Genomic DNA, 72,089 nt, shown 5'->3' on the forward strand with positions numbered 1-72,089 from the left:
ACATGGTGAAACCCCATCTCTACTAAAAACACAAAAAAAATTAGTCAGGCATGGTGGCACACACCTGTGATCCCAGTCAGGAGGCTGAAGCAGGAGAATCGCTTGAACTTGGGAGGCGGAGGTTGCAGTGAGCCGAGATTGTGCCACTGCACTCCAGCCTATGTGACAAAGCGAGTCTCCATCTCAAAACAACAACAACAAAAACAACAAACTGTGGCTTCTGTTTTGGGTGCCGAATCTCATGCCCTTTCTTGGATGTCTTTAAATGGGGGGAAGCCAGCTTCCATGTCATGGGGAAGCCAGCTTCCATATCATAAGGAAGCCCCGTGGAAAGGCACAAGTGGCAAAGATCTGAGGCTTGCCAACAGCGATGTGAGACAGCCTGAAAGTAGATCCTCTTTCAGTTGAGCCTTAAGGTTACTGCAGCCCAGGCTGACATGTTGATTGCAGTTACGTGAGAGACTGTGAACCAGAATCACCCAGCTAAGCTGCTCCTAGATTCCTGACCCACAAAAACCATGAGATAATAAATGTTTGTTGTCCTCAGCCACTAAATTTTGGAGTAATATTTTATGCAGCAGTAGACAATTAATACACCTGGTTTGGTGCATTAATCAGGGTAATCAGGCTGGGTCATGGAAGGAGTGTTTGATATATAGGAATGTTGTGATTCAGATAATAAACTGTTTTATTTATTGAAGAGTAAAATAGTACATTAACAAAATCTTATCTGATAGAGAGATAATACCAGAAGTCTTCTTACTGTGATTATCAGCTAAGTGACTGGTTGAAATCAGGATATAAATCACTGGATAGTTTTTTTCTGGAAAGACTCAGAACACATCAATAAGGCCCTCTAATAAAGAAATTGAAATGAGATCTTGCCCTTTGGAGAAAGAGAACTGTGTAATTCCTGTAGCCAGGGCTCTTAGTCAAAGAGAAACAGAGGGTTGTGACAATGGTCCAGTGAGCCTGGCCCCAGAACTCCCTTCAACTAGTCTCTTGCTTGACTTTGGGGAGAAGGCTGGGCATTATTTAGAGGCTGGAGACTAATTCGACAATGGGAAGATGCAAAAATTCGTATCCTGGGTTCACCCTTTGATGTTGGGCCATTAGATCCAGTTTCTCTTTGCCTCTCTTGTCTAAAAGATGCTCAGATATTAGTTTCACCACTTTGAGAGACATGGCTGCTGCCATCAGTGAGTGAAAGATTGTCTTGCTGCCTGAGATGGGATGTGCCTGGCCAACACCCACTTCTCTGGTTGTATAAGACAGGGACCTAAAAAGGGAAAGGATGGGAGGAGGATCATCCCGCAGTGATCATGTAGGGCTTCATGCTATAAATGGTTTTGCATTTCCAGAGATGAAACAAGTCTCTTCACCACAGGGCCACTGCAGATCATAGCCCTATGGTCTGGCTGGTTTTGTCAATCTGGCAGTTCAGGGTCAGTGCAAAGGACATCCCCAACACCTGTGAAAAGAGTTGGGAAAATTTGAAGTCTTCGTAAGAAAAGCCATTTCTTTCACAATGCCTGGGATTGGCCTCTGAGAAAAAGAATGTATCCATTACACTGAAACCACCCTTCCAACCGTTACTTTCAAGTTTCTCTCAGGAGCTCTTTCCTTTAGTTAAAGAATAGCAGTGAGGAGAGAAACGGGGTCAATGATGACAAGATAACAGGCTGTAAAGTACTGGAGCAAGTTTTATCTTCTGAGGAAGTCACAGAAGCCCTGCTGCTAGGATGGTCATATTCTGCTCACTGAACACTGTGCAATGAGTTATCTCTATCCATGCTCTGTGCCTCCTTTGTTTCCAAACAGAGAAAAATCATTTTCTCTGAGCTTCCTGGTTGAGTTTTAACTAATCTATGATATACCCAACACTTGGGTAGAAAAATGTTAGAAATATCACATTATTTTTGTCCTTTTTTATTAAAAAGGACAAAAAACTACCCTCAATTCACCCATCACTTGTCAAACTAAGCACAGAAACAAAGAGGAAATTGATTACAATTTTCGTCATCAGCCCCTTAACATGCAAGATCAGGTTTTCAAATGAAATACTTTATCAATTCGTATTTTTCAGACCAGCTGAGGAGGGATCACAGTGGGATTCTGCTTGGTGGCTTTTTTGTTTGACTGTGAATCATATGAATCACTCATATCTCTGAGGAATGAATTGACCAGAGAGATGTTCTTTTTTTTTTTTTTTTCTGGAGTCAGAGTCTTGCTCTGTCGCCCAGGCGGGAGTGCAGTGGCGCGATCTTGACTCACTACAAGCTCCGCCTCTCGGGTTCACGCCATTCTCCTACCTCAGCCTCCCAAGTAGCTGGGACTACAGGCACCTGCCACTACGTCTGGCTAATTTTTTGTATTTTTAGTAGAGACGGGGTTTCACCGTGTTAGCCAGGATGGTCTTGATCTCCTGACCTCGTGATCTGCCTGCCTCGGCCTCCCAAAGTGCTGGGATTACAGGTGTGAGCCACCACGCCCGGCCAAGAGATGTTCTTATAGCACATTTTCTATATACCTTAAAGCAAATTGTTAATTACATTATTTGCTACTTGGCTGGGGGCATTCATATACTAGTAAAAATAGCTAACATTTATTGTGTAAATACTGTGTACCTGGTATTATTCTGAAATCTTACCTGACTTAACTCATGTAATCCTCACAATAACCCTGTGGTTAAGCTCTTACCTCAATCACACATACACAGATGGTGATGATTCCGATATACAGGAAATTGGAATGAAACCACAGTCTTGCTTTCGCATAGCAACCCTAGAAGACATTTCAGTTACAAATGATACTACTCTATAATTCCACCATATCAAGAGGAAGTATTTGGAAGATACAGTGCTTTGCATTTTGCTTTATGTAATACGAAGAGGCTTAGGTATTATATTTTTATTTTCTTTGAATGAATGAAGAAACAGGCATAAGGTGGGAAATATTAAACTAGAGACTTTTCTGGTGGTGTTATCATTACAGTGGTAACTAATGTAGGAGTCCTAGATCCTTACCCGCTGAGTTAAACTAGCTTCTAAGAGGCAGGTCAGCAACTGACGTACTACTGTCTTTGAACACTCAGTGCTAACCAGAGATTAACATAGGGCATGCAATACTAAAATTGGTTTGCATTTCACTTTCTGCTTCAACATTCAGTAAATCCATCATAGCCCTACCAAGCGCCAGGGCAGTTGCTGGTCAGTGGTTGTCCTAGTCTTTCTCCACAAACCTGAAAAATCCTGGAGATTTCCAAACCCCTTCAGGAGCAGATAACATGAGGAGACAAGACCTCAGGGATTTGGTCTAGTTGGAAGATAGTTGTGGCTTCTTCTCAGAGCCTATTCTGGAGGTCCAAATTAATTGGACAGGTTGTTTCAGTAGTTCCACTAACTCTGTCTCCCTCAACTCCTTACTCCTTCACCTATGATTCATTTCCCTAAGGGGCTGGATTCTGCCATCTCCAAGGAAGAAGAGCAGAGAAAGAGGGAGAGGGAGAAACTTTTCTATCTCAACCCTATACATTTCACTTTTAACCATAAGGAGACCTACTTCTTGCTTAAGAAATGTCTAGACACAACCCTCTCCTACTTTCACACAAAAGTAACTGTTCCCCTCTAATGTAATAGTCTAGTGTAGCAAGATCAATCACAGTGTCTCTAGTCTAAATGAGTTTGTTCGTATGTTTTTCTGACTTTTCTAATTACCCAAGGTTGTTGCCCTGGCCTCTCTTTTATTCAAGGTCCACTGTTTCTCAATAGAAGGTCTAGGTCCTCTATGACTGCAGTTTCCAAGGTAATTAAACATTTAAACAAAGAGGTCAATAACAGAAACATTGCCGACAAAATTACCTCCACTTTTCGATCTGAGGGGCAAGATGCTGGTGGGCCACTGGTCCAGTCACTCGTGCCATTTATACCACAACACTGCAGCTAAAAGCCAAACCCCCAAAATGATGATGGTTAGAAAGTCAACAGTGAAAAAAAGCTGTGGGCCTTAGAGGAAAAGGTGGGCCCTTCAGATCTGACTCTATAGCAGAAGTCCAGAATTGGTCTGATTGCTATGGGCTCCTTAAAACAAAGTGCTTTCTAATCTGTTATACCATTTCATTCACATAAGATCCCTGTGGAGTAGAGACCCCTGTGCTTAATCTAGTCACATTTTACAGATGAAGAATAAGGCACCCAGGGACTGCGTAATGGAGGGATTAGGCTGACCACCCCTGGACCCACCAACCAGTCTTAAGATCACAGAAAGGAGGACCATCAGACATTATGTACCTGCTTACATGATGCAACAGGAAGTGACAGCTATGGCAATCTTACCACAAAACAAAAACCACATCAAACTTTTAAGTTCTTGGGGCTTATGGGAGACAGAGACTCCCTGATACCACAATACTCGAGGCAGCAACTAGCCAGATCTAGAGAGTGGAGAAGTCTAAAGGACAAATAGCCTAATTTCTTTCCACAAAGAGCAAGAACAAAGAGGTGTACTATTATAGATTAAAAGATAAATAGAGAGACCTATCATTCAAATATAAACACATAGGCCTTGTTAAGATCTTGATTTGAACAAGTCAATTAAAATTTTTTTGAGAAAATTAGGGAAATTTAATTATAGACTTTATTAGTGGTATTAAGAAATTATAAAATTTTAGGTGTATTAAAAAGAAGTTATTTTATATTTAGTGGGTGAAATAATATATTGTCTAGTATTTGCTTTAACATATTCTAACGAAAAAAGTGTGGGGAATTAGATGAGATGACACTGGAAAATGTTAACTATTGAAGAGTTGGGAGATTCATTTTTCTGTTTTTCTCTTTTGTATATTTCTAAAAATTATATAATAAAAAGTTTCTAAACTGAATTAAAAAAATAAAGAATTGGAGATCTAAATAAGTTAAGTGACTTCCCCAGGGCTACCCAATTCTGGTCTCCAAGCTCTAATTCCTGTGCCATTTCTTCTACTCCACACTAAGCCGGCGTGCTTTCACAGTGGTACTGTTTTGAGACACAAATAGATTATACTGGTGCAAGGCTCCATCTTTATCTCCCAACACATCATGTCAGGAATGCAGAGCTTATATATGCTGTACATATACATATACACGTTTGTGGGTGGAAACAGCACATGAGGAATGGGATGTTGGTGGGCTAGGTAACAAGCCTGATTTGGGCAACTCGGGAACTCAATGGCAATTCCTTGTGTTATACAACGCTGTTTTCAGTAAAATTTTGGAAAATACATAAACTAATCCAGTTTGCTGTGTTTGGGTCTTCTTCACATCCCAGTAGAACTTAGAAAATAAACCTATTCATGTTAGAAAAGGATGAAAGAGAGAATGTAGAGAACTTTGTACTAATCAGACTAATTACTGGGCTCCCATGTTTGTGATAGCCAAGGCATTATTCTGGGATTCAGGGATGTGGACCTTAGATTCTGAAACTTCCAGAAAAAGGAACAAGCCCCCAAGGATTTAGGCTTCAAAATGAAGTCTGGGCTGATCTGAAGAGGATTCCACCTGTACTCACAAATGACTGGATGGAGTCCCACGCTGCCTTGGTGCTATTGTCTGAGTGGTAACGGTGGATGCTGTCGGTCAGACCCTTAGCCACATACTCATTCAGCTGGGCAGGCACATTCCAGCAGAGGAGACATGGTAAAAAGCAGGTGAGTTCAAGGAATAAGGAATTTCCAGTATAGGTTAGTGGTTCCACTTGCTCTTCCCTTCCAAATGGTCTCCTCAGAACTAAGGGTGAGGGGAGGGTGTTTATCTATGGGCATACATGCTGAGCATGAGGTGGCATTGAAGGAAGAAGTATTTAGTAGGCTTGCTTCCTTCTAGAGCTCTGGGTTTACAAGGGAGGAAAAGGAGCAATTAAAGCAAGGTTTATCCTTAGGCACTGAGGCAGACATTCTCTCCTGCCAAACACACAGAGGAAAGCAAGTAGAGGAAGAGACACTTGTTTTACTGCTCTTTCCAGGCACCCCTCAAGATACCACTCAGATACAATCTCTTTCATACAAATTTTTTCTCCCCCCAATTACAATTACTCTGTTTCCTCTATCCTTCCACTTCATTTCTATCTCTATTATAGAACTTATTCTGTAATTTTGTACCAACTTCTCCACTGCATACTCCCCACTTTCAGTATTAAGACAATAAGTTGTTGTCTTTATAACTTACCTTCTGTTCATATACAAAGAGCAGGATGGCCAAGGTCACCTCAGCAAGGAGGATAATCAGCAGCAGGATGAAGAACTGGGACAAAGCAGATACATTCTCACAGCACTGATCCCCATTCTCGTCCCACTCCCGCTCAGCTCTGGGAGCATCCAGGGGCATTTGCACACGTACAGGGTGTTCCTGTTCTGCCTCCTCAGGCCGTTGTAAGCCTTCTTTTGTTTTGTGAAAATATGTGTTCTTTTTCTACAATTAGACTCTAGAGGGCAGATCAACTGTCTTCTTTGCTCTCTCCTACCTGCTGTGCCTATCAGAGCACTACATGCATAATACATACACAACACCACCTGTTGAATAAGTTAAGCAATTTTGACATCTGCCTATTGAAGCAGTTAAGCAAAAGGTTGGTAAACTAGATCATTTGGGGCCTGGTCCTTTCTACAAGATCAGGGGTACCTCTGGGTGGAGGACTGCTGGTAGTGGCTGAGAGGAGCCCTGTACAATGGTAGAAAGAAGGGTCCTAGCCATGGTTCTAACTCATATTGGTTTCCAGCTTTCGATGCTTACTCCTTTTACGCTAATAACACACAACAGAAAACATTTTCACTTATTCCTTCTCCTTCACCTTTTTTACCCCAACATTAATTTTGACTGCTTAAAACATTTACCTTACCCCATGTCTGCTATCTTCCATCCTTTGCCATTAGTCTGAGAACTATCTGAGAAGAGGGACTTTTTTTAAAATTCTTTCCCTTGGCTCCAGTTTAAGAGTTGACCCATACAGACTGGGCGCAGTGGCTTACGCCTGTAATCCCAACACTTTGGGAGGCCGAGGCAGGTGGATCACCTAAAGTCGGGAGTTAGAGACCAGCTTGACCAATATGGAGAAACCCTGTCTCTACTAAAAATTCAGAATTAGCCGGACATGGTGGCGCATGACTGTAATCCCAGCTACTCGGGAAGCTGAGGCAGGAGAATGGCTTGAACCCGGGAGGCGGAGGCTGTGGTGAGCTGAGATCATGCCATTGCACTCCAGCCTGGGCAACAAGAGTGAAACTCCATCTCCAAAACAACAACAACAAGAAAAAAACAAAACAAAAAACCACCACCAAAATGTTGAACCATAATGGAAAAAAGATTAACCAAATGACTTAAGGAAGAACCAAAGTGATTAGAAACCCACGCCTATTGGTAGAGTGGCACTGTTACACCAAGCTCTGTTCTGGGAACACTACAGAAATGTAGAGCTCAGTGCTCTACAGGGACTGTGCTTACAGGCAAAACCTAAGCCTTAAGGTACTCCTCAGGATAGTACCTGATAGGGAACATGCAAAAGGCTGTAGCATCTCTCACATTAGACCTCAATGGCTGCAGCCAGAGCCCTCACCTAAGCTGGATCTCTCTACGGAGTATCTTGTGCAGACATGAGTTAAGGAAGCATCCTTTGGCATTCAGGGAGGAAAGAGTCTAGAAATTATTTTCCATTAGTTAGCGACTCTCAGTCAGAATCTGAAAGTACATAATAATAGCTAGCATGAGGAGGATTTTGGAAGATGGATGACACCTGATTTCATCCAGACATAAAGAAAAAATAAAATGCTATAAAGGGGAATTACAATAATGACAAAAGTCATTATTAGCAATGTAAAAATGGCTACAAGGGGGATAGCAATGCCCTCTTTCACCTGTCCATGGAACCCTAGTCATACATAATATACTGTTGGTCTGGGCAGACTTGGCTGATCTGAGGTACCAGTCTCATTTTCCTATGATCTTTCTGTGCCTATAAGTGATCTACCAAGAAACATCTTGCCTGGGATTTAGGCACTATCTCCCCGACTTGGGGCACCACATCTGCTGTAAGGACTCACCGACATAAGCAGACACTTGTTTTCCTTGATAGAGCCCATGCAGCCCAGGAAGGCAACTACCATGATAATAGAGCCCACGATGACAAACACATTGCCCAGCGTGAGGGAGGGGAGGTTATGGAAGAGCACTCCGAAGTTGTTGTGGATCAGCAGGTAGATCCCAAAGCCCAAAATGCAGCAGCCACAGATCTGAAAGGAAGAATCCCACAACATCCTGAAGCAAAATGTGGTTCTTGGGTATCTCCTCATATTCTCACTTCCTTGAGATCGGAATCACTTTATTTTTAACTGGCTCAATCAAGAGTCTCATGAACAATTTCTTTACCAAACTTTTCCGTGCTTACATTGGAGAGGCAATCTCAGCTTTCTTATGTGGAGACCTACTCACAACTCTTCCTACCCATCTCCAGATACCAAGGAAAGATCACTTCTGTGAGCCACACAATATCTTCACCATATATAGGTCTAACTTCTTGTTCCTTATCTTTTCAGTCGCTCACACATGGCTTTCCCTGTAGAAACCATGACCATGTAGAGAAGATGCCCTGCTTGAGGAAGCTCATCTTGCTAGGCAGAAAACTAGACAAGCCAAACTTATAATAATCTCATATACACAAGTACCAACCCATCCTGTATCTGAAATTCAATTGCTGAATTTTGTACAGTGAAACCTCCCTGGAAAGGGTGACTTTCCTTTCAATCACTTATTGTTTCAAGGAATCTAGAAAAAAAAAACAAGAAAAACAGAGGCACTCAATATCCAGAGCAGTCTCAGGTTTCTCACCTATATATGTTAGCTATGAGTAGTAGTAAACTAAAGCCCTCAGAGAGAAACAGCACCTCCACTAATAACTGCACTGGTACCTTTCAATTTTGCAGGTTTATTCTGTGGCAGGAAGAGGGGAAAAATTATTACTCCTTTGTTTCTAGGATGGTTGTGCTGGACATGACCCAAACACACATGCATTTTACCCCACACCAGCCTCTTCAGTAGAGGAATGAGGAGAGCTTAGCTGGGTAAAGGTGAGCTAAACCATGCTCAGAAGAGACACACTTACCCAAAAGAGCAAGTTGAAGAAAAACAGGACATACTTCAGCAATTTCAAGCTACTCATGCCCATGCCTTGATATTCTTGCCCTAAGGAATAAGGAAGAAGAAAGTAAGTTACCTGGCTCTGTAAGGTAGCCAGAGATCAGAGTGCACAAATGTTCAGGGATCTCTAGCATTACCTTGGGTTTGAGCTGTGGCTCTCCTCTGGAAAGTTTCCCCAAACTCTGCGCTTTCCTAGTTCTAAACTGAAATACCAACTGGCTCATCTTAGACATTCAATTTTTGTCCAATTCAGCAAGCCAACAATGCTTAACATTGAATTAAGTATTGTAGAAGAAAATAGAGCCATTCTTAGAAGAGGATGAGTCACAGTGACAGAGACCAGGCCAGTGCTTTAGCTCTAACTGCAGCATTAGCAACTAGTGCCTGGGCACTTAAGCCCTTGAAGTCAGGGATGGACTGGTCAATCAGCCATCAAGAAAGCCAACAGCTTGATCAGCCAGTTTCTTAAATACTCTGTGATTCATGTACATGCTACATTTGATCAGTAAACTTCTCCACATGAAAGTAGGGGGAACATATCCACGCCTCATTTATTCTTTTATTGCAGAAACATTTATGTTTTCTGTTCTAGATGTTGTGGAAGATGCAACCATGACTAAGCAGTAGCTATCCTCCAGAAGACAACAGTCTTACAGCAAAGATAAAACAAGCCAACAAATATGCAATGGGGAAGTAAAAAGAGATAGCAATGTAAGCTTTATTTTTTTCAACTAGAATATCATTTTCTTAGTGAGGACATCAATGTCCAATGTCTGGTCCTTAATTCTAGAAATCCAGATACAGAATTTTGACTTTTCCTTTTCCTTTTCCTTTTCTCTTTCCTTTCCTTTCTCTTTCTCTTTCTCTCTTTCTTTCTTTCTTCTTTCAGGGTCTCAATCTGTCACCCAGGCTGGAGTGCAGTGGCACAATCTCAATTCACTGCAACCTTCACCTCCCAGGCTCAAGTGATCCTCCCACCTCAGCCTCCCAGGTAGCTGAGACTAAAGGCGTGCACCATCATGCCCGGATAATTTTTGTATTTTTAGTAGAAACGAAGTTTCACCATGTTGCCTAGTCTGGCCTCAAACTTCTGACCTCAGGTGATCCGCCTGCCTCGGCCTCCCAAAGTGCTGGGATTACAGGCATGAGCTACCGCACCTGGCCAGAATTTTGAATTTTCTGTCAGAGGTAATGATATTCTATAAAGTGACTCATTTTTAAAACTGTGCACAGGACTGATATATCAAGCAGAATGTTGAGGAAGTGATTTTTTTCCATTAAAATTATGCCTTTTCCAGTGCATGGGTCACTTGTGCAATCCATAGCATCTCCTTTGCAGTTTCAAGGTGCCTGGGAATCACATGGTCTTGAGGGAATAGTTCATCCAGGCTGTAGATAAGCCTGATGAGCTACTTCTCTTCCACAATAAAGTGAATTTCTCTGTTGTAAACACCAAATACTTGTATCTATCTCATATCCTTTTCCTTTACTTTGTGCTCTTTTCCCCCTTTTTCTTCTTGTCTTACTCCTCAGGATTATTCTTAAATCTACATGATTACTTTAATAAAATAAAATAAATTAGATTATAAATGCATTTGAATATATATCAGAAGTAAAGTGTGATGATTTACTACCCAGGCTTTGGGGTCAAACTTGAATTTTCCTCTTACATATGCCTCTAAACACCTATGTGAGAATTGGACACCAACTTAACAGTTCCAGTCACAATTTCTTCCTAGGTAAAACGGGCCAACACTTATCCCTTATAGGGTGGTTGTGAATATTAAATGATCTTATCACACAGACTGGCATACAGCAAGACCGGTACTCAATAAATTGAACCCATGATTATTTAGTCTTTATTTATTTATTTATTTGTTTGTTTATTTATTTGACGGAGTTTTGCTCTTTCGCCGAGGCTGGCATGCAGTGGCATGATCTCAGCTCACTGCAACCTCCACCTTCCGGATTCAAGCCATTCTCTGCCTCAGCCTCCCGAATAGCTGGGTTACAGGCGCCCGTCACCACGCCCGGCTAATTTTTGTATTTTTTTTTTAGTAGAGACGAGGTTTCACCATGTTGGCCAGGCTGATCTCGAACTCCTGATCTGGTGATCTACCTGCCTCAGCCTCCCAAAGTGTTGGGATTATAGGCTTGAGCCACCGCACCCGGCCGATTATTGAGTCTTAAAGAACTACTCTGTTTATCAGGAGTGAATGATGAATTTGAGTGTTTCCCAGCCCTTTATCAGTATCACACTGACAAAATATCTCATAGAGTAAGACACATCTATGAATAAATAATCTTATTCATTTTATCTAGAATTTTCAAAAATTAAATTAACTCTTAGAATGTGACATTTGCCAGTCCTCATTTCCAAATTCTTGAGAATCCTTTCTGTTTCCCTTTGCACAAGCTACATCAATCAATAAAAGATAAAATATGTCAAGTCCCAAAGAACAGTAACAAAGGCCATGAAGATGCAAAGATTTTCAGCTGGGCTGATCAAAGAATATTTCATGGTGGAGGACATAAAAGCTGAAACATTCAAATGAATGTAGTCCCCTTGAGCAGCTAAACACAGACTCTCATGATTCACTGTACCCTACAGCTGTGCTACAGCTTTGAGCACTTAGAATCTGGCTAGTCTGAATTACTATGTGCTATAAGTGTAAAATATACACTTAGTACAAAAAAGGATTATATCAGTAATTTTTCAATATGGATTACATTTTTAAATTATAGTATTTTGTACATATTGAGATAACCAAAATGTTATTAAAATCCATTTCACCTTTTTCATTTTCCTTTTCTTAACGTAAAAATATAAAATCACTTATTTGGGAAATGTGCCTCTGGCCAATGGATTAACAGGGACCAGATTTACCCCCTCACCCGAAACAGCTAAAAAATGTAGATTATAATATAATGGTCTGCAAAACACTGAATGTGAGACAATGAAGGGCACGGACCCATGAGATATGGGAAATAAATGGTGTGAGCCCTGTGATTGCCTCAGCTTATATTCACAGACAGTTTCCAAACCATGGAGCATAGAGGGAGAGCCTGGCAGAGCTGAGATTTTGAGGACACCAAGGCAGCTAGGGTTTACAGGACACCGCAATGTACAAAAGAAAGGTGCACAGAGAGCAAACCCCAGAGATTCGCAGCGGGTGCTTGCATCAGTTTCCTATTGCTGCTAAAACATTACCACAAACTTCATGCCTTAGCAACGCAAATTTATTATTTTACAGTTCTGAAGGTCAGAAGTATACATTCAGGTTGTTGGCTAGGCTACATTTCTTCTTAAGGGCTCAGGGAGAGAATTTGTTTCCTTGTGTTTGTCAGCTTCTAAAGTCACCTGCATTCCTTACCTCCTTTCTTGCATCGTGCAACTTCTTGCTTTTGTCATCACATCTGCTACTTTCCACTCTTATCTCCTGCTTCATTCTTATAAGGGCCCATATGATCAGATAAGAACCACCTGGCTAATCCAGGATAATCACCCCATTTCGAGATGTTTAATTTAATCACAACTTCAAAGTCATCTTTGCCCTATAAGGTGCATGGACATATTTGGGGCCTATTATTCAGTCTACCAAAGTGTCCATTAAGAATTTAGCTGAGTCCTGATTAGCACCTGCATGTACAAAACTACCCAAGGATAGGTACCATCTGAGCAGTGCCTGGCATTCACACAGCACCAGTGACTATTCCCACCAGTCAGACTGGAAAACTCCAAGATTCACAGGCTAGAGTACACAGAAGGATGTGGCCTCAGTAATAGGGAACAGATAGCTCTAGACTGAACACTGTTCTACCCAACAAATCTTTAGAGTAAGGGCCCAAAATATTAAACACTTTCCAAGTAACTTAAGTGCATCCTAAAACAAAGCTCAATAAGATTTATAGGAATGCCAAATATTTAGCACCCAACAAAGTAAAATTTACACATAGATTCACTCAAAATATCAGGCATGCAAGAAGCAAGAAAGTACAACCTATAATATGGCGATAGATGAAAACCAACCCAGGTGTTAGATTAGTAAAGCCATTAAGCCAGATACTATGTTTTCAAAAAAATAAGCTGGGCGCGGTGGCTTATGCCTGTAATCCCAGCACTTTGGGAGGCCGAGGCAGGCGGATCACAAGGTCAGGAGCTCGAGACCATCCTGGCTAACACGGTGAAACCCCGTCTCTACTAAAAAATAGAAAAAATTAGCCAGGCGTGGTGGCGGGCGCCTGTAGTCCCAGCTACTCGGGAGGCTGAGGCAGGAGAATGGCGTGAACCCGGGAGGCGGAGCTTGCAGTGAGCCGAGATTGCGCCACTGCACTACAGCCTGGGCGACAGAGCGAGACTCCATCTCAAAATAAAATAAAATAAAATAAAATAAACATAAATAGAGACATGGAAAATATAAAAAAGACTCAAATCAAACTTCTAAAGATGAAACTATAATGTGTGACATGAAAAATACATTGGATTGGATTAATGGCAGATTAGATATTGCTGAAGAAAAAAACTAGCGAACTTGAAGACGGCAAGAGAAAATATCCTCAAAGAAACACAGACAGAAAAAAAAATATATATATATATATATATTTTGGGGACAGAGTCTCGCTCTGTTGCCTAGGCTAGAGTGCAGTGTCGTGATCTTGGCTCACAGCAGCCTCCACCTCCTGGATTCAAGCAATTCTGCATCAGCCTCCAGAGTAGCTGGGACCACAGCGCGTGCCACCATGCCCAACTAATTCCTGTATTTTTAGTAGAGACAGGGTTTCACCATGTTGGCCAGGCTGGTCTCGCATGCCTGACCTCAAGTGATCCACCCACCTTGGCCTCCCAAAGTGCTGGGATTACAGGTGTGAGCCACCATGCCTGGCCAGAAAATAAAATGTTTTAAATGAACACAGCATCATGAGTTGAGAAATAATTTCAGGTGGCTTAATATACATGTCACTGGAGTCTCTAAAATTGAGGAGAGAAGAGAGATAGAAAAATATTTGAAGAAATAATGACTAAATAAAATCCTAAATTTGATGAAAATAATATCCCTATGGAACCAAGAAGCTCAATAGCTCAATGAACTCCAAGCACAAGAAACATGAAGAAAGCTACACTAAGGTACTTTATAATCAAAGTACTGAAGGAACAGTGATAAAAAGAAAATCTTAAAACAACCAGGGGAGAAAAAGACATGTTATGGACTAAGGAACAATTGTAAGGATAAGAGCAGACTTCTTATTGGAAAACAGGCAAGCTGGAAGAAAGTGGAGCAACACATTTAAAATACTAAAGAAAAAAATTGTCATCCTAAAAATCTATACCCAATAAAAATACATTTTACTAACTTAAAAAAAGGACTTTAAGATATACAAAAGGTGAAAGAATTCCTCATCAGTAGATCCATACTACAAGAAATGTTAAAAGCAATCCTCTAAGTAGAAGAAAAATGAGACCAGATGGAATTACAGATTTACACAAAGGAACAAAGAGCACCAGAAATGGTGACTACAGGAATAAATGCACAATAATTTTTTTCTTGTTATTTAAATCTCTTTATTTTTATTTTTATTTTTTTGAGACAAAGTCTTGCTCTGTGACCCAGGCTGGAGTGCAGTGGTGTGATCTCGGCTTACTGCAACCTCCGCCTCTCAGGTTCAAGAAATTCTCATGCCTCAGCCTCCTGAGTAGCTGGGATTACAGGCATGCACCACCACGCCCAGCTAATTTTTTGCATTTTTAGTAGAGAGGGGGTTTCGCCATGTTGGCCAGGCTGGTCTCGATCTCCTGACCTCAGGTGATCTGCCTGTCTCAGCCTCCCAAAGTGTTGGGATTACAGGCTTGAGCCACCGCACCTCGTCTTAAATCTCTTTTTTTGTTGTTGTTGTTTGTTTTTTGTTTTTTGAGACAGTCTCGCTCTGTCGCCCAGGCTGGAGTGCAGTGGCGCGATCTCGGCTCACTGCAAGCTCCGCCTCCCTGGTTCACGCCATTCTCCTGCCTCAGCCTCCCGAGTGGCTAGGACTACAGGCGCCTGCCACCACGTCCAGCTAATTTTTTGTATTTTTAGTAGAGACGGGGTTTCCCCGTGGTCTCGATCTCCTGACCTTGTGATCCGCCCACCTCGGCCTCCCAAAGTGCTGGGATTACAGGCATGAGCCACCGCGCCTGCCCAAATCTCTTTAATAGATACTGAACTGTTCAAACAAAAATAATAACAGTATTGCATTGCATTAATAATAAATGTAAAAGTAAACTTTATGATAATAATAGTGTAGAGACTGGGAAGGGAGAAATGGAAGTATACTACTGTGAGCTTCTTATATGTAAAGTGGAAATCTCACTTGAAGGTAAAAATCTTAAAAAATACTCGATTAATCAAAAGAAGCCAGAAAAAGAGAAAAGGGGGAACAACAAATGGGAAAAAATAAAGAACAAGTAGAAAAATGAGACAAATAAAAAACAAATATGCTAAAATCCCAACCATACCAATATCACAGTAAATGAAATGGTCTGAATACTTAAAATATGAAGCAGGAATAAATAGATGGATTAAAAAAACAAGACCCAATTATGTTGCCTACAAAAAATGCATTTAAAATATAAAGAAGCAAATACATTTTAAAGTAAAAGGATGGAAAAAGATATACCATACTAACACTAATAAAAGGGAAAAAAAAGGCTGGAGTGTCTATATTAGACTAAAACAAACACTATTACAGAAAAAATTATCAAGGATAAAGAAGATTACTTTATAATTATAAAGGGACTGATTGAGCTAAAAAACATAAAAATCCTAAGTGTTTTTGCACCTAGTCAAAATTTATGAGACAGAAATGAACAGAACTGAAAGAAGAAATAGACAAGTATAAGTTATACTTGAATAGTTCAATATCCTTCTCTCAATAGTTGATGGAATCAGTAGACAGAAAAGCAGTAAATATTTGAACAACAGCATCAGTCAACTTAAACTAACTGATTGTGATAGAACACTCCACCCCACAACAGCAGAACATACATTCTTTTCAAGGTTACATGAAACATTTACCAAGATAGACCATTCTGGACCATAAATCAAGTTTCAACAAATTTAGAAGGAATTGAATTAGAAATCAACAACAGAAATATCCCTAGAAAATTTCCTCAAATTGGGAAACTAAATAGCATACTTCTAAATAGTTCATAGATGAAAGAAGAAATCAAAGAGAAAATTAGAATTCTGAATTAAGAAAAACTTTGAAAACATGTTGAAAATGTGGGAATGTCACTAAAGCAATATTTTGGGGTGAATTTTAGTGCTAAATGTCTATAGCTGAAAGGAAAGTGGTCTCAAATTAATGACTTCAGATTGCATCTTGAGAAACTAGAAAAAGTATAACAAATTAAACCCAAAATAAGCAGAAGGAAGTAGATAATGAAGATAAACACTGAAATCAATTAAACAGAAAAACAATTTTAAAAACCCCACAAAAGTTGGCTCTTTTAGAAGACTGATAAAATTGATAAACTTATACACAGATAATCAATTTTAAAATAGAGAACAAAAATTATCAATATTAGGAATGAGAGAACAACACTACAAATTCTATAGATATCAAAAATATGTCAATATAATAAATGACTTCATGCCAATACAACTTAGATGAAATAGATGAATTCACTGAAAGGCACAAATTACCAAATCTCACTCAAAAAATAGATAACCTGAATAATCCTATCTCTAATAAGAAACTGAATTTGGAGTTTAAAAGTCTTCCCATAAAGAAAACTGCTAGTCCAGATGTCTTATTGATGATTTCTACTAAACATGTAAGGCAGAAATAATACTGATTCTATATCAAATCTTCCAGAAAATAGAAAAGGAGGGTACACTCTCTACCTTATCCTGTGAGGCCAGACTTTTCAGATACTAAAAGCAGAAAGATATTACAAGAAATAAAACCATGGGCCAATGTTCCTCAGAACAAGATGTGAAAATTATAAACAAGATTTTAGTAAAAAGCATCTAACGATATAGAAAAATGATAAGAAATTATGAACAAATGGGGCTACTCTCAGGAATGCAAGGTTATTTTAACATTGAAAAAAGTACTTAATTAATCATATTAACGAATTGAAAGAGAAAATAAATTATCATCTCAATACATACAGGAAATTTATTTGACAAAATTCAACATCTATTTTTGATGAAAACTCTTAGCAAACTAGGAATAGAAGAACGCTTATGCAAACTTATTAAAGGCATTTATGAAGGGCATAGAATTAAGAACATCATACTTAATGGTATAACACCAAATGCCTTACCCTTACATAAGGAAGAAAATAAGTCTGTTTACTCTTAACTACTCTATTTGGCATTGTACTGGAGTTTCTAGGCAGTGCAAATGAAATATGAAAAGAATGGCATCCAAACTGGAAAGAAAAAAAAGTAAAACTGGCTTTGTTCACAGATATCATGAATGTCTTTGTAGAAAATCTAAATAAATCTACAAAAATACTACTAGAACTAACAAGTAAGTGTAGCAAGGTTGCTAGAAACAAGATTCAATCCACACAAAATAATAGCATTGTATGCACTAGTAACCATTAGAAATCAAGTATTTTTAAAAGTATCATTTACAATAGCATCATATATGAAATACTTAGGCATAAATCTGACAAAAGTTGTGAAAGAATTGTACACTGAAAACTTAAAAACAAACATTGCTGAAAGAAATTGAAAAGATGCAAATAATGGAGAGATATACCACGTCCATCTACCAGGAATTCAATATTTTTAAGATGTCAATTCTTCCAAATTTATCTATAGATTGTAATCCCAATCAATATTACAGCAGAATTTTTTGTAGACTTCAAGAAATTAATTCTAAAATTCATTTGGGAATGCAAAAGACAGAATAGTAAAAATGAGTTTGATAAAGAACAAAATTGGAGTACAAACACTACCTAATTATATTGCTTTCTATAAAACTACAACAATAAAGACAGCACAGCACTGGTGTTAAATAAATATATCAAGAGAGCAGAATAGAGTCCATATGTATATGGACAACTGATTTTCAAAAAAAATACAAAATTAATACATTACAGAATGAGGAATACTTTTTTGAACAAATGGTGCTGGAAAAATTGTCTATTAATATGCAAAAATGAACTTGCATTTATACCTCTCTCCATATGAAATCGTAACTAGTGATGAATCATAGATATAAAGGTAAAATCCAAAACTATAATTCTCCAGAAGGAAATATTTGCAATCTTGGTTATGCAAAGAGTTCTCAGATAAGACACCAAAAGCACAATAAGTTGATAAATTGGACTTCTTCAAAATTAAAAACTTCTGCTCTTCAAAAGACACTGTTAAGAGAATGAAAAGACACGGCACAGAAGGGAAAAAATATTTCCAAATCACACAGGAGATAAAAGGCATGTATCCAGAGTATAAAAACAACTCTTGAAGCTCAATGGTAAGAAAATAAACAATCCAATTTTTAAAATGGGCAAAAGATCAGAACAGACAATTCACCAAAGAAGATACTATATGGATGGCAAATAAGGACATGAAAAAAATTCTCTACTTCATTAGTCATTAAGGAAATGCAAATTAAAACCATGGTAAGATACCACTCCACATCTCCTAGAATGGCTAAAATGTTTTCAAAACCTGAACACACCAAGTGTTGGCGAGGATGTAGTGAAACTGGAACTCTTATACACTGTTGGTGGGAATGTAAAATGGTATAACCATGTTCAAAAGCAGTTTGCTGGTTTTGTACAAAGTTAAACATATACTTATCATATGATCCAGCCATTCTACTCCTAGGTATTTACCCAAGAGAAATGAAAGCATATGTCCATACTAGGACTAGTACAGGAAGGTTCATAGTTTTGTACTTTTATTTGTAATAGCCCAAACTGGAAGCAACCCAAATGTCCATAAACAAGTGAATGTATAAATAAATAGTGGTATAATTTTACAATGGAAACTACTTAGCAATTAAAAAGAATGAACTGTTGTTACCCTCTACAGCACAGGTGAATGTAAAAATAATCATGGTGAGTGAAAGAAGTTAAATAAAAAAGAGTACATTCTGTATGATTCCAGTTACATAACATTTTAGAAAATGAAAACTAATCTATAGCAACAGAAAGCAGATCAATGATTGTCTGAGGATGAAGATGGGGGAGGGCAGGAGGTGAGTAGAGAGGGAGCAGGGAAGGGTGAGAGAAAGGGATTACAGAAGGCCACAACAATCTGTGGTGAGTGATGCATACGCTCAGTGTTTTGACTGTGGTGATGGATTTATGCATGTACACTTACATCAAAGGCCCCTCCTAATTTGCTCCTGTCCATCACTCCACACTCATGGCAACACCCCCTGTATTATACTTTAAAATTTAGCAAAGCAATATTGAATCCTTGTCTTAATGCTTCCTTCCTTACTTTGGTAATGTGCTTCTTTGCTGAAATTTTCTCTTTTCTTTCTGGCCTCTTATTCTGGTTAGTTACTCATCATCCTAATGATGTGTCACTTTTCCAGGAAGTCCTCTCTGTTTGTGTCTAAGTCTTCACACCCAACCCTCACTTGCCCTAAGGAGTATCTGTAATACCTGTGTACCTCTGCCATTGTACTAACCATTTTGTTTTATAAGCGACTATTCCCTCACTAGAATGTGAGCTCCTTGAGGATAGGATCTATGCTATTCATCTTTGAATTCTCAAAGCCTCATTACCTCAGAATTATCTGATGTAGTGGAATGAACATGACACTGCAGAGTCAAGAGCCTTGGGCTTGAATTTTTAGTCTGTTAATAAACTGATATTTTGGACATAGGAAAATAACTAACTTACCCATCAGTAACAGAAAGGAATTGAGCCAGATGCCTCCTAGAGTCACATCAGCCCCAACATCCTGGTATCCTGTGACAATTAGTTCAGGCCCGTGTAACCTGATTGTCCACAGAGCACCAGCTGGCTAGGTGCCCACAAACTTAGGGACATTCCTACTGATTCTTTCTTTCACAGACAGGAAAAAGAACCTCTTCTTCCTTCCTCTCCCACTTTCTACCTCTCCAGACTCATACTAAATTGAGTAAGAAAATCTTCTCACCTGGTGAAGATTGTCACTACTTTTGCCACATGCCATAAGGGCCCCAGAGAGAATGCTGCTCCGTTTCCCCTTCCCCTTCTTCACTGTTACTGGGCAGTGATTAAGCCTCCCACCCCTTCCAACTACCATCTAGAGGAACTGACACCCCTCCCACAGTCAAAGTCTATGACTCTTAGCCGCATGACTCATGGTTCTATGCAAAAAGCCACCAACATCAGTTTCCAGGAAACCTGCGTGACCAAGCTGCACTTAACTGTGGCTACCTTCCACAACTCAACATGGAGGTTAGGGATCAACTTTGCCCTTTAGTTTCCTCCAATGGGCTTGAGCTGGTAGAACCTGTGGATTTCTAATTCCATCCCTGTCTTTTTTTTGACCTGTACTAACAGCACCATGTAATCTACTCTTGAATTTAATCAAGCTTAGAAGTGGTTAAGGTTGGATAGAGGCTTCAAGAACCTCTATCAGGCTGGCCGTGGTGGCTCACACCTGTAATCCCAGCCATTTGGGAAGCTGAGGTGGGAGGAGCCCTTGAGCCTAGGAGTTCAAGACCAGCCTGAACAACATAGAGAGACCCTGTCTCTATTTAAAAAATTTTTTAAGTTAAAAAAAAAAGAACCTCTATCAGTTCTTCATCTTCAGCCTTATCTGATCCAATATTACAAGCTAGTCTGGAGCCACATAAGACAGCTTTGGTGCTACATAGACCATTACGCTTATGAGATATTAATAAGTGCTCCTCAAACAAAAGCCAAGATAAAGAAAAAAAACAGTGTAAGAGAAAAACTTGTTATATGCTAATGTGCGCTGTGCGTCTCTAAGAGAAAAATATGTTTATATAACTACAAACCTAGTTTTATGTTGGAGATCACTTATTAACAGGTCAAATAACATAGTATTCTGTGGAACACAGTTTGATAAACACTAGCTTTGGAATCAGACAGGTCTAGTTTTGAATTCTGGTAGTACTACTTATCAGAAGTGTGACCTTGGGCAACTTGCTTAACCTGTCTTTCACTATATCTTTGAAATAGGGTTATTAATACTTACCTCAGAGGTTGTTCTGAGGGCTAAATGAGATACTATTTCCAGGATGGCTCAGTCCCTGAGTATCTGCCTTATTCAGTGAAAACTCACTGAAAGATCAAGTTCAGAGCTTACCTACCAGTCCATTCCTAAGGGTAACCCTTAGCTTCTAACAGATTTTTAGGAATAAAATATACACGGGGCAAGAATAATCCCTTGCTTGTTTCATACATTTTAAAAAGAGGTTTTGTGTGCCATTTGTAAAAAAAATAAAAAAACAAAAAGAAATCAAACAATAAAGAAAAGCACATTTTTTTTTTCCATTTGTACCTATTAGGACAAATTGAAAATTTTAAATTTCGGTAATAAAAGATAAATAAATAAATGCAAGTACAGTTTCTGTAAGACTTCCTTTCAGTGAAGAAAAGCATTTAATAGAAAAACACCTTTCTATGCTAAGATTGAGAATACGTTATTAGAACACATTTCTTTCTCCACCGAAATCTGTTAAGACATGTTGGAAAATCCCAGCAATAAAAGGCAAATGTAAGCAAAGTTTCTTTAAGATGCATAAATTGTTTTCTTTCAGTGAATGGAAGTGTTTGGTAGAGAAACACCTTTGTAAGCTAAGATTGAGAATATATATTATTAGAACACATTTCTTACTCCATTCAAACCTATTAGGAAAAGTTGAAAAATCCAGCAATAGAAAGCAAATGTAAGCATGCTTTCTTTAAAAAAAATTCTACATTTAAAAAATAAAGAAAAGTATAAAGAAGAAAGCATAAAATCTTCTGAAATCCCACCTCCCAGAGATAACCATCATTAGCATTTTGGCAAACGTCTTTCCAGACACTTCTCCATATACATTTCTCTATATACAGATTGTCAATTTACATACAAGAGCATTCGCAAGGTAATTACAGCTCCCTATCCCTTCCTACACAGAGCCTGTGGCAGTCTTTGTTCCTTAGCAAAGACAATTGAGGCTGTGATTAAGAAAAAGTTTTTCTAAATAGGAGCGAAAATCTGCCCCAGTGAGGGCTCAAAATTTAGGCCTTGCTCAAACAAACTTAGATACATAATAGATAGTTCACTGAATCCCACAAAATAACTAAGTTCCTCATAAATGTCTTATTTATAATCCTCAAATCAGCCTGACAACTTAGTTGTCATTAGCCCCATTCTGCAAATAGAGAAGCCGAGGACTGGCACAAGGTCACCCAGCTAAGAATCATCAAAGGCAGGGTGAAGGCCAAGTTCTTTCAGCCTCCAAAGCCCATGCTCTTTCCACCGTCCCAGGCTCTGGTTTTGTGCCTATTACTTCCCAACTCATTTGGTGCAATGTGTTGAGCATCCAGGAGAAGACCTTCCATTTTTCATCAGCTTGTTTGAACTCCTGTGAGCAGTGGCTGAGGTGCAATCAAAGTTATCGCTGTACGTCCTTTTGAAGAGTAATAAGCAGTTGTAGAGGAAGAAGTAGGAGTAAAATAAAACGAAGCCAAAGCATCAACTCTCATGTATTCGTGTCCACTCATCTCTCCATCAACTAATCAAGGAATATCTGTTATCTTATTCCTTCCTAAAATTGTAATCTGATAAAAATTTTGTTTCTTCTAGGCCGCTGTTAGGGGAGAGGATTTGGTGATTTATAGAAGAAGAGAGAAATAAGGAAGAAGAAAAGAGAAAAAGTGAAGAAAGACAAATCCAGATGATCTTGGAAGCTCACTGCCTCCCATGTGGGAGCTTAGCAAGATACTAATAACAGCTGAGGTGGGACAGGGACTCTTCTAATAAGCTTACTTCCTAAATCAGGAACAGTTACCTAAAACAGTTAGCACTGTTACAGAGTCAAGAGACCAGAGGTTCTCCGTCCTCCTAGGTAGAAATATGCAGAACTTTACATACAGGGTCCCTCGGCTAGAGGCCTGTCCATGGTGTCTGCAGGCTGGCTATGCTCAGATTAAGCAAGACTCTTTGTGGGATAAGAAAAGCCACTTTGTTGGTATTCCTATCAAAAATTTAAATAACCTGAATCTAATCATGAGGAAACATCAGATAAACCCAAATGGAGAAACATTCTAAAAAATAACTGACCTTACTCTTCAAGAATATCAATGGCAAGAAAAACTCAGGAAGTGTTCCAGACTAAAGGAGACAAAAGTGACAGTTGAAGGCAATGCGTGACTAGAAATTTCCTTTTGCTATAAAGAATATTAAAGAGGTAATTGGTGGAATCTGAATAAAGTACATAGATTGTTAATTATATTGCATAAGTGTTAATTTCCTGGTTTTGATCATTGTAAAGTAGTTGTATAAGAGAATGCATTTGTTTGTAGAAATATACACTAACATACTTAGGGGAAAGGGCGTCAATCAAGTTACTAATTACTGTCAAATGAGAGAGCCAGAGAATAAACAAATGAAGTAAAATGTTAATATTTTGGAAATCTGGGTGAAAAGGATTTAGAAATTTTTCATAATATTTTTTCAACCTTTTTATCAGTCTGAATTTGGTCATTATTTTTTTAAAGAGATGGGAAATAAATAAATGATCTAAGGGATTCTCATCTCAAAATCATTACAATTTGTCTTCTATGTTATAAATACTGAGATTCTACAATAGTTATTTTAAGAAGACTAAACCATGGAATAATTCTTGAATGCCTTTATTTGCTCCTGATATAAAGTAAGCCATAAGTTCAAATTTACTTTAACAAGTAAACTTTAACACGTTTTAAAAGATATGAGGCATTAAAATCATTTCTTACCCCTATTTCTCAATCTAGTTCTCCTGAAATAGAAAAGGCCAAACAAAAAGGTTTGGAAAATAAAATATATGTTAAGTATTTAGTTTGCTAGCATAGTAGCTTAAGATCAATTACATTTACAATTAAGTGGTATTTTTATGTTTGCTTATGTTAAAATGCACTAGGAATTTATGTAAATGAAGAATACAGTCTAATGATGCTTACTTAATAAAAAATCTCTTAGAAAAGGGACTATAGTATAATGTAGAAGAAAGAGCATGCCATAGAGGATCAGAAGACATTCTAAATAACTATTAAGTAATTTTATGATTTTTGGACAAGTCATTTTACCTGAAAAGTAAGCAGATTGGACAGTTGCAACAGCTCCCATTTATTGGCTCTCATTGTGAGTTAGATACTTTATTTGAATCTAAATAATCTCTAACTTTGCTTTATGTACCAATATTCTAATTCTTGGAACATAGCACTCTTTTTTTAAATGATTATAAAAATGTATGCTTGTGTCATATTTTCTTTTACAACAATTCTTGGTCAGAGCTATGACATATTGATGCTATTGCTTGGGTACAAATTCTACTGTGTGCTTATGAAATGGATAACGAAGAGAGAGCACTCACCTCTAACTCTCAGCATAGAGATTCCTGGCCTTTACTCTGAGTGGTCATCCACTGGCTTTGCAAATGCATGTCTTTCTCTTTCCCAAAACCTACCTCCAGACAGCCTTCCCAAACTGACCACCTAACCTCCAGCTCAATCCTTCCCTCCTCTGCCCCAGCAGCCATGCTGGAGTCCTGCTCTGCATAGCTGTCTGCTTTCTCTGGGTTACTTTGCTTCAGTGCTCTGCACCTGCAGTGGCAGATGGGTCCTAGGAGCTTCCTGAGGACAGGTGCCCAGTCTCTAGGGCCCAGGGTGATCTACACACAGTGGATGCTTGCTCGGTACAAGAAGTGCCCTAGGCTGACTAATCTAGGAACGCAGAACAAACCACTATAACTGAATCAATGCAGTACTTCCTGGAACAGAAGCTAAGCTGAAAACAATGGCTGTAACCTCACAAGAAGCTCCACCCTTCCTTCTGCTCTAAGTGAAAATCTAGGTTGAGGTGGCAAAAACCTGCCTCTTCTCCCTCATTTCAACCCCACATCCCATCAATTCTGTCGTGTGAACATGGTGGGCATAGCCCCACCCAGAGCTGGATCTAGGACCTGCCTGGTCAGCGATCTTGCCCTCCACTTTCTGGTGCCAAGTAGGAGAAAGGGCTTTCCACTTCATGTGGCTCTGTAAACATGGTGTGTTACACTGCAGTCTCACTTGCTTTCTCTCATTTCTAACATGCCTGGAGGTACACACTTCTTTGAATTTGAATATACAGCACCCTTGGTCTAGAATGTCTCCATAGCAAACCCATACTTCTGTGAAAGTGAACCCACCAGTCACCTCTCCAGGCAGTTTTTGGCACACTCCTAACTCCTCCTACAGTTTGTGCACGTTCTCCATCTATTATAGAAAAGAGCACATTGCACTGTATTTGTATATTGCTGTGACTGTCATCCATAATAAACTCTACAACTCCTTTCAGATGATAATCTTTTCTGTTATCCTGTATCTCCAGCACCAAGTGCCATATCTGGCCATGGCGTGGGAGTGGGAAAGGAGAACCAGAGTCCGAGGGCCTCTGTGCAGTCAGAGGTCAATCAGAGGGCACAAAAACCAAGGACCAACAGACTTTGTCCTTTCCAGTTTGTGCCTCTTGTCAGTGAACAAAGGTGAGGTCACTTAGGTGGTGGTAACCATAGCTGTGAAGGCATGAACTTGGAATCATTCCTCATGAATATAAAGGTACCCAATCCTTTCATTTAAAAGTTAAATGTTCTTAACTGGCCCACACAGGAAACATCACAGGAAATAATGTTTCAGTTCAGTCTTTGCTCCCATTCAACCACAATTTCAAAATAGTACAGATTCTCCTCAAGATTGAGAAAGCAAAACCTCTTTGTTTGTCCAGCAGCTGGGAGTTTGCTTTTTCTCAGCTTTCTTCCAAAGCACATGCATAGTACGATATCTCTTATCTCCCATGGGAGTTCCTTAAGAGTAGGACTGTTTGCTAGACAAATATTCTCCTTCTACCTTTTCATCTCCCTCCCCCACAATTCCCAAAGCACAGTGCCTGGCCTCAGGAGGCACCTACCACTTGATTATTAAGTGAACTTATTTAAAAGACTGTTTTTTATTTTTTTAATACAAGGCTCAATAAACTCTGAGGTGTTTTGGGAATCCAGAGCCCTCTCCCCGTCCCCACCCCTCTTGGAAATCTAGAGCCCTCTGCCCTGTTCCCAATCCTCGTACTTAGATGGGTGGGTGTAGTCAAAGAGAACTTTCTCCTTTCTGCTCCAGGGCATAATCAAGTGAAATTCTCACAGGTCTTGGAAGAAGAAAGCTCTTAGAGTTTCCTATGGTGGTCACAGAGAGTCAGGACCCAAGCTCTGCTAACACTTTGCTGAGTCCATGCAACCTCAGTCATTAGTTACAGCACATGATTGGAAATTACTGCAGTATCAAGTTTTGGGGATTGCATTTTATACGTGCATTTCATGTTACATTTATCAGTGGTCATGTTTTGTACACCAAGGATAATTTGGGGAAATGCTGAGGATCACAATGTGCTTCCTGCTCCTTAAAAGCCAACAATCTATGCATCCTTTAGAGATGTCTAGCTTTCACCTTTTAAAATACAGTTACTGAGCACATCCTGGTGTTTTGATTTTTAGCCACCTTTCTATTTAGTGGCTTTGAAGAACCACAGTGGGAGTCACTAAATTTACTTTTGAAATTTTCTCAAATGAAAAAGAACTGTGTCTTCTAGCTGTCTTTCTAAAGACAGCTCTGGCTGTGGGTTCTTTCCTCACCTTAAAATCACAAGACCAATTTTCTGAAGACCAGAGCACATAGGAAATCTCCCCAATGTCATCTCACATAGAAAGCTCCAGGCATCAGGAATTACTACACAGAGTAATTCAAGCTCTGAAGCAATTAAGGCATGCGAATGCCTCGACTCAGAGATTTAGATAATGGGAACCTGATTAAGTAAAAGTATTTCTGGCCTGATTGCCTTTGGGGATGTTACTAGGATCTTGCTAATCTTTTTCACTTTGTACACTAAATATTTGTGAAAGAGAAGTTGCCGGAGATTTTATGGTTACTAGAGAGGTATATGGAGACCCCTAAGAATACGCCCTACCCCACATTAGACAGCAAGCCAAGTTAAAACGTCATCAACCTTACCTTTTCCAGGCACCGTTCCTCAGTCCTTTAGGCAGAATTTAGTGATTATCCTTGAGGTGGCTGAGACAAGGCTGGTAACACAGATATCCGGGGCTATTTGTGTAAAAGCAGAAGTGAAGGGTGAAAAAATATGATCATGCTGTGACGACAGGAAGCCCAGATGAGAAGAAGGAGGAAGTGAGGCTGAGTCCGCCCTCTTTAGTCTCAGAGATTTAGTACTTTCCCAGTGGCTTTTTAGAAGCTTCCTCTCACAGCCCACCCTAAACTAGTTTTGTGAAACAAAGGAAAACTTCAAAACCAAGTTGGTTCAGGCACAGATCTGTGAGCGGTGGTGGATTCTAGGGTAATTTGGCAATGATTTTTGCTTAGAAAAGGACAGTGCTTCTCAATCAAGGTGGCATCTCAGAATTAACTGTGTATTTGTTCAAAAAGAGGTATGCCTGGCCCCACCACCAGTTTCCCATTCAGGTAGACAGACTGGAGGGGAACACAGGAACCAATATTTCTAAACATTTTCTAGGCCCGAGACTTTGGAATGTCTTTCTGAAGATTCTCTGCCCCCTCTTCATACTCCCTCTGTCTGGCTTCAGCCAGTCTCTAGGCTTGAATTGGACACCATTTGCAGACTTCTCTGTCTCGAGAGCAAGACTGTCTTAAGGTGAGTCCCCAAGGCATAATCCCAGGGGCACTGGTAGAAATGATTTGGTTAGTACAGGAAACACCACATTTGGAGCCAAAGATCTGAGTTTCAGTTCCAGCTTTATCTCTTTTAGCTGTGAGATCTTGAGCAAGTCTCAATCTGTCAGCCTCAGTTTATTAATGGTAACACCTAATAATAATCCTACTAGTTACTGTTACATCCTTATTTATATACAAGAAAACAGGCGCTCAAAGAGGTTAGAAAATTTGCCCAAGCTCATACAACTAAGACATGTCAGAGGTAGGATTAAAATTCAAGGTCACAGAGAATGCCTTTTGAGAAACACTGTGATCAATATATTTTGAAAAATGTGTTTCTAGTTTCACTATGCTGCATCACTGGAATTTTCTTAGATTGGGTCAAAGGAGTATGTGACAACCCAAATGTATCACTAGCTAACTATGAAACTTGGAAGCAATCACTGGGCCCCAATGTTTTCATCTTATAAATGAACAGATAGATGACACTCTGCGGTGCTGACTTGGGGGCATGCCTCTGGGAAAGTTAGCTGTCTCCCGCTTCCTTCACCCTGAGACATTCAGATCCAGAGTAATCTCCAGCCAGGGCTGTCTTGTGGGGAAAACTGAATTAAATGAAGGTAAAAAGGTCTTTACTGCAGAACTTGTCAGTCCTTAATATTCTCTAAGCAGGGGAAATAATATATAGATTTCTCCAAACTTATCTGAGCATGGAACTGTGTGGTGTGCGTGTGTGTGTGTGTGTGTGTGTGTGTGTGTAGTTTCTCTTGGGGAACAATTTTTCAGTGTAACTACACTTTAGGGAATGCTATTAAAAACTCTCTGCACCTCGGCTGGAATCCCTGCCCCTCACTCAGGGCTGCTGCCATGCTTACAGGTCCCTGAAGTGGTGGGGCTGAGGAGAGGCTTCTGGCTGAACTCATATTTTCCTAGTTATCTCACCCATTCTGATGGCTCTAATTACTTACTATCTGTCTGTTCCAAAGATTCACAAATCTATATAGATGCCATGATCTCTCCTTTGAGCTCCACTCTCTCCCAGGCACCTCAAATCCAATATCCAAATTCAGTTTGATTAACTTGGCATCCCCACACTCAAGCCTGCTCCTCCCACCATGTCCACCATCCAGGAAAGGCCTGACTGGCCTTTCAGCCACGTTCATGAGAAACCAGGTGTCCTCTTAAGCTACTCTCTCTCCCACACCACCACCTATTATCAGCCACCAAGTTCTTTCAGTTATGCTTTTGCCTAAATATTTCTCAAACCAGACCACCTCTCTCCAACCCCATAGAAAGTACATTAGTCTTTATCTTTTACCTGTGTTACAGGATCCCACTCTCCTTCAAGACCAGCTTGGATGTTTCTTCAGTCTGTCCTCAGGAAGAAGGGAGGAGAGCCTTCTAAAATGCAAATTTAATCACATGACTCCCCAGCTTAAAACTCTCAGCTGGCTATTTCTTCCCCGGCCCCACCCCCAAGATCTCCTCACAGTGGGTAACACTGGATGTGGAATTCCTTTTAGTTGCTTAAACAAATCAATCTAGTTCTGTCTCACGAGCTCTCTCTAGAATATCCTCTCACCTGTTCACTTAATTCCTTACTCATCTCCCATCATAGCACCAGAAAGCCCTCCAGGCAGGAACAGTTACTCCTGCTCTCTGCTCCCATTGCCCACAGGCATTCCTCCACCCTCTGTCATTCCTTGTTTTTCATTGTTTTCCCCACTAGACTGAAAGCTCTGTAGGTTCTGTGTTACTCTGTGTATGTTGGGTGATCTTGCTCATGACTGTATTTTTAGTGCCTGGTATTGGGTCTGGCACATAAGAGGTGTTCTATAAATATTTGAATAGTTTCAGGAAATGTGAGGCCTGAAAGTTAGGGGAACCAGAAATTTGGGACAGGCAGAGAGAGTAAGGGGAAGAAAGAGATAGGTAGACTGAACATCTGCAGAGAGAGAAGTGATAAATAAGGGGGAATCTTAGGAATATCGGGAAGACTGTCTCAAGACAAATTGTTCACAGCAAAATAGGTGACCATTTTAATGCAGATCATTTTTCCTTGAATGTGCCTCTTTCTATCATTTCACTGGGAAGAGTTGTTCCAAGTGCTGGACAACTAGAGGTGGCTGTTTCCTGGGTTTAGGGGTTTGGTAGAGAACAACGTGCCCACTTATACCCATACCTATAAAATTTTATTGAGAATTAATTCTGTTTCTGACTATCAGATATTTAGAATTCATTTGGAGGGACAAGAACAAAAACGAATAGAGAATAAGACAATGTCAGGGAACCCCATGTTATTGAATAACCCAAAAGAATGCTCAAAAACTTTGAAAAAACTAAATTAGAAAAGGCATTTAGCAGAAGCTCAGACTCATGGCTTGGTCTTCTCAATACGGGGTATATTGATCACCATCATAGATGATAATAGAACCTGAGAGTTTAGGAAACTTGAACTTGGCCAGACGAATAGTGGGAATACAAATTATGAGTACTCTACTATTGTGCAGTCGTACTTGCCAAAATACATTCTGAATAGACAAATACTCACATAGACATTTTGAATTTAGTCCCCATTTAGGCCTTTTTCAAAAGCCTTCTAAGTGAGTAGTTCTGTTTTATTATTGGAAGATAATCACTGTTGAAATATGAGAATACAGATAGAACTTCCAAGTTTATTTCAGAGTTATTTAAGTATATAAGGATATTAGAGTTTAGGAGGCGTAGATTTTGTGAGAATTATAAGACTGGAAACTTCAAATGGGAGATTAAAGTTAACTAGTAGTACATTGGATTTTGCTTATGGGCTCTAAGAGTAAAGTTTTGAAGACAGTGCTATAGAACATCATTCTTAACTTTCATTTTAGGTTCAAACGTACATATGCAGGCTTATTATATAGGTAAATTGTGTGTGACAGGGTTTTGGTGTACAGATTATTTCATCACCCGGGGGTAAGTATAGTGACCAACAGGTAGTTTTTTAATCCTCTCCCTCCTTCCCCGCTCCACCCTCAATTAGGCCCTAGTGTCTGTTTTTCCCTTCTTTGTGTCCATGTGTACTCAGTGTTGAGTTCCCACTTATAAGTGAGAATATGCAATATTTGGTTTTCTCTTCCTGCATTAAATTGCTTAGGATAAGGCCTTCTACCTGCATCCATGTTGCTGCAAAGAACATCATCTCATTCTTTCTTATGACTGCATAGTATTCCATGGTGTATATATACCACATTTTCTTTATCCAGTCTATCATTGATGGGCATTTAGATTGATTCCGTGTCTTTGTTATTGTAAAGAGTGCTATGATGAACATACACATGCGTGTGTCTTTATGATAGAACAATTTGTATTCCTTTAGATATGTACCCAGTAATGGGATTGCTGGGTCAAAAGGCAGTTCTGTTTTATGTTCTTTGAGAAATTTCCAAACTGTTTTCCACACTGGCTAACCTAATTTACATTCCCACCAACAGTGTATAAGCATTCTCTTTACTCTGAAACCTCGCCAACAACTGTTATTTTTTGGCTTTTCAATAATAGGCATTTTGACTGGTGTGAGATGGTATCTCATTGTGGTTTTGATTTGCATTTCTCTAATAATTAGCGATGCTGAGTATTTTTTCATATGCCTGTTGGCTACATGTGTGACTTCTTTTGACAAATGTCTATTCATGTCCTTTGCTCACTTTTTAATGGAGTTGTTTGGTTTTTGCTTGTTAATTAGTTTAACCTTCTTATAGATTTGGATATTAGACCTTTGTCAGATACATAGTTTGCAGATATTTCCTCCCATGCTCCAGGCTGTCTATTTACTCTGTTGATAGTTTCCCTTTCTGTTCAGAAGCTCTTTGGTTTAATTAGGCCTTATTTATCAATTCTTGTTTTTGTCACAATTGCTTTTGGCATCTTCATCATGAAGTCTTTACCAGGGCCTTTGTCCAGAATGGTATTTCCTAGGTTATTTCCCAGGGTTTTTAAAGTTTTAGGTTTCAGATTTAAAATTTAATCCATCTTGAGTTGATTTTGGTACATGGTATAAGGAAGGGGTCCAGTTTCAATCTTCTGCATATGGATAGCCAGTTAGCCCAGTACCATTTATTGAGTATGGAGTCCTTTCCATATTGCTTGTTTTTGTCAGCTTTGTTGAAGATCAGATGGTTGTAGGTGTGCAGCATTATTTCTGGGCTCTCTATTCTGTTCCATTGGTCTATGCATCTGTTTTTGTATCAGTACCATGCTGTTTTGGTTACGATAGCCTTGTAGTATAGTTCAAAGTCAGGTAACATGATGCTTCCAGCTTTGTTCTTTTTGCTCAGGATTATCTTGGCTATTTGTTTTTAGCTCCATATGAATTTTAAAATAGTTTTTTTCTAGTCCTGTGAAAAGTAGTGTTGGTAGTTTGATAGGATTAGCATAGTATCTGCAAATTGCTTTGGGCAGTATGGTCATTTTAACAATATTGACTCTTGCAATTCATGAGCATGGAATGTTTCCCATTTGTTTCTGTCATCTCTAATTTCTTTGAGCAATGTTTTGTAATTCTTATTGTAGAGATCTTTCACTTCCCCGGTGAACTGTATTCCTAGGTATTTTATTCATTTTGTGGTGTTCGTGAATAGGGTTGCATTCTTGATTTGGTTCTCAGCTTGGAAGCTGTTGATGTATATAAATGATAGTGATTTTTGTACATTGGTTTTATATATGTTGACACTTTGCTGAAGTTGTTTATCAGATCTAGGAGCTTTTGAGCAGAGACTATGGGGTTTTCTAGATATAGAATCATATTGTTGGCAAACAAGGATAATTTGACTTCCGCTCTTCCTATTTGGATGGGTTTTATTTATTTCTCTTGCCTAATTGCTCTAGCTAGGACTTCCAGTACTATTTGAATAGGAGTGGTGAGAGTGGGCATCCTTGTCTTGTTGCAGTTCACAAGGGGAATGCTTCCAGCTTTTGCCTGTTCAGTATGATGTTGGCTGTGGGTTTGTCATAGATGGCTCTTATTATTTTTAGGTACGTCTCTTCAATGCCTAGCTTGTTGAGGGTTTGTAACATGAAGGGATGTTGAATTTTATCAAAAGCCTTCTCTGCATCTATTGAGGTGATCATGTGGTTTTTGTTTTCAGTTCTGTTTATGCAGTGAATTACATTTATTGATTTGTGTATGTTGAACCAACTTTCCATCCAAGGGTTAAAGCCTATTTAATCATGGTGGATTAGCTCTTTGATGTTCTGCTGCATTCAATTTGCTGGCATTTTGTAGGAGATTTTTGTGTCTATGTTAATTAGGGGTATTCGCTTGAAATTTTCTTTTTTTTTTTTTTTTTTTCTGCCAGGTTTCAGTATTAGGATGATGCTGGTCTCATACAAGTAGTTAGAGTGGAGACCCTCCTCCTGAATTTTTTGGAATGGTTCAGTAGGAATGGTAGCAGCTCTTCTTTATACATCTGGTAGAATTTGGCCGTAAATTCGTCTGGTCTTGTGCTTTTTCTGGTTGGTAGGATTTTTATTACTGATTTAGTTTTGGAAACTGTTATTGGTCTATTCAGGCATTCAGTTGCCTACTGGTTCAAACATAGGAGGTTGTATGTTTCCAAGAATTTATCCATTTCTTCTAGGTTTTCTAGTTTGTGTGCGTAGAAGTGTTCATAGTAGTCTCTGAGAGTTTGTGTATTTCTGTGGAGTCATTGGTAATGTCCCTTTTGTCATTTCTGATTGTGTTTATTTGGAACTTCTCTCTTTTTTTATTTATCAGTCTAGCTAGCAGTCTGTCAATCTTATTTATCCTTTCAAATAACCAGCCCTTTGATTTGTTGATCTTTTGTATGGTTTTTGCATCTTAATTTCCTTCAGTTCAAATCTGATTTTGGTTATTCCTTGTCTTCTGCTAGCTTTGGGGTTACTTCACTCTTGTTTTTCTAATTCCTTCAGGTATGATGTTAGGTTGTTAATTGTGATCTTTCTACCTTTTTGATGTGGACATTTAGTGCTATAAGCTTTTCTCTTAATACTGCTTTAGCTGTTTCCTAGAGATTCTAGTACAGTGTATCTTTGTCCTCATTCGTTTCAAAGTATTACTTGACTTGTGCTTTAATTTCATAATTTACCCAAAAGTCATTTGGCGGCAGGTTGTTTAATTTCCGTGTAGTTGTGTGGTTTTGAATGATTTTCTTCATACTGATTTCAATTTTTATTGCACTGTGGTCTGAGTGTGTGTTTGGCATGATTTGGGTCTTTTTTAAATTTGCTGAGGGTTGTTTATGGCCAACTGTGTGGTTAATTTTAGAGTATGTGCCATGTGCAGATGAGACAAATGTATATTCTTTTGGTTTTGTGTGGAGAGTTCTGTAGATGTTGTTTAGGCCCATTTGGTCAAGTGTCAGGTTCAGGTCCCAAATATCTTTGTTAGTTTTCTATCTCAGTGATCTGGCAGTGGGGTGTTGAAGTTTCCCACTAATATTGTGTGGTTATCTAAGTCTCTTTGCAGGTCTCTAAGAACTTGCTATATGAATCTGGGTGCTCCTGTGTTGGGTGCATATATATTTACAATAGCTATGTCTTCTTGTTTAATTGGACCCTTTACCATTATGTAATGCTCTTCTTTGTTGTTTTTGATCTTTGTTGGTTTAAAGTCTGTTTTGTCTGAAATTAGACTAGTAACTCCTACTTTTTTCTGTTTTCTGTTTGCTTGATAGATTTTTCTCCACTTATTTACTTTGAGTCTGTGGGTGTCATTTCATGTCAGACGGTCCTCTTGAAGACTACATACAGTTGGATCTTGCTTCTTTATCCAACTTGCTACTCTGTGCCTTTTAAATGAGGCATTTTGTCTGTTTAAATTCAAGGTTAACATTGATATGTGAAGATTTGATCCTGTTGTCATGTTGTTAGCTGGTTATACAGACTCGTTTGTGTGGTTGCTTTATAGTGTCAACGGTCTCCGTGCTTAAATATGTTTTTGTGTTGGGCTGGTAACAGTCTTTCATTTCCATATTTAGCACTCCTTTAAGGGCCCCTTGTAAGGCAGGACTGGTGGTAATGAATTGCCTTAGCATTTGCTTCTCTGAAAATGATCTTATTTCTTCTTTGCTCATGAAGCTTAGTTTAGCTGGATATGAAATTACTGGTTGAAATTTCTCTTCTTTACAGATGCTAAATATAGCCCCCAATGTCTTATGGCTTATAGGGTTTCTGCTGAAAGGTCTGCTATTAGGTTGATGGGGTTCCCTTTGTAGGTGTCTCCTCCCTTCTCTTTAGCTGCCTTTAACATTTTTTTCTTTCATTTCATCCTCTGAGAATCTGATTACTATGTGACTTGAGGATGATCATCTTGTATAGTATCCCAGAAGAGTTCTCTGCATTTCCTGAATTTAAATGTTCATCTCTCTAGCAAGGTTGGGGAAACTTTAATGGATGGTGTCCTCAAATATGTTTTTCAACTTGCTTGTCTTCTCTGCCTCCTTTCAGGGATGCCAGTGAGTCATAGATTGATCTCTTCACATAAGCCCATATTTCTCAGAGGTTTTGTTCATTCTTCCTTATTGTTTTTTCTTTATTTTTGTCTGACTGAGTTAGTTTGGAGAACTAGTCTTCAAGCTCTTAGACTGTTTCCTCAGCTTGGATGGTTTTGCTGTTAATACTTGCATTTTATTATGAGATCCTTGAAATGAATTTTTCAGCTTTATCAGATCAATTTGGTTCTTTCTTAAAATAGCTATTTCATCTTTCATCTTTTATATCATTGTATTGTATTCCTTAGATTCCTTGGATTGAGTTTAGACTTTCTCCTGTCAATGATCTTTGTTCCTATCCATATTCTGAATCCTCTTTCTGTCATTTCAGCCATTTCAGCCTGGTTAAAAGCCATTTCTGGGGAACTAGTATGGTCATTTGGAGGTAAGAAGACATTCTGGCTTTTTGAATTGCTGGAGTTCTTGCATTGGCTTTTTCTCATTTGTGTGGGCTGATGATCCCTCAGTCTTTGAAGATGCTGTACTTTGGATTTTTTTTTTTTTTTGGCTTTTATCTTCTCTGATGTCCTTGGTGGTTTGACTGCAACATGAGGTGGGTTCAGTCAACTGAATGCATATCTGGAAAGTTTTACAGGGCAAGGCTCAGCTCAGCACTTCTGATCTGCATGCTGTGACTCTGGGGGGCTGGTATTCAGCTTCTAGCTTTGTTCTCCAGTCCCTGGAGATTAGGAACCTGCTATGCTGGTGGGGCCAAAGTGTTCCTAGTCTACTGGCCACAACACTCCAATGGGTGGTTCTAGCCAAAGTGTTTTATCAGGATCTATGTTCACTCATGTATGCCAGCAGCCATGACAGCATGGTGGAATCAACCAGTACGTTTCCCAGCCTCCATATGTTCTGGAGTCTTTTTTATGGATCTCCTCCCAGTACCTGCATGTCACAGGATGACAGACAGAGGCTGCAGTAGAATCACTCAGGGACTCCTGGAACAGAGAAGATGGAGCAGTGGAGACAGCAACTAAGCTCAGTGCCAGAACATCATCTTTAATAAGAAAATGTATCATATAATTTCATTTCTATTATTACTTAGAAATAAGCATAAGTGTTTAAAAATTCTAATATTTGCCTTCATATAATCTGGATATTTCTGGAGTTTCAAAAAACCATTCATTGGCTGTGGGACAACAAATGGTTTTTCAAAACTCCAGAAACATTACATTGAATGGGCAAATGCTGGAAGTATTCCCCTTGAAAACCAGCACAAGACAAAGATGCCCTCTCTCGCCACTCTTATTCAACATAGTATTGGAAGTCCTAGCCAAAGCAATCTGGCAAGAGAAATAAATAAATGGCATCCAAATAAGAAGAAAGGAAGTCAAACCATCTCTGCAGATTACATGATTCTCTATCTAGAAAACCCCATGGTCTTAGCCCAAAAGCTCCTCCAGCTGATAAACAACTGCAGCAAAGTTGTACAATACAAAAATCACTAGCATTCTTATACACCAACAATAGTGAAACCAAAAGGAAATTCCATTCACAATCACCACAAAATGAATAAAATATCTAGTAATCTAGACTATAACTACCCAGGAAGGTGAAAGATCTCTACAAAGAGAATTACAAAACACTGCTCAGAGAAATCAGAGAAGACACAAACAAATGGAAAAAATCCCATGCTCATAAATAGGAAGAATTAATATCATTAAAATGGCTATACTGCCCAAAGCAATTTACAGATTCAGTGCTATTCCTATCAAATTATTAATGTAATTCTTCATAAAACTAGAAAAATCTATTTTAAAATTCGTATAGAACAAAAAAAAGAGCTCAAATAGCCAACACAATCCTAAGCAAAAAGAACAAAGCTGGAAGCATTACGTTGCTCACCTTCAAACTATGCTATAAGGCTATAGTAACCAAAACAGCATGGAACTGGTACAGAAACAGACACATAGACCAATGGAACAGAATAGAGAGCCCAGAAATAAGGCTGCACATCTATGACCATCTGATCTTCAACAAAGCTGACATAAGCTATGGGGAAAGACCCCATATTCAATAAATGGTAGTGGGCTAACTGGCTATCCATATGCAGAAGATTGAAATTGGACCCCTTCCTTACACCACATACAAAAATCAACTCAAGATGGATGAAATATTTAAATCTAAAACATAAAACTTCATAAAACCGTGGGAGATAACCTGGAAAATACCATCCTGGACATGGGAACGGGCAAGATTTCATGACAAAGGCACCAAAAGCAATCACAACAAAGGCAAAAATTGACAATTGGGACCTGATTAAGAGCTAAACTTAAGAACTTCTGCACAGCAAAAGAAACAGTCAACAGAGTAAACAGACAACCTACAAAATGGGAAAAAATATCTGCAAACTATGCATCTGACAAAGGTCTAATATCCAGAATCTATAAGGAACTTAAACAAATTTACAAGAGAAAAACAACCCAATAAAAAAGTGGGCAAAGGACATGAACAAACACCTCTCTAAAGAAGACATACATGTGCCCAACAGGCACATGAAAAAAATCTCAATATCATTGATCGTTAGAGAAATGCAAATCAAAACCACAATGAGATAATATCTCACACCAGTCAGAATGGCTATTACTAAGAAGTCAAAAAACAATAGATGCTGATAAGGCTGCAGAGAAAAAGGTATGCTTATACACTGTTGGTGGGAGAGTAAATTATTAGTTTAACCATTGTGGAAAGCAGTATGGCAATTCCTCAAAGAGATAAAACCAGAACTACCATTCAACCCAGCAATCCCATTACTGGCTATACACCCAGAGGAATATAAATCATTCTACCATAAAGACATATGTGTGCAAATGTTCATTGCAGCACTATTCATAAGAGCAATGACATGGAATCAACATAAATGCCCATCAATGACAGATTGGATAAAGAAAATGTGTTACATACATACCATGGAATACTATGCAGCCATAAAAAAGAGTAAGATTATGTCTTTTTTGGGAACATGGATGGAGCTGGAGGCTTTTATCCTAGACAAATTCATGTAGGAACAGAAAACAAAATACTGCATGTTCTCACTTGTAAGTGGGAGCTAAATGATAAGAGCTTATGAACACAAAGAAGGAAACAATAGCCCCTGGGTCTACTGGAGGGTGGAGTCTGGGAGGAGGCAGAGAAGCAGAAAAGATAACTATTGGGTATTGGGCTTAATACCTGGGTGAGGAAATGATATGTACAACAAACCCCCATGACATATGTTTATCTGTGTAACAAAACTCCACATATACCCCCAAACCTAAAATAAAAGTTTAAAAAAATTGTATTAAATATGAATTAAAATCTGGATTTCAGAAATTGGGTGTGTATTATCAAAAGCCCATATCATTACTAGTGCCTAATTCAAGTTACGCATAATATGTCACAGATTACATAAAAAGTACCAAACTATTTGGCAGTATGGCATCTGGGACAGTGGTACCAGCATGCAGCTACCATGGATGCAAGCTTTCCAATCTGTATCATATTGGATTAAGCCCCAAAGATAAGGCAGTATTATGGTTATTGTAACTGTAATTAAATATATTTTTTATATAGCTATAATTATATATAAATATATATAAAAGTGTGTGTGTGTGCATATATATATATATATATTATATATATGAATTCTATTTCTTTCTGTCATTTCATCCATTTCAGTCTGGTTAAGAGCCATTGCTGGGAAACTAGTGTGGTTGTTTGGAGGTAAGAAGTCATTCTGGCTCTCTGAGTTGCCAGAGTTCTTGAGCTGGTTCTTTCTCATCTGTGTGGGCTGATGTTCCTTCAGTCTTTGAAGTTGCTGTACTTTGGATGGAGATATATGTATGTGTGTATATATATATGTGTGTATATATATATATATCTCCAGAAGAAAAACACTGAATTATGAAATCTTAGAGCTAAGAGTGTGATGTAATGGAAAGTTGGAAACCTGAAGGCATTCACAGAGACACTTTGTGAAAGTTGTTTAGCATCTTTGAGTCTTAGTTTTTTCATCTGTGCCATGGAGATGGTTTCTACTTTACAACTAAATGAGGAGCAAGTGAGTAACTGTGTGGAAAAGTTTTATAAAGTTTAAAATACAATATAAACATTAGTTATTATTCTTAGTATGTTCCTTAGAAAACACCTAGCCAATATTCCTGGTTTTTCAGATTTGGAGTCTGAGCCCCAAAGCAGTTAAGAGACTGGCCCAGGTCTGTCAGCTACATAGGAGCCATCACAAACTTGACTCACTCAGTGGTTGAGGGACAGGTAGGTCCCAGGAGGATGTACAAGAAGTGGTCTCCTTAACTGTCATTCTGAGCAAACTATCTCAAGGACAGAAAACCAAACACCACATGTTCTCACTCATAGGTGGGAATCGAACAGTGAGAACACTTGGACACAGGATGGGGAACATCACACACAGGGGCCTGTCATGGGGTGGGGGGAGGGGGGTGGGATAGCATTAGGAGATATACCTAATGTAAATGACGAGTTAATGGGCACAGCACACCAACATAGCACATGAATACATATGTAACAAACCTGCACATTGTGCACATATACCCTATAACTTAAAGTATATAAAAAAAAAAGAAGTGGTCTCTTGTGCTGCAGACTCTTGATTTCAGCATGAAGGCTGTGACTCTCTCTTGTTTAGGTTTCATCTTCTTTGAGCTCAGATGGATGTGGATAGTGAGAAACCACCAAGACTGGATGACACCGTAGCCCAGACTGAATGGGCTTTCTTGTCCCAACTCAGAGAGGCAAGAGTGAGAAGTCTCTCAGGAAACACTGCTACGTCCTGTGATGACTGCAGTGGCTGTGATATCTCCCATGTAGTTCCCCAGTCCAACCTTGACTGTACATCAGTATCCTCTCCCATTTATCACCAAAGGACTGCCAGCTATAAGCCAATAATCAGTAACTTATAGATCATCATGTAGCATTACTCCCTTTTCTTGTCCTCAGAAGTAATTTGACTGTGGATGACAAGACATACCTTTTGAAGGCCATCTCACACCTGAGCTTCAAAGAACAAATATGTCAGGGTATAGCCAGGCTAACTGGTGGTATCCCATGCCATACAGGGATGGGCATTGTTCATAAATTTGGAGAAGATATTGGCAAGTGTTTTTTGTTTTTTGTGTTTTTTTTGAGACAGAATCTTGCTCTGTCACCGAGCTGGAGTGCAGTGGCGATCTTGGCTCACTGCAACCTCCGCCTCCCGGATTCAAGCCATTCTCCTGGCTCAGCCTCCCGAGCAGCTGGGATTACAGGCGCCCACCACCACGCTCAGCTAATTTTTGTATTTTTGGTAGAGATGGGGTTTCACCATGTTGGCCAGGATGGTCTCCATCTCCTGACCTCGTGATCCGTCCACCTCGGCCTCCCAAAGTGCTGGGATTACAGGCGTGAGCCACCGCGCCTGGCGGCAAGTGTTGTTTTATGACTCAATTTGTAGAAGAAAAGTCAGTTACAGAGATTCAGAAGGCTTAAAACGGTATAGTGCTTGTAATGGTGATGTACAAAATTATCTATAGAAGCTCGTCATTCTCTGTTAGCTGTAGCCTTCTCCAGATACTGTCTCCTTTTTCTCCTCTCAGCAAGGGCACACCAACTGTCTTTGAACTCACAGGATATAAATTAAGCCAAACATGACCCTTGTGTTTTGCATGTTTTCTAGCAGAAAAATAAGGTAAGCTCTAAAGAAAGAAAAGGCCTACCAAAAAGATATATGTGTGAAAGTGTGTGGGCATGCATGTATGGCACCAAAAGTCTTTATTCAAATGAAGTTTTAAACGGAATAGAAGTAAACAGGATAGATAAAAGCAGAATTGCTCAGCGAGCACAGGGGTGGGGCTCAGAGACTGCTCAGCCACTTTCCTCCTTTGGTGGCTTCTTAGGCACCTTTGCCCAACTCTCAGGATAAAAAACCACTGGTCCAGGGGGTCAGACTTCTGGGTTCCTTGCCAGTGTTGGAATTTATTTTCAGTTGTGAGACCAGGGGTGTGGCTCCTCCAGTCCTACATCCCTCAGTGACCTGGAAGGAGAGTCTCCAGTCTTTGTGCTTCATTGTCATGTCACAATGAAAATAAGCCAGTTCTATACCCAACATTTCCCCTTCCCTATTTAGAAGGCTGGGAGTTGTGGCTTTTTTGCAGAAAGAATAATGGGAATATCTCCCATCTGATAGGGGTTTGCTCACCACAAAAATCTGAGGCCGTGTTACCTAATTCAAGGCTGTGACTTTGTAGAAGGTACAACGTGGAGCTCAGTGCTGGCAGGGGATGTCAATGGCACTGGCATGTGCTGTGATACACTGCACTCTATCCCTGCCGAGCGTAACCTAACAGTGATCCTAGAGGCAAATCTGGCATATGCAGTAGTCTCCTCTTATCTGCAGGGGATACTACATTTCAAGACCCCTGGTGGATGCCTGAAACCACAGATATCACCAAACCCTATATACACTATGTTTTTTACCTATACATACATGCCCCTGCTAAAATTTAATTTATAAATCAGGCACAGTAAGATTCACAGCAATAACTAATAATAACATAAAACAACAATAACAATATACCAACCTCACTACTCTTGCACTTAGGGGTCATTATTCAGCAAAATAAGGGTTACTTGAACACAAGCTCTGTGATACTAGGACAATTGCTGTGACACTCAAGAGGGCTACTGAGTGACTAATGGGGCAGGTAGCCTACACAGTGTGGATACACTGGGTAAAGAGATGATTCACTTCTGTGCAGGACAGAGTGGGACAGTGAAAGATTTTTAACATGCTACTCAGGAGAACAGGCAAGTTAAAACTTATACATTTCTTACCTCTAGAATTTTCCACTTAATATTTTTGGAGGATAGTTTACTGAGGGCAACTGACACCATGGAAAGCAAAACCTCAGATAAGGGGAGCACTACTATAAAAGGGAAGTTTCTTAGGTGCCTCTGGACAGAGAGAGAAGCCACTTAGTTGGTAGGTGGTGTGTCGTTGGGGAAGAGGCCTAGATTTGGAAACAGAAGCACTGGATTCTAGCCTTTGTTATATAATTACCCAGGAAAAGTCCACCTAAAGTAGGAGATCACTTTTCTATCTGTGAAATAATATATAGACTAGGTAAGCCATATATTCTCTCTGCACCTTAAAAATTCTGAGCATTGGCCGGGCACGGTGGCTCATGCTTGTAATTCCAGCACTTTGGGAGGCCGAGGCGGGCAGATCACCTGAGGTTGGGAGTTCAAGACCAGCCTGACCAACATGGTGAAACCCCATCTCTACTAATAATACAAAAATTAGCCTGGCTTAGTGGCACATGCCTGTAATCCCAGCTACTCAGGAGGCTGAGGCAGGAGAACCACTTGAACCCCAGAGGCAGAGGTTGTGGTGAGCCGAGATTGCACCATTGCACTCCAGCCTGGGCAGCAGAGTGAAATTCCGTCTCAAAAAAAAAAAAAAAAAAAAAATCTGAGCATTTATCACTTTATAATATCAAAAATAATTCTTAGTAGAACATAGTTTTGACTAGGATTTGGTGCAGAAGGTGGAACCTAGAAGAATTACAAGAGCTCTTCATTTACTGAGCTTTTCCTGTGGGCCAGACCGTGAACTGGACATGTTCTTAGCAGTATGAGATAGATATGACAGGCAGGGCACGGTGGCTCATACCTGTAATCCCAGCACTTTGAAAGACCGAGGTGGGCAGATCATTTGAGGTCATGAGTTCGAGACCAGCCTGACCAACATGGTAAAACCCTGTCTCTACTAAAAATACAAAAAAAAAAAAAAAAAAAAAAAAAAAGCCAGGTGCGGTGGTGCATGCCTATAGTCCCACCTACTCAGGAGGCTGAGGCAGGAGAATTGCCTGAACCCGGGAGGTGGAAGTTGAAGTGAGCCGAGATCGTACCACTGCGCTCCAGACTGGGTGACAGAGCAAGACTCTGTCTCAAAAAAAAAAAAAAAAGAAAGAAAAAAAAGACATGGCATTTTCTCCTTTACAGATAGGAAATCCTAAGATTCGTGATGTTGGATAACTTAACCAAAGCCACACTGCTAGAAAGTGGCAGTGCTTGAATTCAAACTTACCCTTGATGCAGATCTTGCTCTCTTATCCAGCCATCCATCTTCCTTTAAATTTAATCTGGCTTTGAAACTTGCTGCAGATGAGGCACCTGCAGATAATTGAAAGCTGACAACTTTTACTTTTGCTGAAACTACTCCAAGATGATTTCAACAATATTCTTCTAGTTTACAAGAAGAGGGCAATTAATTATCTTTTCATAAGCAAAGCCTGAGAATGTCTTCAGATACTTATGAACTGTTTCCCAGCCAGAGTTTTGAGTAACCTCCATAAATGGTGAATATAATCTCTTGGCTTAACTCAAAAAAAGAGAAAAGTTTGGATAAGAAAGACTCCTGTTCCCAGCACTGGGGGAACATACTTTGTAGGAACCAGAGAAGGAGGCAGGTAGCATCCGTGTGCAATGCTGACCTCAGCTTTTCTACTCTGAAGTCAATTCTGCTCTTTAGAATTGCATAGAGCCAAGAACAAACACAAGCTCAACACAGCCTGTGTTCTAACTGCTGAGAGTATGTGCCAACAGGAAGAGGACCCAGTACAGACAACAGCCTGGCAGGAAGAGGTGGCACTCAATAAATATAAATCCCTAACTTCCAACTGAGCCTACCGCTATGGCAGCGGAGGAGATGGAGTACTGGAGATATTGTCATAGGTCCTTTGTCTAGCTTATTTCCCCAAATCTTCATTTTCCCACTTCTAATTTCAAGAGTACAAAGGACTAGAAAATGCTTTTCCTAGGCAAAATCTACTCCAAAGAGACTGAAGTTTTACATTATTAATATACAATTAACATCTATAATAATAGTTATTCTTTTTAAATTGATTTTTTAGAGCAGTTTTAGGTTCACAGCAAAACTGAGCAGAAAATACAGATGGTGTCCACATATCCTTCACCCTCACACATGCACAGCCTTCCCCACTACTGACATCTCACACCTGAGTGGTACATTTCTTATAATCAATGAACCCACAATGACACATCATCAGCAAAGTCCGTAATTTACATTAGGGTTCATGCTTGGTGTTGTACGTTGAATAGGTTTGGACAAATGTGTAATGGCATGTATCTACCCCTGTATTATCATACAGAGTAGCTTCACAGCTGTAAAATTTCTCTGCCCTCCGCTTTGTGCTCTTATTCCTCCCTCCCTCCTACCTCTTGGCAACTACTAATCTTTTCACTTATTTCCATAATTTTGCCTTTTCAGATTGTTTTTTTTTTTTTACTTAGTAATATGCATTTAAGGTTGCTTCATGTCTTTTCATAGCTTGATAGTTCATTTCTTTTTAGCACCAAATAGTATTCTATTGTCTGGATGTACCACAGTTTGTTTATTCATTCACTTACTGAAGGACATCTTGTTTGCTTCCAAATGTCAGCAATTATGAATAAAGCTGCTATGAACATCCATGTACAGGTTTTTGTATGGACATACGTTTTCAACTAATTTGGGTAAATAGCAATGAATGTGATTATTGAATTTTGTTGTAAAAGTATATTCAGTGTTGTGAGAAACTGCAAGAGTATACTCCAAAGTGGGTGTACCATTTTGTATTCCCACCAGCAGTGAATGAAAGTTCCTGTTGCTCCACATCCTCACCAGCATTTGGTGTTGTCAGTGTTTTGGGTTTTGGCCGTTCTAATAGGTATGTGCTGGTCATCTTCTTATTTTCAATTTTGAATTACAAGTACAGTTTTATATCATATGTGTAGTTTTATATTCATTACTTGATTAATGTTTTTCTCCCCATAGACTGTGAGTTCAGTGAAAGCAGGAACTGCCTCTGTTTTTGCCCATCACTTTATCACTTATGTCCAACACAATGCCTTGAGCATTAACAAACCCTTGATGAATATTTTGATGAACAAGTGAACACACCTACTGGCTCATTTTGAATATGGGCTTCTACATAAGAATCCAAGTCTACTGGAGATGATGGAGCACAGTCTGACCTGCATAGATCATATCCTGGGACAGCAGTTTACCTGGGGCTGTCATAACTCAGTAGAGGTATCTGGTCATCTGTTTTAGGTAGCTCCTCATTTAGGCAATTGCGTTTTATGTAGAATTTAAATGACTCAGCCCAGTTCATCAACATTTAGACAAATACAACTTTTTTCCTTTTCGTATTACCTAAGGCAAACACCTGACTTCTTCCTCAAGCACTTCTTCAGAGCTTCATGGATGTCTCTGTTTCTCAGGCTATAAATGATAGGGTTAAACATGGGTGTCAGGATGATGTAGAGCAGAGAGGACCTTTTGCACAAGAGTTGGGATGAGTTGGCTGAGGGCACAAGGTATGTGGCAATCAGTGTCCCATAAAACACCATGACCACAGTGAGGTGGGAAGAGCAGGTGGAGAAGGCCTTTTTCTGGCCTGTGCAAGATGGGATTCTTAGGACAGCAGAAAGGACGCAGGAGTAGGAGGCTACAATGAGGAGAAATGGGATCAGAGTTACTGCAGAAGAGGTGGCAAAGGCAATGGTCTCAGTCACTGAGGTATCCATGCAGGAGAGATGAACCACAGGGGTGAAGTCACAAAAGAAGTGATCGATTTCATAGGGTCCATAGAAGGTTAGTCTACATAGCAAGACCATGGTGATTGCTGTAAGGAGGAAGCAGCAGAACCAAGAGCCAGCAGCTAGCCTGATGCAAAGGGGGCCAGTCATGAGGACACGGTAGCAAAGAGGCTGGCAGATGGCTAGGTAGCAATCATAGTACATCACAGCAAGCAAGAGGCACTCCGTGGCAGCCAGGGATCCGAAGAAGTAGAATTGTGCCAGCCAGCCAGCCACAGAGATAGTCTTCTATTCAGCTATGATAATCAGCAACATTTTGGGGATGATGTTAGAGGTATACCAGATCTCCTGACAGGACAATTTCACCAGGAGGAAGTACATAGGGGTGTGGAGATGATGTCTGACTAAAACTAGAAGGACAATGAGGATGTTTCCAGAAACAGTTAAGATGTAGAAAACTAAAATTATCATAAAGAGGAAAATATTTAACTGTCTGATGGAAGAGAATCCTTGAAGCACGAATTCCACTCTCATCGTTTGGTTTTCCCAGGACAGGATCACCATGCCTCAGCTTCACTAGAAACAGAACACCCAGTGATAAAACAAGAAAATGTAGAAAGTTCTAGCTTACACAAAGAACATGGACAGTGAATGGTTTTCAATCCCCACTCAGGTTTTTGGAAGGTTTCTTATTTGAGTGGAGAGAGATCATCTTTTCATTTCAAGGTCTAAAATGGGAAGGAAAAAAATTTGGAATAAGAACCCATGCCTTCAATCTCCCCTTTTCTCTTATCTTGTATCTTCACTTCCTCAGGAGCAATGTCAGTCTGAGGAAAACGGAAACAGAGGAATGCAGAGAAAAATGGAAACAGGAATGCAAAGGGGAAGGAGGACCAAGAAAGAGAGGAAGAATCACCTACTATATGCTCTTCCTGCATGTACTGTGTTCATCTGGTGAGTTATGAAAAGGAAGGAAGAAGATCTGAAGGGAGGTAGGACTGAGAGGAGGATGAGGAGCACATTCCAGAGGATTCGAGAACTCTCACAGAGGACCTAAGAGAGTCACAGATCCAAGACAAAGAACCCCTCCCCTCCCACCTCAAGCATTGTTTGTCTTTAGTGAAATGGCCCTGTCCTATCAATCATGTATCCTTTTCTTTTCAGTTTCTTCCTGAGCTGGGAAGGAAGTTTTTTATTTCTGTTTCAGTTTCCGTGGCACTATCAAGAGAAAATCATGTGAATGTGAGGTTTGAGATTCTCTGATTCTTTTTGTTGTTGTTGTTTTTTCTGAGACAAAGTCTCACTCTGTCACCCAGGCTGGAGTGCAGTGGTATGATCTTGACTCACTGCAACCTCTGCCTCCCGGGTTCAAGCGATTCTCCTGCCTCAGCCTCCCAAGTAGCTGGGATTACAGGTGCACACCACCATGCCTGGCTAATTTTTGTATTTCTAGTAGGGACAGGGTTTTACCTTGTTGGCCAGGCTGGTCTTGAACTCCTGACCTCAAGTGATCTGTCCGCCTCAGCCTCCCAAAGCTCTGGGATTACAGGCGTGAGCCACCGCGCCCAGCTGAGATTCTCTGATTCTGAGGTCAGCATGCATGCTGGTATAACCCAGGAATGCGTTATCTCACAGTTTTAAATAGATAAAATCAGATCATTGAAAATATTTTATCTAGGACTGCAGTAAATGGAAAAGAAGATTCAGAACTAACTGGCCTAACACACTGTGTGTAACCAACCAATTGAGTGTAAGATAGCCTTGGGTTATTTTAAATGAGTTAAGGAAGCCCAAGTCTCATCTTCAGTACCATATTGGTTAAAGACCACCACGCACCCAACCAAAACACTCGGGATGGATAGACAATCTCCCCCAACCCCCACAAAAAAACTGCTAAGGCCACAGGCAAGGTCTGAAGCTGAACCCACTTTAGTATCCTCAACTCCCTTGTGCTGGATCTGCACCTACTTGAGGTAGTTTTAGAGGGACTGGTTGGCTGCAGGAAAGCAAGTGGAGTTGGGAAAGTCTACACACAGGCACAGAAAGCACTGTGTGGCTATAATAATGAGGTAGCTACCATGAGTAGCCAGAGAGTCCCAAACAAAGCAGGAGCTCTGTTTATGCATCAGACTTTCAGCAAGTTGTTTAACAGTTTGCCATAAACTATAAAACGGCATTTAGGACCAGAGAATGTCACATGTGCTAAGCAGGTACAAAAAGCATATAACTGAAAAGACTGGGAAATCACTGGTTATTCAGGGCTGCAGACATTACTTAAGTTTACCAAGGAATTGCTTTTACTTTGAAGGGAGCACTGGAAACAAAGCTCAGTCTCCTTTGCAGTATCCTGTAACGTGTGTGTGTGTGTGTGTGTGCAACTGCATGAATAATTAAGCTGTTCCTGCTATCTGTTCTCATACCAATAGCCTTTGGCAATACACTGATCGCATGTTTAAACTGATCCAATGTCCTGGGAACCATCTTGTGGAGCATCAGTTCTAGCTTTCCAGGTGGCTTATAGAAATAACCTGGAATCTGTGCCGCCTGGCAGTCCTGGCGCCTAGAGGATGCCCTGGTGCCCAGAGGATGCCCAGCAACTGGTGATTCAGACCCTGAACACATTGAGTGGAGTATGGGGAAGGCGCAAAGAGAAAACTTCTCTCCAGCCCCTGCAAAGCACAAATGATGGTCTGAGATCTCAAAGAGAGGGCTTCAGTTCTGACAGAACACAGCCAAACTCCTGGCTGGGGCTGCTGCTAATGATGGTGATGTTCTTTATCCCAGGCACTGTTCTAAGTGCTGAAAATATAGAACTAAATTTCATCATCACAACAACCCTATGTAGTGAGTACTCTTATTACAGATGGAGGCACACTTTACATGGAGGCACAGAGATGTGAAATAACTTATCCATGATAATCATCTAAAAAGTGGAAGATATGAAACTTAGACTCACTGTAGATCTCTCGTACCTGACTGCTAACACTGCCTGTCATGGAGCCTGAGTACGTAGGCTCATGCGCATCATCTCACAGAGGCAGGAAGATAAAAGTTTTCACAGGGCAGCCTTTCATCCTGGTTTTAACTTCAGGGAAAGTGAGGCCTGCTTTGTTGCTTGGTGAGGGTGCAATCCCATAAAGAGTCACACTCTCTGACAACTTTCTATATCATCTCCTGAACTTGCCTTCACGCTGCTACTTTTATGTGCACAAGGCATTACCTCTTACTCTCTACCAGGCAGTTACATTTCTGCTGCAGGACTGCCTCACCACCTGGATGCAGGGCAGAGCCCCATGATGGAGAATGGAAAGCCAGGTGAAAGTAGGAGAGAATTAACTAGAAAGACAGTGAAGCCTGTGAGAGCATGGGCTGTAAAACTAAATAGGCTGGCTTCAATTGCTGCTCCGCCACAAAGACATTTAGCAAAGGCAAGTTGGACAATCTTTAAGGGAAAAACAATTCTACCGTCTCCAGGTCTGTGCAGAAAGAGGCCTTCAAGGGCAGCAGAGAAGCCAGTGATACTGACCTCCCACCCTAGCATGCAGCCACTATCTCCTCCCTTATCTCCTCAGCAGAAGAGAGCAAATTTTAAAAGGGTATTAATGAAAAAGCTAGAGGTGTGAACTCTGCTAACATGCTCTTATGTTAACTCTGCTCGCATAAGGCAGCTTGACTCTAGAGCCACAGCCCAGCAAATTGCACAATATATCTCTAAATGATGTTGGCACAGAGCTGAGCCCAGGGAATGTGCTCAGTAAGTGGCAGTGCTTTCTCCTCATCCTCTCCTCTCCAGCTCTTTCTCATCTACTCCCTCCTTTCCTTCCAAATATGCCCAGCACAGTTAGTATTGTCTATAGGTAAATGGAAGGAATCTGCTCCCCATCACTGGAGATGTTCAATGAGAAAAACATGTGAAGACAACTAAAGGAGACTAAATCAGTAGAGAATTATTTGGATCTGATGATTTTAAACATTCCTTTCAAACTTAAGATTTTTTTTCCTAATTGAGAAGCATTTCATTCCCCCAGGACACACACATAAAGCAAATTCAGGCAAAAGATAAGAGGCTTATCACAAAGCCAAGAAAAAACACAAGTACTCGGTGAATTATCCTGGGTTTTGTAACTTCCACTAACAACAACAAAAAGCAGAGGAGGATTCAGGGGCTATCTGAATAGGATCTACCCTCTTAGCTGAATTAAGTGGTCAGTGAACTAACCGATCCATTTAGCCAGCATCTAGCTGATAATAAGGACAGTTAACTCATGCCAGGTGCTGGTCAGTTCAAGTGAACAACTGGGCAACCAGATAGGCAAATAATTTGATTTTGCCACCAAACCAACATGGAATAGTTTATTTAATATAGTAGGCAATTGTACACACGGACTCATCTAGCAAATTAAGGACTCAAAACAGGAAAAATTCAAGTGTACACCATCAGAATAGATGAGCTTTACCTGTCAGTGCCTTACAGGAACCCACTCCCAATTTGAGGAGCCAGGCCACAAAGACTATGGTGTGTCCGCCTCCCCTGGATTTGTAGAACTGGGCTAGATCTCTGGAATCCAGCTTTTATCCAGAAATACGCCACGTGGTGCACTTGACAAAAACCATGTCAGAGCTGTCTCTGCCCATGAACGTAGGAGGACACTTGAGTTTGGGCCTCATTTCTCAACCTTCTTTTTTCTGTATAAACTTGAGTCCCTCTGTGGGCAAAGCCATCATCTCCCCTGATACTGGTGCTCGTGGGCATTTCCCAAATGACTCTGGTGGGAAATTGTTGTTTACCTTACAAATTCTATGAAACCAAGGTACCTTCACCTTAAAGAAAATGTCTTTTTCCTCCGTGCTTTGCATTAAGCTCTTACTTTGATAATGACTCTTTTTACTTATATGACCTTTATAAAGAGATTTAATCGAAAATGAGTGATTATGCTGTGCTTTAGGGGAATGGATTAAAAGAATATTTTGAAGGAAGTATTCAATTTGTTTCTACCTCCTGAAAGAAAAATTACTGTGTATCTCCTTATTGTCACACGTTTGATAGGGAACTGAAACAATTATCTGCAATAGTAAACATTTATCATCAAAGCCATCAATTAAGATTCTAAAGAACTTGTGTCCTCCTGGATTCCTGTCATTGATTAAAAATAGTGACTGAAGGGCCTGGCACGGTGGCTCACGCCTGTAATGCCAGCACTTTGGGAGGCCAAGGCAGGTGGATCACGAGGTCAGGAGTTCAAGACCAGCCTGATCAACATGGTGAAACCTCGTCTCTACTAAAAATACAAAAACAATTAGCCGGGCGCGGTGGCAGGTTCCTGTAATCCAAGCTACTCGGGAGGCTAAGGCAGGAGAATTGTTTGAACTCGGGCAGCAAAGGTTGCAGTGAGCCGAGATCATGCCACTGCACTCTGGTCTGGGTGACAGACTAAGACTCTGTCTCAGAAAAAAAAAAAAAAAAAAAGGCCTACCGCTGGCTCTTGGGGCACAGAGAGGGGCCGCAGTCTCCGTGGCTGCGTCGCGCTCCCTTGCAGTCCCCTCCATGTTCCCCAGCGCCACTACTCCCCTTCCTAAGGCCACCGCTTACCCCAGGGTCTATGAAAGTAATGGAAGGACCCCTCAACCTGGCTCATCAACAGAGCAGACGAGCAGACCATTTATTAGCTGCAGGCAAATACGAAGAGGCTATTTCTTGTCACAAAAACGCTGCAGCGTATCTTTCTGAAGCCATGAAGCTGACGCAGTCTGAGCCGGCTCATCTTTCACTGGAATTGCAAAGGGATAGCCATATGAAATAGCTCCTCCTCATCCAAGAGAGATGGAAAAGGGCCCAGCGTGAAGAAAGATTGAAAGCCCAGCAGAACACAGACAAGGATGTAGCTGCCCATCTTCAGGCATCTCACAAACCCTCTGCAGAGGATGCAGAGGGCCAGAGTCCCCTTTCTCAGAAGTACAGCCCTTCCACAGAGAAATGCCTGCCTGAGATTCAGGGGATCTTTGACAGGGATCCAGACACACTACTTTATTTACTTCAGCAAAAGAGTGAGCCAGCAGAGCCATGTATTGGAAGCAAAGCCCCCAAAGATGATAAAACAATTATAGAGGAGCAGGCAACCAAAATTGCCGATTTGAAGAGGCATGTGGAATTCCTTGTGGCTGAGAATGAAAGATTAAGGAAAGAAAATAAACAACTAAAGGCTGAAAAGGCCAGACTTCTAAAAGGTCCAATAGAAAAGGAGCTGGATGTAGATGCTGATTTTGTAGGAACGTCAGAGTTATGGAGCTTGCCACCACATTCAGAAACTGCTACAGCCTCCTCAACCTGGCAGAAGTTTGCAGCAAATACCGGGAAAGCCAAGGACATTCCAATCCCCAATCTTCCTCCCTTGGATTTTCCATCTCCAGAACTTCCTCTTATGGAGCTCTCTGAGGATATTCTGAAAGGATTTATGAATAATTAAAATGGAGGCCACAGAAAAGGGGAAAAGAGGAAATAATACAGTAATCGTTAATCCAGCAAAAAAAAAAAAAAAAAAAAAAAAAATGAAAAGGGAAAACCACATAGAAGGGTCATCCCGGAATTGCTTCATTTGGTGGACTGTGGGAGCAGAGGCATTGCCAGGACTTGGGAAACAGTCACTGTGAAATGCTCCACGTATCTCATTCACTCACTTGAGCTAATGATTCCAACTTGGCAGACGCTAAACTCATGGAGGTTCAGTTTCTCCTGATACAAACCAAATGGCTACCTGGAATAATTTCTCTCAAGCAACAGTTATTTTTCTTATCTTCAGGGTTAAAATGTATAAAAGTTATGTGTAATTAATCTATAATGCCATAAATGATAATGCAAAACCTAAATAATATCGTGGCCAGAAGGGCTGCCTTATATTTGAAACATGCTTTCTATCATGCATTGACTGTATGCATTTTGTTAATGCACATTTTGTTTGTTTAAGGTGTGTAAGATACACACCCTTCTAGATGAAACTATATGTGCCACACTTTGCACTACTCATAATGATAACCTCAAGACTATCAGAAGAAATATTTAAATTTCCATTTTATGAAGAAAGGAACCAAATTATTATGCTTTTTTAAGCAAATTACCAGTTTACGTAATTAATCAGGGTGCATTTTAAGTTCTAACTTTGTTTATTGTATAATGCATCATTTGAAAATACCAAGGAGGAAATACCCTTTGTTTTTAATGATGCAAGAGTGGAAGTAATGCTAGTTGGCAGTATTTGATTGTAAGAAATCAATAAAGTAATTGTGTTTTATAAAAAAAAATAGTGACTGAAGCTAGTTCTGTTCTAGGAAATGTAAGTTTGTAATGGAAACCTTATGGAATTAAAGTTCTTATTTACTGACAGGCATTAGCAAACTGGAGAGACATTTGCTCAAACTAACAAATTAATACAGCTCTCCAATAAGTGAAACAAATGAAACAATGATGAAATTAACACTAAACTGAAACTAACTCATTTGTTCTTTAGAACTAAAGGTTTTTTTTGTCTATGATATAGTACCCAGACTTCCTGCAATCTTGTCCTTATTGATATCTATTTACTACGTATCTAATGTATGCCAGCATATCTTTCTATCATCCTCACAACCCCTCTGCATGTTGCCAATTTGACAAATGAGGACATCCAGGCTCTGAGAGAGTTCCTCATGAGAATTGTCCAGGCAGAGGACTGTGAGGGAGCTGGGAGCAAACCATGTCTCACGAAGACAGAGTGTGTCTGTCTCATTACTACTCCGTACTTAGGTCCTATCTTGGAGCCTGTCACATAGCAAGGGCTTAAGATTAATCACTTAGAGGAATGAACAAATATGGAGCAAATGTCTGACTACTTCAAATCCAGCGTCCTTTCAATTTTAGCAAACTGCACAAATGGTATTGTCAGCAAGTCAGTTTAGAGGAAGGACTCTAGAGCCTGAATTGAAGCTGAATAGGTGTTAGAAGCAGTAATGATGCTAAAAAGATTTTAAATGGCAAAAGATACTTTTTAAAAGTCAAAGACCACTGATCAAAACACAAAGATTATTTTATTTAGAGCAAGACCATTTCAGAGAAGCCTGTTTCAAGCATTTCAGCTATTTAGTTATTTTGCAGAAAGGATATTTTTCAATTTCTAAGAGAACATTCTACTTTTAGAAATAAGAGATATTTATTTTTTGAAACCAAGCCACTAATACACGTTTATTCAGGAATAAAAACTTCAAATATATTCTGCAGAGGGTACAGATTCAGGTAAATACTTGACTCTTAACCCATATAGCATAATACAAGAAGCAATTATTACTGATCCTTTGACTTCAGAAAAGATTACAATTATAATCTTTACATACTGTTTGTCTTTAAAAGGTGAAAAAAATCTAATAAGAAAATATAAAGGGCTGAAATAAAAGGATTTTTGAGCCTAATGTGTCAACTTCAGATATTCACATGATTGTGAATGTGACTATGTGGATATAATGAAAAGTTAACTATTTTTGGCTACCTGTTACTTTTTTTTTCTCTTTTGCCTCATCCTGTAAGAGCACCAAGTCCTGTTTTATCTCAGAGAATCTGTAATTGTTGACTCTGCCTAGAACATGCCCTGCTTTTATTTCTGCATGATGTGTATCATTATTTCCCTGCATTTTTTTTATTTCCTTGGCAATTGACTGCATCTACTACTAGACTATAAATCCCACAAGAGCAGGGAACTCTTCTACCTTGTCTGATACTGTATCCCAGTGCCAAGAACAGTATCTATCACATAGTAGATAATAATTATTTGCAGGAAATAATGAGAACAAAAAATCAATGATATTACCTTGAAGTTTGCAGTTGTTCTTAAGAATTGGGTTCCCAAGGCCAGCTGTTAGAGGTTGGTTATCTTTCTCAGGGGCTTTGCCTTCAGGGGAAAAATTATGCTTCTGTGCCTAACAAGCCAAGTTGTCCTCATGTGCATATTGCAGACAGAGGCAGTGTGGACCACACAACCCTGCTTCTTAGCTTTTCTAGAAAGCATTACTTTAAAATAGACATGTGAATATTAAATAAATATATTACTCACATTGTACAAATTTTAGGTAAAGATAAATATTTTAAAATAGTATATACAAACACCAGCTACAGATTAATTTCTCAAAAATTATTTTAGTTGTTGTCTGGGCCTCAATAGCAAAGTTAACCTGAATCTTTGCTTAGAGCTAGAGCACTGTGGGGAATGTGGACTGTTCTAGCACTTGGGCTTCAGGCTCCCTTGATAAGTGGTTCTAGTTTAATCTCACTTTGCTGTTTATATCCTGTGACAGAGAGTTACTAGTTAACTGTTAATTGACTTGTGAGCATTGCCATACCCAAAAGTTAACAGATGGAGAAAGGAAGGTGAATTTCTTTTTGCTTTGTAAGACTTAAATCTCTTTTTGCTTTGTAAGGCTTCATTGCAAAATTTGTCTTAATCTTTATTTCTTGCTATTTTCTTGTGAAAAGGAAGAGGACACCGAACTATTTCTTTAGGTGACTCCTTGCACCTACATGAATTGGTGGATCCTTTCCAATCAGGAAAGACTTTCCTGGCAACCATGGCTGTAATTCATTTGCTCCAAATTTATCTTTCTAAACCCATTCTCCAGACATTGTACTTAAGAGTTCTGAGGGAAAGGACCTGCTTGCCTACATAATTATTAGGGTTCCATTTGGATTGTATCTTCATTCTTTTATTGACTGTGTACACTGTGCTAATTTGATACTGCAGACAGAAAATTATGAAGGTACACTGCTTGTCATCCTGTTATTTGTAGTCCGATTAGGGAAGTTGATGTAAAAACATCTAGATAATAATAAAAGGAGAGGTTAGTACAACCATTTTAAAAAGAAAACTGAAATACAAGTAAGTTAGGAAAAAAAATTGTCTGAGTTCACCTATTTCATCATCAATAGAACTATAGAACCCAGTTCTGACTCCAGCTTCTGTATACTGGACACAAGATTACAAATAAACAAGGAATTGACTAGTCTTCTTATAGACCCTTTGCCACTGGTTTCCCTTCCTAGAAGTTGTAGAAATCTTTGCCAGAGGGAAATTGTAAAACACTCTCCCCCAGTTTCTTGCTCCTGTTTGGCAGCCAGATCCAGGAAGCAGAGTGGAAGTAGACAGAGCTCCAGAAGGTCCTCACACAATCACCACCTCTAGGTCCCCCTTCCTGACTGCTGTGCCCTGACAGGACGATGGGGCTACAGTGCACATGATTGCCTTAGCCAGCTTGGTCTTTTACCTCCAAGTTACCACCAGATAACAAGGACTTCACCATAGAAGCAAATCAGATTTCTCTATTATATTTTTACAAAAATAAAAAGTCCATACTACCCAAAGTGATCTACAGATTCAATTCAATCCCTATCAAAATATCAATGACATTTTTTACAGAAATAGAAAAAAAGCAATCCTAAAACGCATATTAAACCACAAAATACCCTAAATAGCTAAAGCTATCTTGAGAAAAGGGAACAAAACCGGAGGCATCACACTACCTGACTTTAAGGTATGCTACAAAGCAATAGTAACCAAACAGCATGCTGCTGGTATAAAAACAGACATAGATAAATGGAACAGAATAGAGTGCTCAAAATAAATTCACACATTTACAGCCAACTCATTTTTGACAAAGGTACCAAGAGCACACCTTGGAGAAAGGACCCTCTCTCCAATAAATGGTGCTGGGAAAACTGGATATCCATGTGCAGAAGGATGAAACTAGACCCCTCTCTCTCACCACTTACAAAAATCAACTCGAAACTGAATAAAGACTTAAATGTAAGACCCAAAGCTATGAAACTACTGGAAGAAAACATGACATTGGTTTGGGCAAGAATATTTTTTAATAAGACCTCAGAAACAGACAAGAACAAAAATAGACAAATGGAGTGACATCAAACTAAAAAGCTGTGCAGCAAAGGAAACAATCAGCAGGGTGAAGAGACAGCCTGTGAAATGGGAGAAAATATTCTCAAACTATGCATCTTACAAGCTGTTAATATCCAGAGTATATAAACAATTCAAATAACTCATAGCAAAAGAACAAATAATTTTTAAAATGAGCAAAAGATCTAAATAGACATTTCAGATATTTGACCCAAGACAAACAGCCAACATTATATGAAGAAAATGCTTGACATCACTAATCACTGGGGAAATGCAAATCAAAACCACCATATCACCTCACTCCAGTTAGAATGGCTATTATCAAAAAGATAAAAATAACAAATGCTGGCGAGGATATGGGGAAAGAGGAACTCTTACACACTGTTGGTGGAAAGGTAAATTTGTACAGCTATTATGAAAAACAGTATGGAGGTTTCTCAAAAAAATTGAAAATAGAACTACCATAGGATCCAACAATCCTACTATTGGTATTTATTCAAAAGAAATAAAAGCAGTGTATTGAAGAGATATCTGCACCCTCATGCTTATTACAGCACTATTCACAATGGCCAATATATGACATCAGCCTAAGGGTCTATTGATGGATGAATGGATAAGGAAAATGTGACATATATACACAATGGAATACTATTGAGCCATAAAAAATAATGAAATCCTGTCACTTGCAACAAAATGAATCAACCTAGAGGATATTATGTGAAGTGAAATAAGCCAAGCACAGGACAAACACTGCATGATCTCACTCATATATGAGATCTAATAAGTTAATCTCATAGAAGTAGAGAGTAGAATAGTGGTTACCAGAGACTGGGAAGAGTAGGAAAGAGGGAGGATGAAAAGAGATTGGTCAATGTATACAAAGTTACGGTTAGATAGGAGGAATAATTTCTGGTGTTCTATTGTATAGTGGGGTGACTATAGTCAACAACAATCTATTGTATACTTCAAAATAGCTAGAAGAAATGATTTGGAGTACTCTCACCATGAAGAAATGACAAGTGTTTGAGGTTATGGATATACTATTTACCCTGATTTGATCATTACACTATATATACACATATATACTATATATATGTATATGTATATGATCATTACACTATATATACACACATATACTATATATATGAAAATATCACACTGTACCCCATAAATACAATTATGTATTTGTACTTATGTATACATAAGTACAATTATTATGCATCAATTAAAAACAAAATAAAACTTATAAAAATAACTTCATACATTATTTGATGAAAATATTTTTGTTATATTGGATGAAATAAAATATATTATTGAAATTTTTAAAAGTTTATTTGTCTGAAGAAAATTGTAGATTACATGGAGTTTAAAAAAATAATAGAGAGCCCACGTACCTTTTCTGCAATTTCCTCTCAATGAACACATCTTGCAAAACTATATCACAATATCATAACTATGGCATTGATACAGTTAAGATAAAGAATATTTACATCACCCCCAAATTCCTCATGTAGCCTTTACATACCCACCCCCATATCCCTCATCACCACCTCTCATTAATTCCTAGCAAACACCAACTTGCTCTACAATTTTGTAACTTTGTATGCATTTCTATAATTTCAAGAATGTTTTGTGTATGGAATCATACAGTACCTAATCTTTTGGGACTGAATTTATTCACTAAGCATAGGTCTCTGGAGATTCACCCAAAGAGTAATTTATCTAGAGATGATGCATGTATCAATAGTTGATTCCATTTTATTGCTGAGAAGTAATCTATGGTATGGATGTAGTAGTTTGTTCAACCATTTATGAGTTTAAAGACATCTGAGTTTTTTCAGTTTTTGGCTATTTCTATAAAGGTGCTATAAACATTTGTGTACAGGTTTTTGTGTGTAAATGTAAGTTTTTTCTTTTTCTAGAGTGCCCAGGAGCACAATTGCTGGGTTGAATGATGGTTGCATGCTTAGTGTTTTAAGAAACTGTAAAACTGGTTTTCTGGAGTAGTTGTACCATTTTATATTTTCACCAGTAATGTATGAATAACTCAGTTTCTCTGAATCTTTGCCAGCATTTGATGTTATCACTATTTTTGAATTTTTTTATTGAAGTAAAATTCACATTAAAAAATTCACCACTGTAACCATTTCAAAGTGTAAATTAAGTAACCTTTAATACATTCACTATATTGTGCAACCATCACTACTATCCAACCCCAGCACATTTGCATTACTCCAAAAAGAAATCCTATACCTATTCAGCAGTCACCATTCATTCTCCTTCTACTTCTAGCCTCTGGGAACCACTGATCTACTTTTTGTTTCTATGGATTTGCCTATTTTGGGCATTTCACATACATGGAATTATGTAATATATGACTTTTGGGTCTCGCTTCTTTCACATTATACAATGTTTTCAAGGTTCATCAAGTAGTTGTAACATGTATCGACTTCATTATTTTTATGGTTGAATAATATTCCACTGTATGGATATACCATGATTTGGAAATGCCACAATTTATTTATCCATTCATCAATTGTTGTAAATTTGGGTTGCTTTAATTTTTTGACTATTATGAATAATGTTGCTGTGAGTATTCATGTACAAGTTTTTGTTCAAACACCTGTTTTCAATTATCTGAAATTGCTGGATAATATAATAATTCTATGTTTAACATATTGAGAAACTGCTTATTTCTTTTTGACAGCAACTGTACCATTTTGCATTATCAGTATGAGGATTCCAACTTCTCCACATTCTCACCAACATTTATTTTCCTTTTTAAAATTATTATTATAGCCATCCTAGTGGGTGTAAAGTAGTATAAAACTGTGGTTTTGATTTGCAATCCCTGTGACTGGTGATATTGAATATATTTTCATGTGCTTATTGGCCTTTTATATATCTTCTTTGGAGAAATGTCTATTCAAGTCCTTTGCCCAGTTTTAAATTAGGTTGTCTTTTTGTTGTTGACTTGTAAGAGTTCTTTACATATTCTGATTACCAGACCTTAACAGATATATGGCTGCAAATATTTTCTCCTATTTTATGAGTTGTCTTTTCACTTTCTTGATGATATGCCTTGATGCAGGAAAGTTTTAAATTTTCATTAATTTCAACTTATCATTTTCTCTTTTGTGTCTTGGGCTTTTGGTGTCAAATCTAAGAATCCATAGCAAAATCCAAGATCATGAAGATGTATCACTGCGCTTTCTTCTTTGAAAGATTCTGAGTTATATTCTGTATATGATGTGAACCTACATTCTTTTATATGTCAACATCAAGTTGTCCCAGCATAATTTATTGAAAAGATGATTTTTTTCCACATTGAATTGTCTTGGTATCTTTGTCACAAATGAATTGTCCGTGAATGTGAGAGTTTATAATTGCACTCTGAATTCTATTCTATCAGCCTGTGTGTCTATCCTTATGCCAGTACCATACTACGTTTGGTTTCTGTGGCTTTGAAATATATATTAATATCAGAAAATGTAAATTCTTCAACTTATTCTTTTTCAAAATTGTTTGACTAGAATCTATTGTAATTCTATATGAATGTTAAGATCAGATTTTCCATTTGTGCAAAAAAATGACATTAAGATATTGATAATTAATTTTATGTATCTGTATATCTCTTTGGGGAGTATTGTCTTCTTAATATGAAGTCCTCTAATCCACGAACATGAATATCTTTTTCTTTATTTAGGTCTTTAATTCCTTTCAGCAATGTTTTTGTAGTTTTCAGTATACAAATCTTGTCTTGGTTAAATTTATTCTTAACTTTTTTATGGTATTGTGAATGAAATTTTTTTAAACTTTCATTTTCAGATTATTCATTGTTAGGATGTGGAAATAAAACCGATTTTTTGTATGTTTACCTGGTAATCTGCAACTTTGCTTAATTCACTTATCAACTCTAGTAGTTTTTTTGTGTGTAGATTCTTTGGGATTTTCTTTATATACGATTATGTCATTTGCAAATGGAAATATATTTACTTTCTCCTTTGCAGTTTTGATACAATGCCTTTTATTCTTTTTCTTATCTAATTTTCCTGCTTAGAATTTCCATAACAATGTTGAATGGAAGTGACAGAGATGGACATCCTTGTCTTGTTCCTGATCTTAGGGCAAACCTTTCAGACTTTAATCATCAAATATAGTTTTAACTCCGGGTTTTTTTAATATAAGGCTTTTATCATGTTGAGGAAGTTCTCCCCTATTTCTAGTTTGTTGAATATTTTTATTATTATAAGGTGCTGGATTTTCTCAAATTCTTTTTCAGCATCAATTGAGACGATCATATGATATTGTCCTTTATTCTATTACTGTAGTGTATTATATTGATTGATTTTTTTATATGAAACCATACTTGCATTCTTGGGATAGATCCCATTTGGTCGTGGTGTGTAATCCTTTTAATATGTTGCTGAACAAACTCCCGGGCTCAAGCAGTTCTCTGGTCCAGCTACCCAGGAGGTTTTTAGTATACATATCTTTCACCTCCTTGATTAAATTTATTCTTGACTATTTTGATTTTTTGTATATATTATAAATGGTATTGTTTTCTTCATTTCTTGTTCAGATAGTTTGTTGTTAGTGTATAGAAATGCTACTGATTTTTGTATGCTGATTTTGTACCCTGCTACTTTATTGAATTTGTTTATTAGTTCTATTTTTTGCTGGAATCTAAATTTTTCTAAATATAAGGTCCTGTCATATGCAAACAGACAAGTTAACTTTTTCCTTTCCTATTTGGATGGCTTTTAATTCTTCCTCTTGCCTGATTACTCTCGCTAGGGCTTCTAGTACTGTGCTGAATATACACACAATGGAATACTATTCAGCCTTTAAAAAAGAAAATCCTGTCATTTGCAGCAACATGGAAGAAGCTGGAGGACATTATGTTCAGTGAAATAAGCAAGGCACAGAAAGACAAATACCACATGGTTTCTAAAAAAGTTAAACTCATAGGAACAGAGAGTAGAATAGTGGTTACCAGTCTGGGAAATGGGGGTAATAGAGAGATGTTGGTCAAAGGATATAAAATTTTAGTTAGACAGGAGGAATAAATTCAGGAAATCTATTATACATCAAGGTGAATACAGTTAATAACAACATATTGTATATTTGAAAATTACTAAAATAGTAGATTTTAAATGTTTTCACCACAAATATAATAAGTATGTGAGGTAATGCATATATTAATTAGATTAATTAGGCATTTCACAATATATACATATATCAAAACATCATGCTATACAAAACTAATATATATAATTTTTATTAAGTAAAAATAATTAGTTTTGAAAAGAGTTTAATGTAATATTTTAACAGTTAAAATTACTGTAAAAATCAATGATGAATAAAATATTTAAAAGTTTAAATCATTTACCTGCCACTTATACGTGAGAACATGTGGTATTTGGCTTTCTGAATGCAAAGAAGGGAACAACAGATACTGGGGCCTACTTGAAAGTGAAGGGTGGGAGAGGTAGAGGAACAACAACAAAAATAACAATTAGGTACTAGGCTTAGTACCTGGTTATGAAATAATCTCACAGCAAACCCCCATGACACAAGTTTACCTATATAATAAATCCACACATGTATCCCAAAATCTAAAGTAAAAGCTAAATAAATTTCAATAAAAAATTTGCAAAGTGCATATATGACAAAGAACTAGTAATCAGAATATACAAAGAACGGTAAAAACTCACCAGAAAGTAATCTAGTTAGAAAATGGCAAAAGACATAAAAAGACATTTCACTAAAGAGGATATACAGATGGCAAATGAGCACATCAAAATATGTTCAACATCATTAGCCATTATGGAACCGCAAATTAAAACAGCAATAAAATATCACTACACACCTATCAGAATGGCTAAAATAAAAACAAAGACATCAAAATCTGGCAAGGATACAGAGAAATTGGATCCCTCATACCTTTGTAGAAATGTAAAATAGCATAGCTGCCATGAAATACAGTTTGGCAGTTTCTTTCAAAACTTAACCTGCAATTACCATACAACCCAGCAATTGAACTATTAGGCATTTAATCCAGAGAAATAAAAAGTTATGCTCAAAAAAAGTGTACAAATGTTTATAGCAGCTTTATAGTAATAGCCAAAAACTGGAAACAATCCATATGTCCTTCAGTAACTGGTTTTAAGCAAACTGTGGCATATTCATACCATGGAATATTAATCAGCAATAAAAAAGAATAAACAATTGCTACATGCAGCAACCCGGACAAATCTCTATAGAATTATGCTAAATGGGGGGAAGAAAGCTGATTTCAAAGGGGTTACCTTCTCATGATTCCATTTATACAACATTCTTTTTTTCTTGAGTGGAAACAAACCAAACTTTAATTTTTATAATCTTTTGAGTGACCGGATTACAAGGAGTTTTTACTTTCTGTTTCATACTTGAATTTTTTCTAATTCTGTTACAATAAACATGCTACAAAGTAAGCACTAAAATAAATAAGTAAGCAACGTACTTCATTACTGAGGCCTCAATTCAAATGCTACTTCTTCCAAGCAGAATCCAATGTCTACTATCCTGAACATTTCTGTCATTACTAGTATCTTCTGCAAGCACTTATCACATTTCACCTTTTATAATTATCTATGTCTCCCATCCATTCTAGATGCTATGCTCTCTGACAGCAGGGAGTGAGCCCTATTTTTATGATACTGTAATTAGTATATTCAACATACATATTCAATAAATGTTTGTTGATTCGATAAGCCCTTACACAAACTGAAGTAAAGATAAAAGAGCAGTGAAAATGTAAATTACTTACCCCCCAGTTGACCATCATGGTTATAAGAGAAAGGATTCAGATTTCTTTCTAAAGATCATATCAGTTACATAAAAATATAATAATATACTATTGCTGTTCTATATTTTATAGTTTTTCACCTAGATGTTTCATGTTCATTTGGTTGGTTAATATTAAAGCCATTATTAAATCACTTGTCTTTTCTTCACAAATTCACTAACATGTTTGTCTCATTTAGAAAACCTCTGGTGTCCCCAAATCCTGATATTTGCAAACAACTCACTCCAATGCATCCATCTTGGCCCCCACTAGCATCTGAAGTCCGAAAACCCAAAGACTCCAGTAGGATTATAAAGGAAGATCATAAACCCCTGGTTAATAATGTCCTCACATCCTAGGGATGAAGCCAACTTGATCATGGTGGATAAGCTTTTTGATGTGCTGCTGGATTTGGTTTGCTAGTATTTTATTGAGGATTTTTGCATCCATGTTCATCAGGGATATTGGTCTAAAATTCTCTTTTTTTGTTGTGTCTCTGCCAGGCTTTGGTATCAGGATGATGCTGGCCTCATAAAATGAGTTAGGGAGGATTCCCTCTTTTTCTATTCATTCGAATAGTTTCAGAAGGAATGGTACCAGCTCTTCTTTGTATCTCTGGTTTTATTCGGCTGTGAATCCGTCTGGTCCTGGACTTTTTTTGGTTGGTAGGCTATTAAATATTGCCTCAATTTCAGAGCCTATTATTGGTCTATTCGGGGATTCGACTTCTTCCTGGTTTAGTCTTGGGAGGGTGTATGTGTCCAGGAATTTATCAATTTCTTCTAGCTTTTCTAGTTTATTTGCGTAGAGGTGTTTGTAGTATTTTCTGATGGTAGTTTGTATTTCTGTGGGATTGGTGGTGATCTCCCCTTTATCATTTTTTTATTGCATCTATTTGATTCTTCTCTCTCTTCTTTTTTATTAGTCTTGCTAGCGGTCTATCAATTTTGTTGATCTTTTCAAAAAACCAGCTCTTGGATTCATTGATTTTTTGAAGGATTTTTTGTGTCTGTATCTCCTTCAGTTCTGCCCTGATCTTAGTTATTTCTTGCCTTCTGCTAGCTTTCGAATTTGTTTGCTCTTGCTTCTGTAGTTCTTTTAATTGTGATGTTAGGAAGTCAATTTTAGATCTTTCCTGCTTTCTCTTGTGGGCATTTAGTGCTATAAATTTCCCTCTACACACTGCTTTAAACATGTCCCAGAGATTCTGGTATGTTGTGTCTTTGTTCTCATTGGTTTCAAAGAATATCTTTATTTCTGCCTTCATTTCGTTATGTACCCAGTAGTCATTCAGGAGCAGGTTGTTCAGTTTCCATGTAGTTGAGTGATTTTGAACTTGACTAAAACAAGAAATGGGGAAAGGATTCCCTATTTAATAAATGGTGCTGGGAAAACTGGCTAGCTACATGTAGAAAGCTGAAACTGGATCCCTTCTTTACACCTTATACAAAAATTAATTCAAGATGGAATAAAGACTTAAATATTAGACCTAAAACCATAAAAACCTTAGAAGAAAACCTAGGCAATACCATTCAATACATAGGCATGGGCAAGGACTTCATGACTAAAACACCAAAAGCAATGGCAACAAAAGGGAAAATTGACAAATGGGATCTAATTAAACTAAAGAGCTTCTGCACAGCAAAAGAAACTACCATCAGAGTGAACAGGCAACCTACAGAATGGGAGAAAATTTTTACAATCTACCCATCTGACAAAGGGCTAATATCCAGAACCTACAAAGAACTTAAACAAATTTACAAGAAAAAATCAAACAACCCCATCAAAAAGTGGGTGAAGGATACAAACAGACACTTCTCAAAAGAAGACATTTATGCAGCCAACAGACACATGAAAAATGCTCATCATCACTGGCCATCAGAGAAATGCAGATCGAAACCACAATGAGATTCCACTTCATACCAGTTAGAATGGCAATCATTAAAAAGTCAGGAAACAACAGGTGCTGGAGAGGATGTGGAGAAATAGGAACGCTTTTACACTGTTGGTGGGACTGTTAACTAGTTCAACCATTGTGGAAGACAGTGTGGCGATTCCTCAAGGATCTAGAACTAGAAATACCATTTGACCCAGCCATCCCATTACTGGGTATATACCCAAAGGATTATAAATCATGCTGCTATAAAGACACATGCACACGTATGTTTATTACAGCACTATTCACAATAGCAAAGACTTGGAACCAACCCAAATGTCCATCAGTGATAAACTGGATTAAGAAAATATGGTACATATACACCATGGAATACTATGCAGCCATAAAAAAGGATAAGTTCATGTCCTTTGCAGGGACATGGATGAAGCTGGAAACCATCATTCTGAGCAAACTATTGCAAGGACAGAAAACCAAACACCACATGTTCTCACTCATAGGTGGGAATTGAACAATGAGAACATTTGGACACAGGAAAGGGAACATCACACACCGGGGCCTGTCGTGGGGTGGGGTGAGGGGGGAGGGATAGCATTAGGAGAAATACCTAACGTAAACGAGAAGCTAATGGGTGCAGCACACCAACATGGCACATGTATACATATGTAACAAACCTGCACGTTGTGCACATGTACCCTAGAACTTAAAGTACAATAATAAAAAGAGTCCTCACAAACTTCCTAAGCACTATTAAACATGTGGATAAATGTCATTCTAGGTTGACAGAAATAGCTGGCATTTCCATCATTTTTTATCAAAGAAATGAAGTGGTATGCTCAAGTATGTTCATAACCCAAACTGCCAAATGGTCTATTCCAAGCAGATGCCCTGCAAAACTAGCTTAAAAGGAGGCAAAATTCATATAGACTCAGCTGCATTAGATTTAAAACACATCAAACATATAAAGTCCTTATAAAGTGTTAATCTCTTACAGTGATTTGGCATGACACTAAGCCATTTTTCACATAATTAACAGGTAGAAACCAGTTTTCTCATAGATAACAATAAATTTCAGAGAAAATATGAAGTCTTCTAATTATATAACATCTTTAAATGGCAGAGTTATAGACTAGAGAATGAATTAGTGGTTGCCAGGGGTTAAGGCCAAAGAAAAGGGTTGAGAGTTGCAGGGAAGAGAGTGCAGCTATAAAAAGGGCAGCATGAGGAATTCTTGCCTTGATAAAAAATAATTTTTATCTTGACTGTATCAAAGCCAATATTTTGGTTGTGATATTGCACTATAGTTTTACAAAATGTTACCATTGGAGGGAACTATACAAAGTGTACAGGGAATCTCTCTGTGTAATTTTTTACAACTGCATGTGAATCTCAATGATCTCAAAATTAAAATTTAATTGAACAAACGAATCTAAGTTACTGAAAGAGTGCCTTAAATCATCCCACTGTCAGTGTGGAATTTTCTATTTCCTCTAATTCTCTCATTTTTGTCTTTGTTTTTGTTTTGTTTTATTCAGATTTAGGCTATACTATTCCATTCATACAAATTTACAAATTTCCTAACTCTCTGGTGAATTTTGTTATTATGATATAACTCTCTTTTTCTCTAGTAATATTTATTTCTATTTTTCTTATACATTCATGTGTTGTTTAACACTGAGGACATATTCTGAAAAATGCACCATTATACAGTTTTGTCATTGTGTAAACATCAGCATATGTATACAAACCTAGATCGTATAGCCTACTACGTACCTAGGAAATATGGTATATAGCCTATTGTTGTAGGCTACAAACCTGTACAGCCTGTTACTATACTGAATACTGTAGGCAACTGTAACACAAAGGTAAGTATTTGTGTACCTAAATGTATCTAAGCACATGTTAATTAGACTGATTAACCATTTTACAATATATACCTATATCAAAACATGCTAGATATCATAAGTACATATGATTTTTATTAAGCAAAAAGAATTTTAAAACTTTTAAGATAATTTAATGTAATATTTTAAGAGTTAAAGGCACAGTAAAAATCAATGATAAATACAATAGTAATATTTTAAAATAAAAAATTTGCAAAGTGTGTGTTTTGCAAATACCTTGAAATACTTTGCAAATACTCTGAAAAATATTTTGTATTCAAAGTACAAAAGTATTTTGTACTTTGGAAATGTATAGTAAAAATATGGCGTTATCATCTTGTGGGGTCACCATCACATATGTGGTTTGTTGTTGACTAAAACATTACGTGCCACATGATTTTATTAATATGGCCGTATCTCCTTGATTTGGTTAGTGTTCAAAGGTTACATAGTTTTTCATCCTTTAACTTTTGATCTTTTAAAATTTTTTAAATTTTATTTATGACTTTAAAACAACATATAGTTCCGTTTTGTTCTTCTATCAAGCCTGAAAATGTCTCAAATTGGAAAATTTAATTTATTTTCATTTAATATATATGTTTAGGATGTAATTTTTATTTTTCCCATCTATTCCATGTTTTTACTCCTGATTTTGTTTTTTCTTCTGATTTTGTTTTTGCTTAGATTCATTTTTAAGTTTTATCTAGATACAATTTACATACCATATGTTTATTTATATAAAGTGTACAATTCAATGGCTTTTAGTACATTCACAGAGTTGTGTATATGTTGCCACAGTCATTTGTAGAAAGGTCAAATGACTTGAGGGTTGGAATTTTCAGCCTCACCTATCAACCTCTAGGGAGGGAAAGGGAGTGGGGAGCTGAAGATTGAGCTCTACTAAAGGCTTTTGAACGATGAGATTTGGTTAGTGAACACATCGAAGTGCTGGGATAATGGCCTACCCAGAAAGATCATGGATGCTCCACACACCCCTCTCCCTATACCTTGCCCTATGTATCCATTTGGTGTTCCTGCGTTGTATCTTTTATGGTAAACTGGTAAACATAAGTAAAATACCTTTTTGAGTTCTGTGAGCTGTTCCAGCAGATTATCAAACACAGGGGCAGACAGTGGGGAGCAGATCATGGGAATCCTAAATTTATAGCCAGTTGTTTAGAAGTATGGGTGTCCTGGAATTTGCAATTAGCGTCTGAAGTGAGAAACAGTTTTGTGAGACTAAGTACTTAAGCTGTGGGGTCTGCACTAACTCTGGGTGGTGTCAGAATTGAACTGAGTTGTTGAACACCAGCCAGCTGGTGTCTAAAGAATCAGAGAATGGGTTGTTGGTTTTGGGAAATATTCCAGTGCTTGGCCCAAGTTTCAATGTTCTTATTCCCCGTTTAGTTCTATTGTTAAACCAGTCCTTTTAAATTTTAAATTTTGATTACTGTACTTTTAATCTACAGTTTTCTTATTTTTCAATCCTTCTGTGTAACGTATCACGGTTTTTACTACACTGCCAAATTTTCAATCTTAGCTTTTATTTCCTTGAACATAAGTGTAATCTTTTTAGACTATGTCCATTAATTTCAGTATCTGGAGTCTCTGCATATGTTTCAAGTGTTGTTTTGACTACTGATAATGCTCTTTATCCCCAAAGATAACCACTATCTAGGATGTTATAGCAAACAACTAATTACCTTTCTCTATATATAGTTTTATCATAAAAGCATCCCTGAACATTATAGTTTATTTTTACAAATGTTTTGTCAATTTATGCACACAAAACTTTTGGGATTTTCATTGAGATTGCATCAAAATCTGTTGATCAGTTTGAAAAGAATGTACATTTTTTATAATACCCAGATTTTCAATCCATAAACATAAATGAATACTTTTATTTATTTAGAACTTTTTCATATTCTCTCAATTGTATGCTTAAGTTTTTAATGTAAAGTTTCTGGTCCATAATTCTTTACTAACTCATTAGCTCTTTGGCACATCTAATCTTATTTTTTACAGCTTTTTTAGTTGCTAGTAGTGGGAGGGTTTGGTTTATCTGAATCACCTAGCTCACCATTATTTGCATCAAAGGTCTCTATTTTTAAGTTTAGCTCTCCTCTTTCTTTCCTTTATTCTATTCTATTTGCTTTTTTTCATTTTTATCCCAATCTTTTTTATTTGAACACCTAGCTCATTAACTCTCACACCTCATTCTATGACATGAACATTGAGAACTATGCAATTTTTTCTGTAAATACAAGGTTAGCTGCAGTCCGCAGTTTTGAAATGTATTTTCATTATTGTCTAGTTCTGCTTTTGTAATTTCCATTTTCTTATTTTTCTTTGACATTTACATTTCTCAGATGTAGGGTTTACATTTTGGATTCATGTTTTATTTGTTTGGAATTATCATTTTGTTATTGATTTCTGGTCTAATTAACTTTTACTCAGAGATTGTACTCTCTTCATCATTCATTCTTCAAAATTTGTTGAGCATTGTTTCATGGCTTAGCATATATGGCCAATTTTCAAAAAGTCCTATGTATACTTGTTAAGAATATATACTCTGTACTTTTGGATAAGGTTAACATTTGTAGCTATAGATATAAGTATAAATATAGCTATAAATATATTCATAAGATCAAGCTCGCTAATTTGGATGTCTGATTAATCTTTTTGCTAATTTTTGTTGTATATGAATGAGTAGTTATTAAAGAATTATGTTTACTGTATTTGTTGTGTCAGTTTCTTCCTGTAATTCTAATAATTTTTGCTTTGTGTGATTTTGAGTCTACATTTTAAAAATACTTCAAACGATATACATGCCTTTTGAATTTAACACATTGCATAGTCAATTAAGTAAAGCATTTTCACTTTATACAGGTATTCTCTTTATCCCTAATCATGGGTTTTGCTTTAAAGTTTATTTGTCTGGTATTAACATGGCTAAACTAGTTTGCTTCTGATTAGTATTTTCTTAGAATTTTTTCACCACTTTATTTGTAACCTTATTGTATCTTGGGAATTTAAGCATGTGTCTGTAAATAGTATGTATCTGGCTTTTTAAAAAAGCAACAGTCTCCATCTTTTAGTTGTAAAGTTTATTTTATCTATGTTTACTATAATTATTAATATGCACTGATGATTCTTTAAATAATAACTTATTGAGGTGAAATTAACGCAACATAAAATTAACCATTTTCATCATGCCAAAGTAAGGTCCCTTACTCATTATTGTGAGTTGAACTGTGTCACCCAAAAAGACATGTTTAGATCCCAGCCCCTACCTGTGATACCTGTGAATGTGGCCTTATTTAGAAATAGCGTCTTTGCAGATGTAACAAAGTTAAGATGAGGTTGTAGGGTTTCCTACTATAATATGACTGGTGTCCTTATAAGAATAGGAAAATGCTGTGTGAAGGGAAAGACATACAGGGAGAGTGCCATGTGACAACAGCAGCAAAGACTGAAGTGATGCAGCTGCAAGCCAAGGAGTTCCAAGGATTGCTGATCACCACAAGAAGCTAGGAAGAAGCAATAAAAGATTCTACCCAGAGTTTCAGAGGGATCATGGGCCTTGTGATTGCTTGACCTCCTTTATAATGAAATGTATTATAAATAGGCAATTAATTGTTATATATATTTATGGGTACAAAGTGATGTAATGATTTATGAATACAATATAGAATAATTAAATCAATCAAATTAACATATCCATCACCTCATATAGTTATTATTTTTGTAGTGAAAATGCTTGAAATTTACTCAGCAGTGTTGAAAAGTACAATATGCTGTTTTTAACTATATTCACCACATTGTGTGATAGTTCTCAAAAATTTTATTTCTCCTGTCTACTTGAAATTTTGTACCCTTTGATCATCATCTTTCCATTCCCCTTACCTCCCATCCTTTTAGTCACCATTCTACTCTCTACTTCTATTTTGATTGTTTCAGATTTCACATGTAAGTGAGAACATGAAATATCTATCTTTCTGTGCCTGGCTTATTTCACTTAGTATAATATTCTCCAATTCAATCCATGCTGTCACAAATGACAGAATTTCCTTTTATAAAAAGGCTGAATAGTATCCATTGTTAATATCCATTGTATATTTATATACCACATTTTTCTTTATTCACTCATTGATTGACATTTAAGTTGATTCAGTAACTTGGTTATTGTGAAGAGTGGTTCACTGTACATGGGAATGCAGACATTTCTTTGACAAATTAATTTTATATAAGCAATGTACACTAACTGATTGCACCCCTGGAGCTCCTGAAAAATTAATTTTAAATATTTTGGCCAAATATCTAGAAGTAAGATTGCTGGATCATGTAATAATTCTGTTTTTATTTTTTTTAGGAACCTCCACGCAGTTTTCCATAATGGTTGTACTAATTTACATTCC

At 38.2% G+C, this 72,089-nt stretch overlaps 3 protein-coding genes across 3 annotated transcripts; 1 reads left to right on the forward strand and 2 right to left on the reverse strand.

Annotated features, from left to right (window-relative positions):
- Positions 1–673: 673 nt before the first annotated feature.
- Positions 674–29,715, reverse strand: CD53 (CD53 molecule). The gene is made up of 10 exons (XM_004026319.4): positions 29,613–29,715; positions 29,349–29,431; positions 27,353–27,445; positions 9,127–9,206; positions 8,069–8,257; positions 6,201–6,275; positions 5,545–5,640; positions 3,861–3,941; positions 2,701–2,784; positions 674–1,471 (listed from the first exon to the last, which is right to left on the reverse strand). Exons 4-10 carry the CDS (start codon positions 9,187–9,189, stop codon positions 1,400–1,402), a joined length of 660 nt encoding a protein of 219 aa, XP_004026368.1. The 5' UTR covers positions 9,190–9,206; positions 27,353–27,445; positions 29,349–29,431; positions 29,613–29,715; the 3' UTR covers positions 674–1,399.
- A 16,035-nt stretch (positions 29,716–45,750) lies between these two features.
- On the reverse strand, positions 45,751–46,344 carry LOC101126345 (olfactory receptor 1468-like). The gene has a single exon (XM_019009407.1). It carries the CDS (start codon positions 46,342–46,344, stop codon positions 45,751–45,753), a length of 594 nt encoding a protein of 197 aa, XP_018864952.1.
- Positions 46,345–51,656: 5,312 nt separating this feature from the next.
- LOC101140067 (nuclear receptor-binding factor 2-like) lies at positions 51,657–52,657 on the forward strand. Its single transcript, XM_055354499.2, is given in 1 exon segment — positions 51,657–52,657. A coding segment is annotated over 1 exon segment (864 nt). The 5' UTR covers positions 51,657–51,740; the 3' UTR covers positions 52,605–52,657.
- Positions 52,658–72,089: the final 19,432 nt, after the last annotated feature.

This window comes from Gorilla gorilla, chromosome 1, assembly GCF_029281585.2.
Source record: "Gorilla gorilla gorilla isolate KB3781 chromosome 1, NHGRI_mGorGor1-v2.1_pri, whole genome shotgun sequence".
NCBI classification, from domain to species: Eukaryota; Metazoa; Chordata; class Mammalia; order Primates; family Hominidae; genus Gorilla; species Gorilla gorilla.

Coding starts and splice junctions, on each gene's coding strand:
- LOC101126345 (XM_019009407.1), bottom strand. CDS start 46,344: ATGTACTATGATTGCTACCTAGCCATCTGCCAGCCTCTTTGCTACCGT.
- CD53 (XM_004026319.4), bottom strand. CDS start 9,189: ATGGGCATGAGTAGCTTGAAATTGCTGAAGTATGTCCTGTTTTTCTTC. Junction 8,258..9,126: donor TCTTCAACTTGCTCTTTTGG/GTAAGTGTGTCT, acceptor TCTTCCTTTCAG/ATCTGTGGCTGCTGCATTTT. Junction 2,785..3,860: donor CCTCAGATCGAAAAGTGGAG/GTAATTTTGTCG, acceptor AATGTCTTCTAG/GGTTGCTATGCGAAAGCAAG.